Here is a 72,089-nt window from a genome sequence, read left to right on the forward strand (position 1 = left end):
GCGCTCTAATTCCTCCGTGTTCGTACCCTCTTCCCCTAGTCTGTCTCACTCGGGAGGAGGAGGTGTCTGTGCGCCGGATTCGGGCAGGATTGGCTCTGACTCCCTCTGTGCGTCATCGGTGGCGTGACAAACGTTTCGGAGTGACTGAGAAGTGTCCCCATTGTGGTGCTGCGCCAGACCAGCGTGACGAAAAACACTTGCTGCGGACTTGCCCGGCTACAGCCTCCGTGAGACGACGCTTCCTAAGGAAGGTATACGCCTGCGATGGGACTTTGCAGGCGACTATCGCAAGTGGACACATGATAATCGCTTTATCGAGAACGTTTGCCACTTTTTAAGCGAGGCTTGTTTACACCTCTTCTTCTAACTTTCTCTCCCTTTTTCATTAGACCTAATGGCAAACATCTCGAATAAAAAAAAAGAGTGATTACTGCTGAATTAAAAAATAAAGAAATGCCCGGTCGTGATGACACATATGCATGTACGAAGGGTGTCTAGTAATTAGTTGTGCCTTCCGGCCTGTAATTTCTTGCTGACCGAATGATATAGAGGATGCTACGCTGAAATGAAGGTTGGGGACACCCTCTTTTCAAGCAGGGCAGCACTTTTATATGCAACTCAGGGCTTTGGCGCTTAACTGTGAACTTGTTTCACGGCCAGGTTATGAACAGCACTATGAATAGGTGGTTCTGTGTGGACAATATATTTGTCGAACTTTCTTCGTCAAAAAAACAAAAAAGTGGAAGCCAATGCGGATTTTTTTCTTGAGGGAAATTTTTTCCGGAGCAAGTGGGCATATAGTGCCCCTTTCATTAAAATCCGCCTCGGCTTGATTATAGAAACTTCATCGCTCGCATCGCGCCTTTGGTTTGTGCGCTCCTCATGGGTCGTCTTTTATATTATACCATAGCTGCTGTAAGCAGCGCCTCTCTAATAATTTCAGACGAACGAGCCTGATTTCAATGCAGCAAAAGGTACAGTATACAGAAGCTTCAAAAATCCTGCAGTAATCGTTCACGCGAGTCATCTGTCCCAAGGGGTTCGCTGCTAAGCCGCGTATAGGGTTTCAACATCCGTGGAAGTTTAGGAAGGCTGAGGAAGAGAGTTTCTCGCCTCCTTGGCGATCCACACAGCATCGCCCAGAGTCCAAACCCCTGGGCCCTGTTCTGCTTTGAAATTATCAAGGCGATAAACATTGTCCGCGCTGTTGTAACTGCACTGAACTAGCGTTACAGCGCGATGAATTGTGACAGCGTGTGTAGTGTGTCAATTTCTTCACCGATATTCAGGCGACAAGGTGGTCTTTTCCCGCACCGATGAACCACCGCATAGCCTCTCTTGACTCTTGCACAACGCGGACGCTGATCGGTGTAGTTGTTTAACGAGGTGTCCACTTTGCATACCTTTCAGCCACGCAGTATTACAGCGTTTCGCGTGGCTGCAGCGGTGGCGATGCAACGCTGGTAACGAAACTGCGTAGCTGCGCTACATGCTTCTGAAAAAAAAAAAGAAAGAGAAAAGCAAAGGAAAAAAAGGCTTACTTGGCCGAGGCGACTCGCCGTCGCGATTACGTAAGCGTCCTTCCAATGCTGTCGGGCTGATCAACGAGTGTTGTATTAAGGCGAAAGAAAGCCTTTAATGCCTCCTGCTGTCGTTAGCAATCCGTGTCGGCAGCCGTGTCTGCGTCCGTGTCGGCACACGTGTCGACAGATGTGTCCTCGTTTTGACGGGTGTCCACCGAGATATGTGAGACAGTTACTGCGTAATTTCCTTTCCTCGAATAGAATTTTCAGTTTATTCATTACGGCCCCTTTTTCTTCTTTCACTGCCACTTCCTCCCTTCCTGTACGGTGCGGTTAAGGTGTCCACCGAGAAGTCTGAGAATTACAGCGCCATTTCCTTTCCCCAAAAAGCGTTGCGTTCAAAGGGCAAGGCATCGCGCCGAGCGGGTGGTGGCGTTCCGTGGACTCCCTGGCAGCGCTACAACACGCTGTCCCGTTCCACTCCTAAAGGCGTAGCTTAAGCTCCATTAATTAGCAGTCAGTTAGTGCTGAGTGATGAATCAGTAATTTGTCATTAATTAGTAATTTGTCATTACTTCGTCATTAATTATGTGTTACGTCATCCAGTGGTGACGTCACCAGTGTCACATAGGCAAAGTGGTGCGGAAAACGCTTTCGCCTCTACGCACTTTAGGCAGTCAAAGTGCCCCCTGAATTTTTGTTTTCTGAGGTATCTATCGTGTACATTCCAAGCACTCCAACCCCATAACCATATAGCGGCTTACGGGAGCAAGCCTTATTTAGTATTAATTAATTTATTCATACATTCATTCGTCGCGTACCGCACGGGTCGAAAGCTCTCCAACAACTAACTACACACGCTTCATGCCGGGACCAGCGTGGTCTGCACAGGGGTGCGTCTTTGAATGCGAAGGGCAATACACCTATCTTGATCGTTTCATGAGAGCAGGCATGTCGCACATCGTTTCAGAGTGTCTGTAGACTTCTGTCTATAAAGTCTATAGACTGTCTATAGACAAATCCTAGAGAACAGTCTATAGGCAATACAAATGCCGTAGAAGTCAGTCTATAGACAATTTATAGATTTATGGGCATACACTTTTAGTAGACTTTTCTCTATAGACAGTCAATAGAGTAAGAATAGACAGAAAGCAATATCTGTAGGAAGGCAACAGAGTCAATAATAAGTCTATAGACTGTCTATAGACCATTTTTATAAGGGTTGGTAGTGGACGTTCGACATTACAGCCATTTCTTGCAAGGCCAAACTGCGTGACATGCCGTGGGCTCCCGTAATAGACAAGTTTTTCAATATGGCGACTGATCTGAGGCCAACATCAACCCCGTCAGAAGCCGTAGTTAAGGATGCAAGTTTTGCGCTTCGAAGTTCCACTCTTGCGTTGTTCTGTCGGTCATCGTCGTCCTCGTCACCATGCATGCGAGTTGGGAACCCTGGCAGGCTTCGTGCACTAACCATCGAACACAAAAACCCATTTTAGAATAGTCATGTTCGGGACGTTATTCTTTACCTTTTCTCAGAAAACATGTCCGTGCGTATTTCTCGTTTCTTCGGGCTTAAGGATTTCTCTCTCAACACTGCCACCGTGCCCATAGGTACAGGGATTCGCGCGAACTCAGGCAATAATCCATTTTGAAGCATTTTTTTTATCTTTATCTATCGCTCATTTGCTGGACGGAAACAAAGCGCTGACAAAGACAGCAGGAAGCGGAGCTCACTCGAAGACATGGCGCACGGCTGCAGTTTATCTCGAGGGAAGCAACGAGAAGATGCGACCTGTGCGTAAAAAGTATGCGCTTCGAATTAGCTGCCTGCCACGTGCAAGGCATCAAAGCAAAGTGTGAGGGCGCGCTCACTACGCTGTTCCCTGCGTGTGCAGGCATTCGTCAGTTGCCTCAGCGTGTCGATTATTTGTTTGTTTTTTTCCCCGGAAACTTAACCGCTTCCTCAGTTGAATTACGTCCAAGCGAAGCCTGCTCGATTCTGCAACCAAGCTAGCAACCGCATAAGAGGGACACTGACGTAAGAGCCGCCGCGGTGGTGATCGGCTGCTGATCTCAAAGACGCGGGTTCGATCCCGCTCGCGGCGTTCTTATTTCGATGGAGGCGAAATGCTGAGCGCCTGTGTACTTGGGGGCGTCAGTACACGCGTTAGAAGAACACCGGGTGGTTGAAATTCTTCGGAGCCCTCCCCTACTGGTGCCGCATCACCGAGACGCTGATGGGGCAACACGGGAGGAGCAGGCAGTGTAAGCCTCACATAAATTATACCCGCCTGCGCCTACGCGCGGGCAGGGCACTTTATTTTTATTTATTTTTTTTTCTGCCTAAACCATTCTCTGTGTCTCGTAGGAAAGAAATGCAACTTCTGCCCCAGATGGCCCTTAGGCGGGTGGTTTCAGGCCATACGGCTGTCATCTAACGCACCTTGAGAAAGCATGACGCCGTCGATGCAGCGGCATCCCCCGGGTAGCAGTGTCTCATCGTCCAATTAGGCTGTGAGGGGCGCCGTATAGTGGAGGGTTCCGGAAATTTCGACTACCTGGGGTTCTTTAAAGTGCCCCGACATCGCACAGTACACCGCCTTCTAGAATCTTGCCTCCATCGAAATTCGGCCGCCGCGGCCGGAACTGAACCCGCGTCTTTCGGGTCAGCAGCCGATCAACATAACCACTAAGCCACCGCGGCGGCTCATAATTCCACGGTCAAAGCTGACCAGCCAGGCTGCATGATCAACACGGAGGCGACATCTTCGATGCGTTCCCCCTCGGAGTGCCGATCGGGGCTCAGTCGCAGTGCCGCCGTCAGTGCGGAGTTCGCCAATGCAGTTTTCTTTTGTCGTCGCCTTCTACAGATGTATACAAACGGGCGCCGTTTCGGAGGCCTGCGCGAGTGGTCATACAAGACTCGGCCGCCCTTGGAGGTCAGTGAGGCCGCGACCTCCTGGAGGTCACCGGGTCACTCCCGGTCGACCACTTCCGGCCAGCGCACCGGCGGCGGCAAGAGGCGGTGCCCCGCTGTCTCGGTTCAGGCGGTGCACGCGCCAGCCAGATAACGATGAAAAGGAACTCCGTCTTGGGGAATCCCCGGCTACAAAGAGAAACGATGTGCGCCTTTTGCTTTCGAATGCCTTGACGAAAATTGCGGATGGTCCGGGGCTCGAGCCGGTAACCACTTACAAACTCGCCAAGGGGGGCCGCAGTCCCCAAAGAAACGAAGTTGGGGGGCCTTCCTAACCGCATTCGTAAAGAAAATGCGATTGCGTTTAGGCTGCCTGCTATAGTGTCTACAATGAGTGCGTAATGTTTCTCTTGCGACATTCCCGCCAAAACTCCGGTTGGAACCTGTTCCCCTGCCCTTAATATGGTATACATGAGTCGTCACCTTCTAGAATGTTCCAGTACCTTCCAGTAACCCAAAAAAAAAACTATCTTACCTTTCATTTGCATTTAGATATCACTTCAGCGCTGTTAAACTGCTTTAGGACATTTTGCGCCTCGCCAGAATTGGCTTCAATCAGCTAGGTCATGTGCGAATACCAGCCTTCTCCCCCTAACGTACTTATCGGGGGGGGGGGGGGGGACCAAACTGTAAAAAAACTCACGCAGGCATAAACTTCCTGCATAAAGCCTAGTAAACGGGGGCGTTCAGTAAAATTGGAAGAAACTAAGTTCGGAAGTAGAGTCTTGAAGTTAACCTGCAAGAATGCTCTTATAATCGGATGGGAACAATCACGAAAAAAAGAAGAAACGGGCAACCCACCTATCTCACATATAGGTGCTCTAGGCCCAGGCCTCCTGCACAAACAGGCCCAGACCTCCTGCACAAACAGGCCTGAAAAGTTTATCACGCCGCATGGGCTCAAATTTAGAGGACCAAATAAACGTCGCAAATATACGATGGAAACGCTGTACGTAATGTCTGGCGCAGTGAAGGACCTGGAGTACGTAATAGATTCTTGTTGCCAGAAAGGTGTTGCAAGCCTGGGCTCGACCAAAATTTGAAAGGCGATGCGGTACAAACGTCTGAGCATAACGCTCAACGGCCGGAACTCGCTCTCTCCAGTAATGCGCACTTGATTTATAGGCATGAAGTGGAACACCAAGATATTTAGGAGGCACACAAGACCATTCTATGCCAGCGTACAGGGGTGGATCTGTGCTCCATGAACCAAACCATAGGCCAGAACTGTTGGAGCGATTCATTTGAGCACCAGAAACGATGCCGAATCGATCTATCGTGGACAACACATCATCAGTGCTGGGCTTGTCAATGCAGAAAAATGCAAGATCATCAGCATATGCTAGCAATTTGACTTCATTACCCAAAACAGGGAACCCATTGATGTTACTGTTACGCAGAACACTGAAACAAAGCGGTTCCAGGTAAAGAGCAAAAAGCAGAGGAGACATCGGACAGCCTTGCTGCACGGAAGAGCGGATTAGCACAGGGTTCGAGAGCTGCATGGCCATTAATGATTAATCGTGCTGAGCAGTTACTGTAGCAAAGTTGCACCTCTTTAAGTACAGTAGAACCCACGTTTACTTGCTCTATAAGTGAAAACAGAAATGAATGGCGAACGCGGTCAAATGCTTTCGCAAGGTCAATCTGAAGCAGAGCAAGCTGCTCATGACAGCTGGAGGGATATTCAAGAATTGTCCGCGCAGTGTGAACATTACTTTGAATGGAGCGGCCTCTCAAACCGCACGTCTGGTGAGAGCCAATGAGTAGCGACATTGCGAAATGCAGGCGATTTGACAAGACTTTAGCAAAAATTTTCTAATCCACATTTGCCAATGTAATGGGCCGATAACTTTCTACGGAGCGCAGTTTTCCTTCATCAGTAGTTTTAAGAATTAGCACTGTTTGGCTTTTTGTAAAAGACTGAGGAAGGGCTCCTATATCGAGCCCCACCGTGAAGACCCGCAGCAGGACAGGAGTGAGAATAATTTAAAAGTCTTGTAAAATTCGCTTGAAATGCCGTCAGCACCAGGCGTTTTTGAGACAGGTAACTGATCAATTGCATGTTCCACCTCTTCCTGCGTGAAAGAGCCGCTAATAACAGAACAATCGTCTTCTGATAAAGGGCTGACTAAGGTGCTGAAAGCGCCAAAATTTCCGAATTATGCTCATCAGGTGAAGCACTAAACAAGTCTGTGTAATAATCTACAAATACGGTCATCCCCTCATTTGTACTGGACACTAGTTTGCCGTTGGACATCATACCCGAAGTTAACTTTGCAGTCGCATGACGGCGCTCATCAAGCAAAGCCTGTCTTGTCGGGTGCTCACATTACAGATCACGCTTGGTACGAGATCGAACACGGGCACCCCTGTAGCGTGCTGCATCAAATCTTTGTAATTCACTTTTGATACTAGCAAATTCATCCGTATATAAGTCAGATGTTTCGCATTCTATTTCGTACAGGTTGTACAAATTTTTCCTGAGTGTCTGCTCCTGATGTTTTCTGTGAAAGGACCGCACGGAACCAATTTCTATAGCTGTAGCACGCGCGTCCTGCTTAAACATTTCCCAAGCGGTGAACAGCGGCATCTTGCTCGAGAGACAGGATTCCAGTTGCGAGCGGACACGAATGACAAACTCTTCTTCATTAATTACTGGAGAGTTCAGCTTCCAAAGCACCCATTTCGGCCTAAATTTTGAACAAGCACTGCCACCGAGGCGAGCAACCACCATACAGTGATCAGAGAATGAAACTGGTACAGATTACACAGACTAATCCTCGGAAGACAAGTGCGAAAGATACATAAATCCGATCTAGGCGAGCGTGAGAATGGCCCTGAATGCGTGTGAATAAGCGGGAAACAGGACATGAACTTCCGGTATCAATGAGCCCTGCATCTTCCGTAACAAGAGACAAGAATTCACCGCTCCTATCCCATGGGTGTATCAGGACCGGCACGATCAACTGGGTCGCACACACAATTAAAGTCACCCATTAGCACAACGTGCCGGTCACAGTCCAGTAAGCTGGCTATGCATTCAGAAAGAGTAATGCGCTGTGGTAGTATTACATGCATAGACATTAATTAGTCGTCATGGCTTTCCATAGAGCAGAAAATCGCAGCATATCAATCAACCGACCCTCGTTATCGACATTATCGGCCCTCATTATCGACAATGATCCAGTTTGTTTTATTAATGTGCAAGCATGCGAACGAAAAGCCGTCACCGGAAGTTGTTGTTCGCAGAGCTTGTCCGCAGACCAGGCCCACAGGAAGTGGTGCCTCTCGCGTGACGTCATATGTCAGAGTAAGCTTGTCGAGATGCGAGCGTTACAGCGCCATTTCCTTTCCTCAAAAATAATATTCCGTATTAAAATTGTGACGCAATAATTCTTCGTGTCGTAGTATGTCGTAACCGGAAATTGCCGAACTGGTGTAGTTGTGAAACGCAGCAGCAGCAACAAACACAATGCGTTCGCATTCCTTGCTCTGAAGCAGACTTCAGTGCCCTCGTAATTTTTCCTGTATCCTTAAGTTTAAATATACGATTTAGATTTTAATCGAGAAGAATCCGGCCACTTCTTGCAGGCATATATTCTTGGCTCATACTAAAGTAGTACATGTAGTGCGCCTAGAATGTTGAGGAAAAATTTCTAGCATACAAAACTAAACCAGTTTTAAGCATGAAATGCTTTTAGCTCCTGTTGTCGGCAGTGTGGTGACGTCACGCCGAGAACGACCAACATCCGGGCACTGAACTCCACTTATCCGGGCACTGAATTCCACACATCCGGGAGCTGAAATAAGAGCATCTGGGCACCGTACGAGATTGTTGTTGTTGTTGCGACTGAGAGGAGAATGAAAAGGAAAGTGCACGGGCCTGCCAACTGGCTCCAGCCGAGCCACCACCTCTGCCACGTGCAGATAGAGCAGAGTTAAACGATCAGAGGAGAGAGAAAAAGAAAAGACGCGCATCGCAGCAACAACCGCGTCCGCCGAAGCGGACGCTGGCTGAAAAAAAAAATGGCTGAGGCTTAACTTGGTTAAGCCTGGAGAATGCGAAGCATCATCGTGTCGCGTAATTTGGAGGCGCACAACCACAGCGACGGCGCGAGGTGGGCCCCCGTTTCTCCACTGTCGTGACGTAATCGTGTCACGTGGTGTGACGTCATGTATCACGTGATTTGGAGGCGCACAACCACAGCGACGGCGCGAGGTGGGCCCCCGTTTCTCCACTGTCGTGACGTCATCGTGTCACGTGGTGTGACGTCATGTATCACGTGATTTGGAGGCGCACAACCACAGCGACGGCGCGAGGTGGGCCCCCGTTTCTCCACTGTCGTGACGTCATCGTGTCACGTGGTGTGACGTCATGTATCACGTGATTTGGAGGCGCATATAACCACGGTGAAGGGCTGAAGTGGTAGCTAAAGTAGTATGCTTCGCATAAAAACAGATATGCGGCCGTAGCCGCGCTTCGTCACCACCTCCACCCCGTACGAGATTTAACGAGACTCTCTAGCCCTCCTACAGGACCGGCATACAAGCGCCGGTAGCTTCGCGCCGAACGGGTGGTGGCGTTCCTCCCTTCCTGTACGGTGCGGTTCGGGTGTCCACCGAGATGGCAGAGAATTACTACGCCATTTCCTTTCCTCAAAAAGCGTTGCGTTCAAAGGGCAAGGCATCGCGCCGAACGGGTGGTGGCGTTCCGTGGACTGCCTGACAGCGCTACAACACGCTGTCGCGTTCCACTCCTAAAGGCGAAGCTTAAGCGTCTTTAATTGGCAGTTAATTACCATTTAGTCATTAATCGGTAATTAGTCACTAATTAGTAATTTGTCATTATTTCGTCATCAATTATGTGTGATGCAATCCAGTAGTGACGTCACCAGTGTCACATAGGCAAAGTGGTGCGGAAAACGCTTTCGCCTCTACGCACTTTAGACAGTTTCGAACGCGCTGCATATACATTCTTGTCAGGCCTGCGTCTCGTCGTGTCCGCGTACGCTTCTGCATCGTCCTGCATTTCAATGCCGCCACCGTCACAGCTGCTTAAGCCGAGTAATGGAGCCTGATGAAAGGAGAGGTACCATCTACAACCAATGTGTTATGCCTGTAAACATTTCATGCTTTCTCTACTCTCGGTTACTGGAGAGGCAGAGATTTCTTTTTCTTAATTTTCAAATTAAAGATATTTCTGTCTGAAAATTCAAAGGGGTATAAGTGATAGGACCGGATAATTTTTACTTTCGACAGCGCGATAAAGCCAGAAATATTTGGCAGAAATCGTGAAGCGTCGAGCGCAAAATCTGGTGGAGTGGAATGAGCCAAATTCGCAGCGCCTAAAACCAGTCGTTGTTCGAGTTGGTAGTTCATGCTTACATACGCTACAGCGCGACCACGACTGCGTCCCTTGTCCGTGTTTGTCCTCCGTGAGATGCGCGCCGCCATTGCCTAGCACCATTATAGACGACTCGGTGAAAACCGCCGGCTGATGGCAAACACTCCTTCCACGAACTGCTTATCACGCTTCCCTCGGTTGCCTGCGAGCCACATACGAGAATCCCGTTGCTTTCGCAAGAGTGCATGGCAGAGACAAAACACGAGCAACTAAACGCGGCAGACGACTGTAACGGTGACCTTTCACAAGCGCACGCAAAAAAAAAAAAAAGGAAACGCCGACTTGCATAAAAAAGAACACAAAACGAGAACGTTTCTTTGCGTGGCTGGCGCGTTTCCTCAAAACAGGAGATAAGGGTCGGCCAAGAAAAGCCGGTTTTCCTGCGTTGAGTCAACTGCAAGGAACGGATTGCTGCGCTGACATTCGACACACGCACAGGCCGCTTATCTGACTGACTGCTGCCGGGTGAGGCGTGTGATTCAGCTAGGACTGGCTGCTAGAAAGTACTACACATCGTTTTGTTCGACGAGTGTCATAAGTTTCCCGGAGATGCACGACAGTTAGAGTGGTGACACACCGGATGGCCGCCACTTTCGCTCGCTCCGCGGACTAGAAGGAAGTCTCGAATCGACCGTCCTAGTCGCAGAAGGAAAAAAAAAACGCAAATGAGTAATTATTCATTAGCACGCACCTGAGAGGAACCATGTGGATACAAAGGAACAGCTTTCTCAAAAGCCTCGCGGTTAGAGAAAACATTATAGTCCTGTTCCGGGTATCGAACCCGTCCGGAGCACTTGCGCTGAAGTTCAAGGTGTAACAGGCCCGACTGTTGTCTTTATGTCCAAGAAGCACAGTCATAGGTCCTCGTTTGAGACCCATTCTTGAGCTCCGGAGTTCGCGAGAAATGGGTTGCAACAAAATCGTGCTGATTGAGTGCAGCTCATATAAAAAAAGAGACAACAGTGCTCATTTTTTATCAAGGTTAATTTATTAATTGAAAACTACAGCACACACGACTCGGAATAGTGACACAGCATGAAGTTGCTGAACTAACCCACGAGACAAGTTTAAACTTTCCACGAGCAGAGAACGAGGTAGTTGACTCCGGTGCATAAATGGCATAAGAGTGCTGTAGATTGCGCTGCACTCTCCCAGTGAAACTAGGGCTACCTTTTCGAACACATGGAGGATAAGTTCTCACTTTCATACGGACCTTCGCGTGCTGCGTAGTCTCGAACTACAGTCCTTCCGTAGGCAGCAGCGTCGAGACCGTACTGTGGCAGAGAAACTTGGCAGACGAAGTGAAACACGCTCTCAGCGGTGCTCCTAGAGGCCCGCATGCGTAATGGAAACTTTCATCCGTTTCCTCAACGATGCCTCGATGTCTGCTCTTTCAGGGTAGAGGCAACCTTTGCACCTTGCTTTGCACCGCCCCGCGCCGCTGCTTCCCTCTCGCAGCGGCATGTTGGGTCTCACGCGCCGGTCGCGTACAGTGAGCAATGCGTGTGGCGTGGTTTGTATGCAGTTGCGTGGCGACTGGAATAATGCGACTGAACTGGGAATATGCAGCACATAGCTTGTGCTTTCAAGCTTCATTTCTAGTACAAAGGGCCCTGTTTTTTCGTCTTGGTTTCAGCGCTGTGTCGTCCGTTTCTTTCTCTGCTCTCTTCTTTGGCTTTCGGCCTTGCGCTGCTTCAAATCAAACAATAGTTGTTTCGCTCGTGGAAATAATACTTTGGCACTATTGAGTCTGTATTATGCATGGTGCAGACACGGCAACCGAAAAGTTATGATTGACATGCTGTGTTCCCCATCACTGGCTGCACCGAAAAAGAACACCGGTTATTTGGCGCTCCTCCTTTGTAATTTCGAATATCAGGGTCGTCGAAATCAGTAGCATTCTAATAAGGGAGTAACTGCTCATTGCCATTGGATGCCAATGAGCAATTACTGCCTTCTTACAAATTGAGGATTTCCCCTAAATATCTGACCATTCAGTAGAATTATGCTTCATTTGTTATTCGAACGAAACGACTGTTGACAAGGCCCCAATTTTCACCGTTATTCCAGCAGCGCGGAGGATGACTTGCCAAATATAACTATTTCTGCCAAGTTAACACCCGCTTTTCAAACATTTTCTGGGATCCTTTTTCTTATCGCAGCCCCATGTGTGGAGAATTCTACGCATTAATGGCAAATTTCTCTTCCAAACAGGCCGCATTGCTCTGAGGTGTACTGCTGTGACACGTCTCAAACCTAATGCTCATACTTTCTGAACTGCTTCCCGTAGTGGCTTGCTCATCAAAAGTATTATGCAGACGGTTGAGTTTCCCTCTGAAATGTGTTGACTACAAGTAGATTGATGAAACGATGCGACGACGTTTTGCTGATTCATATTTGCTAAGTGGCCTTATTCGAGGGCAAATTTAACTGGTACGTTCATGGCCAGGATTCTGGTTCATGCGCCCTTAGTTCACAAATCTGCCACCACGCGCCGCATGAAGTTGAGCTCCTCCTTCTCCTCTTACATTCCTCCTTCCTGGATTGGGGGAGAGATGCCTTCCCCTTCCCGCATTCTCCACTTTGTGTGCGCTCCCCTCACGTGAACCCAACTTTTCGGTGCCCCGGCAGAGATTCTCTTTATTCTTTTGTCACCCAGCGTATTCAAGGCGCGCTGATTGTGTCGCTCCCCTACCCGCTCCCTTCTTTGCTGGGGTGAAAGAAAAGAAGCCGGACCGTGGCTAGTGCGGTGTACGCATGCCAACTTCGTCAAAAAATTTGGGGGCGGTTTAGCCCTGCTAGCTACGAAATATTTTTCGAAAGCAAGTTTTTTATGTGGTCCCGACGCGCTCGCTCGTGAGCGAGCGCGTCGAGACCGGCCGTGCTATGCTTTGGTTGTTTGCTTTGAGAGGTTGAGTCGTGCCACATGAAGGCGTACTTTAATCAAAAGTGCTCCCATCGGAGTGAGGCTATACCATGGGCTGCTGCATAAAGTGCGACAAGAAAGCGCACCCGGGGTGGATAGAGGAGATTACAAGGACACTTTTGCGTGATAGGTGCATTTTTTATTAAGCGCGTACAGTGACCACATATGCATAATGACACTGATATTGCGTACGCATTAACAATACAAAAGCAATGAAACTTCCAGGGACACTCGTTCAAGCAGTGAAATGCGTAATTCCCGACGCTCATACTTAGAGCTCACTCACGAATACTTGTATGTGGCTCTTACTCTGTGCATTAAAAATATTAAAATCGTGTATTAATCACTGCATTTCAACACTCATGTTATTGGCCTCGATAGCAGTCAGCTCTTCGAAACTTCTGTCGATGTGGTGAAAATGCAGTACGAATGCGTTGAGTGAGCAAGTGCTGCAGTATAACAAGCGGCAACACCTGATGCTGCGCTTCATGCTTGTTTCACTGACTCATTGTGCGCGGTACGTGATTTATCCAATGTAACAATTAGTAGTGTGGTAGTTCACATTTTTTCTAGGTTGGTAAAGTGCCTCCGATGATTATTCGTTCACCGTCGATAAGGGCTTTACCACTGCTGCAAGCGATGCTAGTTTTGGAAAATATTCCAGTGGTGTACGCAAACTATGAAGAGCTAAAGAAGACTTCACAAACGGCATGCTGGGAACTATTCCGAAGCGTTTCCCGTCTGTTCGGCAAGAAACTACGCCTTTACCCAGAGCAGCACTCAAGAGTCAAACCTTAGTTAAATGTTGTTGATTATGATTTAAATTTCTTGAGAAATGAAGAGAAGTTATTTTTAGATAGCACGACGTTTAAAAGCTGACTGGGTTTCTCAAGCGCGGCGGCTTGGCGCTCCACCCCGCCCGCTTGTGCAGTGGGCCGCTCGCGCGATTCATTAGCGAGAGGACGCTACGTGCGCGCGGCCCTGAATATGCAGTGAATTTACCCGTCACGGATGCGAATACGTGCAACAATACCTAGGCGCTCGCACGCGAGTGGCGCGAACATATAATTTTTTTTTCATTTTGGAATGTTGTGCAAAGCTACCCCTGCCTTTTTTCTCTGTCGCTCCGCTACGTACTTCTCGCTTTCCTCTCCCTTTGCCTTTAATTACACCGGCGCAGCTCCAATGTTTGAGGTCATCATCATCATCAGTCTGACTACACCCACTGCAGGGCAAAGGTATTCGATAGCACTCACCGCAGCCGGCAACATTTTTAATTTCGTTAGTTTATTTTTGTCAACTGTTATTGCCTCTGGCAAACCACTACTACTACTACTACTTCTTAAAGGAGGGACTGCAGGGGAGTTGCAGGTTCTTTTTAAGCCCACAAACGCGGGTTAAGAAGAGGGAGCCATTTCCAGGGAACGATTAACATTCCCCCGCGACTTTTAAATCAGCCAGGGCAACAGGTTGGGCATGTTGGTTACTCATTTGCATTTGTGATGGAACAGCGCAAAAACCTGTGTCCCGGTGTTTACTCTGTTCCATCACACACACAAAAAAAAAATTAACTGTGCCATGACTTAGGGCCGTTTCACATGCATGCGATTCTCGCCTGCGACGCTGTGATTGGGGAGGTCCGTCGGTCTAGCCGCAGACGGCCTGCGACCAAGTTCCGTCCGGTTGGAATTCAGTCGCAGCGTCGGTGTGCTCGCTCTGCGACTGACCAATGGGCAGCGCCGAGACGGCGCGTGTCACGTGGGAGCTGTTGCCTCGGCCACGGCCGGTCTCGAGGCGCGCGTGTCGAGACCGCCGCGGCAACAGCTCCCACGTGACGTCACGTCACGCGCCGTCTCGGCATGGGGTCACGTGGGAGCTGTTCCCGCGGCGTAATCCAAACTGTTTATTCTAATCACAACATACCAAATATTGCCTTGCATCTAAAAACACGCTGGCCATAACATCGTCAACACATTCCGTGCAGCCTTTCTGTCGCGTTTAATCGTGGGTTGCCTATGCAAACATCGACCAACCTTGCGTGTCCCTCCGACCGAATTCGCTGGGTACGCGTTGCATGTGAAAGCACTGTGCGAAAATCGCACTGCGGCGTCACCGACTTGGCCGGCTATTTTCGTTCTGCGCAAATCTGGCTCGGACTCGAGCACAATGGTTCTGTTGAAGTCAGTCCTGTTGACGGACGCCTCGAAGGGCTAGGCCACCGCGCTTCGCTCTACGTTTATTTGTTTGACGTAAGCATTGTGCTGCTTCACCTTACCGCCATATTTCACAGCCTACGACACCAAGCACTTGAAGCAAGGTATTACATACCACGCCTTAGGCCTTTTCTTTAGGATGACTGTCTTTGGGACGGTGGAGGAGGCGTCCGATAATGGTGGCCGGCTTGTGTGTAGTTTACATCCCTTCCTTTTTGAGAATACTGGCCAAGGTTTCGCTGACTTCGTCTTAATCAAAACTTGCTTGCATTTCACTGTACCCTTCGGACATGACTTTTTGGCAGTGTTCTTCCCACAAAGGCAACAAGAACAAGACGCACTGTTGGCAACATCAAACCCTACTGAAAAAAAGGTCTATGATGCAATAACCTCACAGAGGCTTCATCATAGAATATCGTGCAATTTTTGTGATATATCATACAATTTGTATGATATTCTGTGACATCTCTATGATGACTGTGTGATTTTACAGAAATGTATGACATTTCTATGATAATTTTCTATGATTCGTGTGATAAGTATATGATATTTGTATGACAAACTGTATGAGTTTATTGCATCATACAACTTTTTCCAGCGGGGAACTGATGAAGAAGGGGGAGGTGTAGTATCATGAAGGGCGAAGGATGAAGTGACTCATGTGAGCTGTTGCATAGGTAGAGAGAAATTGTTGTTATTTTTTAAGAGCGGTTATTTTGCAACGGGGGATCGGTCGTGGGTGGTAAGGGGGCGGGAGAGAAAATGACAGTAGGGGGGTCTCCTGTTGTGCCTTTGCCTGCCTTTCTTTTTTCCCCCTTTTACTTTTCCTCGAGTCGTAGAGCGCAGACCGTGGTTGCTTCTGGAGTGCGCTGTTTTTCTGCTCCCTACAGTGAAACAGGACGGAGTCAGCGCCTCTGCGAAAACGGCCCGGAAAGGTCTCATACATGAACGCACTCTTGTCTCTAGGCTTTCACAAAAAAAAAAAAACTTACAGCCGGTAATGTGTCAGTCCTGGCGAAGGGTCACTCCATGCGCGAAAGAAATCTCCCAAAAATGACATCAGAGCTTTTGCAGAGGATCAGTTACATTCTTTAATGCCTTCCACCAGCTTAAGGACTTCCACCAGCTTTGTTAAAACCAGAGCGCGTGGTCATGGCGTGGTACGAAGAGTTGCACAAAAACAAATTTCGGACGATTTAGCGCGGTTACTCGACATGCGCAGGTGCGCCCGCACTCCGGTTTTCACTGCGGTTGCGGTGTTCGGATCCATTGCGCACGGATGCTGTTGAAGAAATGATATCCAAGACACAGCGCAAGAGACTGGTAGTTTAAGATGCATGCGGGATGCTCGGTTGCGGTGATGTAGTTGTCTAAAATTGATCTGTTCGCGCTGGCCAGGGTTCGAAACCCACTCGCGGCCGCAAAACATTTTCGATTATTTTATTTCACGTGAAGCAGGCTTCAGACATACAGACAGACCACGTCGAAATCGAGAATTCAAGCCTTAGTGCCGCACCAAAAAATGCGACCCCGTCAGCTGGCTGTTGTTTTACCAGTTTGTGGAGGTGGCGGTTGACAAAAAAACGGCCGCTCGATGGAACCGCATCACCGAGTGGCCGTGGTTCTCGTCTGCTCACTTACTGAAAAATACGGCATGCTGAAAGGCTTTTCCTAGAGCCTTTACTTCGTTCCTTCTCATTAAACGTGCGTGCACAGTGTTATTATGGCTTGTGTGCAGTATCAAATAAAACAAACCATTGGGAACGGACGAGACCTTTCAGCGGCCACGTAATTGGTCAAAGCTTCAAAAACCGCGTGTTCTCTCCTTGTGTGGCTAGAAACCAGTCGAATGTAGCAAACTTTCCGTTTCTCCAGAGATCATCTGGCGACGACAAAGCGTCGAGGCTCCAATGTCACTATATCAAAAACAAAAAGAAAACGCTCAGAGTAGAATGCAAAAATCACAGGACGTGATTACCGCTGTAGAACGCGAGATTTCAGGTGATGAAATTCGTATTTCTTATTGCCATTCATTTTCATATTGCTTTCAATACGCATGGCCTCACTATTCTTTCACTCGTGATGTAACTGTGCTCGTACCTCTCAGACATCAACACCAACACTGACGATGCACAACCGAGAAACATGCCCTCAACAGCTGTCGATGTTAATACGTCGCAGAGCGTGCACTGAGAATGCAGGCAACGAAGGCAGCTCCGTGGAAGATACCCGCTTTCGCTGTGGGTCGCTTGGCGGCCTTGATGTCCGCTGACGCACCCTAGCATACTCTCGACGTGCCGGCATTCATTGTGTCTGAAGTAAATGGACAACTTGCAGAATTGCAGGAAAGCTTATTTTCATGAAGGTCTCTTCAAACCAAGAACCATCGTTCACAGACCGCGTTTCCACTTCCTGCTCGGCTGGCTCAAGGGGTTAGCGCGAAGGGGGATGATACAGTAGCCCTCCATTGTGTCGTTCTTGGAAGAAGGTGAGGGGGGCTGCTCCCTAATATGCCGGAACCTGAAGCCTCGACGCACGCCTCCAGCCATCGAGATAGTGTAAAAAGAAGTTGCCGAAAGGTTACCATGATGCGTTCTCGTGACAAGTACCTGTCCCGACCCGCTCCTCACATCCTTTCCACAACTTCTGTCTTATATTGACAAAGGGACATCTCCCCCCTCATTTTTCGAACGAGAATGTTCGATTGAAAAATTGTTGAGGGCACTCGATATGCTGAAAGTGTGCTCCAAGGGCCCTTCTTTGCCGTACGCGCTCAAGGTGGGCGCTCTTGGAATACCACAGAACCGGTATAAGCATGCGCACTATAGGAGACGTCACCGGACAACCACCGGAACGCACGGGCGCTCGCGCACGCGTAGGAAGCGGGGTCCGGTTTACGACATTCAGAGGACAGCGGAGCTCTCGGCGACTCTTTTCTTTATGGCTTGAAGCTCTATCAGGTTCCCAGAACTTTTCGCGGTTCGAGTTGCCCTTCAGAGCACCCAACCTCTTTTCTTCACGGCTCGAAATTACTTCCGTCGGCTTCAGAGGGGGAGCCAGCCAGCACCAAGAACATGGAGGTGCATGCCCTTTTTCGGCGCCCGTTCGGCGTACGCCGTCGCTGTACTGCTTGCAGCATCGGTTCATGTTTGGTAAACTTCGGTATGCCAGGCACTCGGGCAAGTGGTTTGTCAGCGGAACGTTTTATCATATCCGTTCTAGAAGCCGCGCAGCAGCTGCGTGAAAGTGTGGAAGTTAAGCTGAAATTGATCTGGCTCCCGTAGAAAGTCGGAAAGAGGAAAACATATTGCGTTAGAGCTGAGCTGGCTGGACTGTACATAACAAAGACCCACACGTACTGGTAGTACACGAATCCGTGTAGGCCGGTTTATTGAAGTGAGTGTAGTTCTAACATTGCAATCGCACCAACTAACCCTGTTACAAGTAGAGATGCCGTGTTTTCGGTATCCGTTAAACTCCGTTAAACTCCGTTAAACTCCGAAAAATGACCCCCGCGGCATTTTGATATGAATGCTGGAAAACCAATGAACACTTATTTTCAGCCGTCCTTGAAGAAAAGAATGCCAGTTTCAAGTGAAGAAATGTACTCTACTTTTTTTCTCTAGTTCACCCGGAACACAGCCGCACTGAACTGTCCTTGGTACCATTCCTTTCAATCGAAACCAAATTCTGTTGTCGCGTTCCTTTGTCTTCTCTTTACCAGCGTGACGGTTTTCAAGTGTGTAGGTCAGGCATAAGTTTCCTGTAGCGAGGAACGCAACAGGACACGAGAGTACCCAGGACAAGCTCCCCACCCGACAAAATCTTCTGCTCTTTCGGCTCAGCAGTGCTTACAGGCTCCAGGGGAATACGGCGGGATTTTCACATTGCCTGCACGTCTCTCTCATTGCCAGTTTGGCAACTTGCCACTGTGGCTCCCCTGAGAGCTGGTACTTTTTTTTTAGCGTTCATTCATGTTCTTGGTTTCTGGAGAGCAATCAAACAAAAGGTGAAAAGCTCGAGAACCTGCTAGCAGTACTCGCTATCCCCGAAGACATGACTGTATATATAGTTTTTGTGGAGTGTAATCGCGTGGTATAGAACATCGAAGCAATAAACACAGCAATAAAATCATTGGAATCAGAGGAGGCACTTGTCTGCTGCGTGTACTCAATCCTGGTTCATCTAGCCTGCACCTTCACTGGTCAATACCTTCCTGAATGGTCAGCGTTTGGTGCGAAGACCGATATATTCGCTACTCGACAAGCTATGAAGTCCGCGAGAAATATATGCGCAGCTTCCGCGAAAACTCACTTCATAGCGATGACTTCTGGCATCAAGTGCAAGTTGTGGACCCGCCCATAGAGCAGGAATTGATGACAAAGAAGTCTTTAATGGATTATTTTCGCCTGTTGTGAGCTCTACAGACCACCCGTTTTTGAAAGAAGGATCTCAGAATAATCGCTGTTCAAAATTACATCTGCTGACGTTTGCTTTCACAGCATATGGAGAGCGCGCTGTAAAGAATGGCCGGTCTTGTTAAAACCATCTCTTGATTTTCTTGCCATCCCCCCATCAAGCGCAAATGTAAAACGTGTGCTTTCTGACCGCATTCCTCCGATGGCTGACAAATCTCTCAATGTACGTGTCCATTTTTTTTCACTACGTGTAAATATAACATTTTATACTCTTTAAAGCCTTATAGTTCCATTACGAGAAAATCCGGCGCCGTGCGTTCGTCGTTCCAAGTATTTGCGTGCGTATGTACTACATACACTACAGACAATCCAAGCGATGCCATCACTGGCAGAGGCTCAATGCGGTGGCAGTATTCCCAACTACATTCGTGCCAAAATTTTGAATAACCTTACGTCGTACAGCGTTCCGTTGCTGTCATAGCAGTTCTCTTTTATTTTTACTCGTTTGGGCATTAATTCATTGGGTAGGGTGTTTGGTATGTGTTTAATAAAAAAATTCAGGTGCGCTATATTTTCTCCAGTAACTATACAGCCGCTTTAGAACACCTATCCCGATAAACGCCGGTTTCTCTCCGGCATTGAAAGTAGAAAGCGAAAATCATCGAACCAAAGAGAAAAAATAAACCCCATATAACCCCCAAATGGAAAAAAAAAAGAAATACTGAAAACACGGAACCCTAGGTTTTTTAGTGAAACGCCTTAGCAACGAAATAAAGCACCCAAGCGCTTTCCAAGAGGCGCCATAGGGTGCGTGTGTCATTATTCCAGAGGACGAGGCAAGCACAAGGGCCCCTGCCTCATTCCAGATAGACGCAATTGCAGGCCAAATCTATTCAGGGTGTTTCACGGAACTTGAACCAAAGATTAAAAAAAAGGGTTGCTGCGTAGCCAGGTGAAACCAACGACATGTTGTTGCTCACTGTGTGGCGCTCCTCAGAGTATTTCTTATTTTCGCTTAATTATTTACTTATTTAAGATCAATTATACATAATTTTAACGTTTACTGTAAGGGAACGTGCATTTTGTTAAGTTGTACAGGGGCGTTACGAAAGAACCGATCCAGTTTTTTGTAGCAACGTACGTGGCCCTTTTTTCGAGTTTTCATGGAATGCTCGCTAAATATGAAAAAGAAAAAACACTTCATTGCGCTCTTGCGCTACTGCATTGTAGCGCTGCCAAGCGCGTTCTGAATGAAGCGTGCGCGCTCACCTTCTGGAAGTGAGCAGTCGACGCCGCTCTTAGCATAATCTTGAAAGTGCGATCAGCACATTCTTCCAGCATGGAAAGCGCACGGCGTGATCTGCCAATTGCGATAGGGCTTTTATGAGACATCGCGCAGGCAAACCAGAAAATGAAGTGAAAGTAGTGAAGTCGTGTATTCCAGTGCAGTCTTCGTTTTTTTTTTGTTCATAATTTTGCAGCCCGTCGAACTACGCCCCGGCCGCTTACTTGGCCACGGTGAGCGCACACGCTTCGTTCATTCAGAGCTGGCTTGCAACGCGACAGTACGGTAGCGCAAGAGAGAAAACACGTGCTGTTTTCATATTTCGCGGGCTTTTTAAAAAAAAACTTGAAGAAAGAACCACGTAGAAGACACGCTCCTACAAAAAAACTTGATCGGTTCTTTCGTAACTCTCCTCTACAACTTAACAAAAGGCACGTTAACCTAAAGTGAATGTTTAAAATTTAGCATAATTAATCTTACCTAATTAACTAATTGATCGGAATTTATAAAATACTCTGAGGAGGACCATACGACGGGAAACACTCTGTGGGTGGTTTCACGTAGCTCTGGAACTCCATTTTTTTATCCTTGGTTTAATTTACGTTAATCACATATTATACTTTTTTTCAAGAGCCGATAATCTGAGAAGTTGAGAAAGTCAAAATTGTCGAATAGAACTCAAGAACCGTAATCGACAAATTCCGCTGAAAGGAGGCCTTCCGTCAAATGCCGTCTGCCGGGTTTCGCTATCGTCGTGTTTAATCTGCCTAATCCTCAGTAATCCCATTTAACGTGCAAAAACTCGTGATGACAGGCTGACAGGTGCAAGATGTCACGGCGTCATGCCAATCGGTGAAGCCATAGGGTGTATTCGTCGTACCGTTCATGAGTTGTATCGATCATCAAGCCTTCTATTCTGCGCTTGCACTTTGGTTAGCCCCGCCTCACTATGAAAAACGGAGCTGCTCAGAGTGCCTACAGCTTACCTGGCAGCGTCTTAGTCTGCATTTCACTGGCCAAACACGTAAAGCCGAATGTATTGACGCTGAACTGGCATTCGAATGCCCAAATGGCACCTTCTTTGTTTTTGCTGTTTCTTGCGTCTGGCGGTTTTGACTTCGTGGGCGCGCACTTCCTAATAATGGTGGCATCGCAAGATCGCGCGTGACTCTGCCCACCGTTGAAGGCTTCGTTCAGTTCACGCAGGATCAACACATAGGCGCCGCTTGCGCTCACCGTTTCAGCATTGTTCGCGAACTTTCGGAGTCCTGCTTCCGGTGACTGAGACTGCTCGCAACGAAAGCTAGCGACTGAGTGACGGAGCGCTGACAACAGTGCTGGAATGGCCGAAATATGTTTTTTTTTAAAAGCTTTTGGAGAACAAAAATGGGCGTTCTGGGGCAACTATGGAACGAAAAATGTGCATTCTGATGCAGCTGTGAAGTAGAAATATCGCCATTTTGTTGCAGTAATACCAGTATTGTGGAGCCCCAATACACAAAATATTTATTAAAACAACCCCTCATGCTGAGAAGTGCTGGTGTGGCGGAAAGTTTTGTTGCTTCTGAACCAACTATCCCCATTTACCTCATCCTTCACAGTTTGGATACCTTCCCGACCATGTTGTTAATGATAGCAACTGTCAGGCTTTTAGGGCTCCGCTCTCTGATTATCGCAGCAAAATCTTGTCCCGTTGTCTCGAAAAAGTTCTGTGCCGCTTATGGGACGTTTAGTCATGTCTTATGTTATGTGTATACTTGCAGTAATTTTTGACAAATCATCGCTCGAAGTCGCACGAAGAAGGCACAGAGCCCTGTTAGCCGCGACCCGACTTTTCCTTTTCCTGCACGCCAACAAAGGGAGCACGGGGGGCAGCCGCACAGTCAGCCCGCCTTGAACACACTGGGTGAGAAAAGAAAAAATAAACGCACTACGGCTGGTTTCTTGACACACAGGCTGAGGACACGTGGTTTCCGAAGCTTCCACCAATTACGTGGCCGCAGAAAGGTCTTGCTCCACATGGCAGTGGAACAACAGCGACCTGATGCGATCAGTTTTTTTTTTACTCGGTGCTGAGGCTTCTTAGTGTTCGCCTAGGTCCGTCTGTATGTCTGGAGTTTTCTTGACCTTAAATAAAATTAACTAAACGAAAATACCTTACGGACCGAGTGGGTTGCGAATCCGGACGGCGCGTATAGATTAGTTTTGCTGGCCACTGCATCAGACCACTACATCACTGCCTTTTGTTCTATGTACATGAACCGTGTTCAAACCATATGGAAAACAGTAGCAGATCGACATGACACGTAATACGACACACCTCAGCACCACAGCACTCGCTCTTACATCACCGCAGCCGAACATCCCGTGTCCTAAACTACCCGTCTCTCGCGCTGTGCTTTGGGTATCTTCTGCATCAACTTGCAGCCGTGATCAGCGGATTCGAATATCGAAACCGCAGTGCTAACACATCTAATTCGCATTTGCCGTAGCCACGACAAATGGACCAAAATTTCTTTTTGTGCCACTCTTTTTGCCTTGCACTGCTCTCTTCGCAAAGCTGGTGGCAGTCCTGCGTAACCAGGACGTCAGAGAATGCAACTGATTCTCTCCAAAAACTCTGATGGGGTTTTTGGGAAATGTTTGACCGCTTCAGTCAGGAGTGGCACATTAGCAGCTGTAAGAGTTTTTTTTTTTTTTTTTTTACGTGAGCCGGCAAGGATGCGTTCATGCATGAGACCTTTCAGGACCGGTTTGGCAGACGCGCCAGCTTTGTCGTTCTTCAGCGTCGGAAGTAAAAAAACAGCGCATTTTAGAAGAATTCGCGGCCTGCGGTCCACGGCTCGAGGAGAAGTAAAAGGGGAAAAAGAGAAAGGCGCACACAAAGGTACAGCAGGAGACAGCACCCTCTCCCTACTGCCCTTTGCTCTCTCCTCCCCCTTACCCCCGCAACCGGTCACCTACGTACCTCTTGAAAATAACGCCCATTTCTCCCTGTGTTCGTCATCCATTTAATTCTGCGAATCTTGTGTCGCGTTGTCATAGCCTTTCTGAGAGGAACATATTGTCAAAGAGTTGTGTCGGAAGGGTAGCGTGAAATTCAAGCAAGTTTAGGTTGAAAGCGATGCCCAATTCTTCCTTATTTATTTTAAAATCAGCGATAGCAGTGCTTTTAGCATGCGGTTCGCGGGCGGTTCGGTTGTTCGATTCCCAGTGCCCCCCGGGTACCTATCGCTTTCCAATGCATACAAATTTTTTCGTGGTTTCTCTGAGGTGAATTGACTCGAAAAATGTCTTTCACCTAACCTTATGTAGAAGAAAACACTGTTCCATGGCGCTCTTTGGTGCAAGGCGGCCCTTGCACCATTAAAACTTGTCAACAAAAGCAAACATCCTTATGGGAAAAAACGCAACGAAAACAATTCTACGCGTAGGCTAAGTACACGCCAGGAGCAAAAACGCGTATGCAATCTGTACGTAAAAGGCGTCAGCAAAACATTGGCCAGCATTCGCGGAAAGGAAGCGGTGGAAACTGGGTACCAGCCGGACATCATTATCAGGCGCCTCCTCCCCTGTCCCGAAGACCCATCGTCCTACAGAAAAGATGCAAGGCGTGGTACGCAAAAACCCTGCTCGAGTGCATGGTGTCTAGAGCGGCGTTTACTTGAAGGGGTTTAGTTGAGGAATTCAGTTGAAAACCGGTTACTGGTTTCATGTAAACACCGCACAGTCGGTTCCGGGAGTCGAGGAAGTGAGTCCAGTCAACTCCGCTGCAGGGGGGGGGGGGGGGGGGGGGGGTTGACTCGCTCAATTCCAACGGAAGATAGCACGTAAACCGGATACAGACGAAGAGTCGGGTTAGCGGGAGTGGAGAGCATAAATTACGATCCTGCTTTTACGCTTGCGCCATCGCGCCTGCGAGACAGCGGTGCCGTGCCGCAATCTTGGAGGCTGCCACTGCCCTCACCCGCTGCGCTGCTCGACGCTTGGTGTCGCTGCAGTTGAACCGGTCTCGACTCGCTAAAATCTAGTTCATGTAAACACGCAATCGTCGAGTCGGGCTGACCTTACACAACTTGACCCCCCGATTCGATCTACCGCAGTCCGGTTTATGTAAACGAGGCTTAGGCTGGGGACACCAACAATATGACGGAAAGAGTGAAGCAGCAAAAAGCTTATGTCAAGCAAATGAACAGAAGCGCAGTGGCCGTACTTCCCAGCCATGCCACCACAGGGGTGACTTTGACGGCACTATTGTGGTGGAAACCGAACCAAACTGCGCAGAAGCCTTCTACTTGAGTCATGACGGAGGAGAATGTTGAATGTTTTCTGGGAATAACTCCCTTTTCCTACATCCACGGTATAAGCTACATGACCCTGCGGTCGACCTTATGTGGGCTTAAAAAAGGCTCCGCAACGCGCCCGCAGTCGCACCTTCAAGAAGTAGTAGTAATCGTTTACTGACAAAAAAATACAAAAAGGAAGCACGAGAGCTGCAGCCGGTGGAATTCACGGAATTCAGAGCCGGCGGAAGTCACAGGGAGAGTATAGCGAGGAAAAGTACGAAGGAAAGCGACCGGCAGAAAAGACGGGGGAGCTTTGTTTGGACAACTTGCAAAACTGCGGGAAAGCTGACTAACAGGAAGATGTTTTCCAACCAAGAACCCTCGTTCACAGACACGTTTTCGCTTCCTGCAATGCTGCATGAAGGGTTTAACCGCGAGGGGAGATGAGTCAGCAGCCCTGCACTGTGTCCTTCTTCGAAAAGGTGTGCGGGGCGCCCCACAAATCTGCGTGAACCTGAAGCCCCGCCAGACATTGCCAGCTTTCGAGGTAGAGTGTAAAGGAAAGCTGTGCAAAGGTTACAATGATGCATTCCCTTGACGACTGCCTGTCTCGACCCGCACCTGTCCTTCGCGTCTCGGCTCTATTGTGTCCTTTCAACAATTTCCCTCCCATACAGATAAAGGGACGGCTCTCCTCTCTCTTTTCGAAGAAGAATGAGAGATTGCCGTCTGCGTACGAGGGTTCTTGGTTGGAAAATTGTAGAGGGCGCTCGTTATTCTGCAAGTTGTCCATTCACAAAATACAAAAAAGTATCAAGTTCGCGCCGCTCGCAAGCTAGTAGTGCCTAAGCTTTGTTGTACACATTTACAACGCGCGTAAATTAACTGCATATTCTAGGCCGCGTGCACGTAGCGTCCTGTCGCTAATGGACAGCGCGAGCGGCGCATTGCGCAAGTGGCCCGGATGGAGCGCCCAGCTGCCGCCTTAAAGCAGAAACAGAGCCGGCTTTGAAACTTCGTGTTATCCTACAAGAACTTATTTGGCTGGCGTTTACTTCTCAAATAAATGCAAATTATAGTCATAAAATTTTAATTGGATTTGCCTCTGGGTTGCAGCTTTGGGAAAAGGCGTAGCTTCCTGCACAGCAAATGGCAGATTTGTCAGAATAGCTCACAACATGCCGTTCTATGAACTCTTCGTTATCGCTTCATAGTTTGCACACACTTTTGACATGAACGCGGAAATTAGCAGCGATTACGGCAATGGCAAAGCCCTTAGCGACGGCGAATGATCGAATAACTGGAGGCACTTTAACAACCTAGAAGAAATGCTGTGAATTACCACACTACGAATTGTTACACTGGACAAACTGCCTAATGCGCACAATCAGTTAGTGAAACAGGCACGGAACGGAGCACCAGGTTTCTTGCATAGAATCCTGCAGTACTTGCAACGTACAAGCTTATGGGCATCTATATATGTACAGATGACAGGAGTACAGCAAGAAGCCAAACGAATTCGGCTTGATTGGGCTTGTACCCTTACAGAAATAGCTTTATATTCAATAAAGAGACTACAGAGGTACACTGATTTCAACGCATCCCTGCTGCATTTTGACCGCATCGCCTAAACGTTCGAAGAGCTGAACGCTATTGAGCTTTAAGATGTAGCGATTAATGCGCTAATACCTAAGTTTCGTGGCTTTGTATAGTTAATGCGCACGCATTTCCACTATCACTCATCCTCAAGTAGCCACTGTACGCGTTTGCAATAGTAAATGTGTCTGTAAAGCTCTGGAGTTTGCTTATAGTCCTCTATAATACCCATTCATGGCGAGCACTTTCTTGTAGCGGCCCATGTTTGTGTGCCTACATCCGATGGGGACACTTTTAATAAAAGCGCGCATTCACAAGGCGTGACTTGATCTCCTTAAAGCAAGCAAAAAAAGCGTAGACGTGCGCCTAGCCAAACGCACCAAGAGAGGGCGCCACACGTTTCTTGCCGATGCTGAGGATGCATGATGAATAGAAAAATAGCCAGGGAAAAATTCTGCCTCTTTCAAATGTAAAATACTTTACATCTATTAAAAGATGGGACATTTCGCTACCTAAAGCTCCTAGAGCAGTCCGATATATTTTAAATCATGGCAGCGGTGAGTGATCAAGTGAGGACAAGTGGGCTTTTTTTCGCGACCTCGTCATAGGCATCATGCGACCATATCTCATCGCGCAGGGTAAACGCAATATTTAAGCCACAGTGATGAAACTTTATTAAAAGAAACTTTATGAGGTATTTAACCCCTCAGGGTCAGAGCTCGCTTGTAACTGTTATGCGTGACGAGATATTGATTTTTTATTTTTCATCGCCATTCAGTTACGCGCCGCCGCGCCGCCGGCTGTCGCGAGATGGCGCGACCGGCTTTCCGAGGCGCATGGGCCGGAATCCTGGGGATGTATATCGCCTTTCCAAAACTTGTAGAAAAAATTATCAGAACTGACTGATTCACAAAGGAACCTCGCAAAATCAGCCCCTGATAACCACTTCGTTTGAATCCCATTATCTCTGCCAAGCTAAACTAACAAAGGGGAGTCGGAGCAACGCGGGCCGCCTCCCTTGCTTCCGCAGAACCGTCTGCTCCAGTTTCCAAAAGACGCTGGCTTGTCGCCCCACGCAATAGTATTGGGGCAAGGCTGTAGATCTCTCATTAGCGTGTGTGTCTAGGCTAGTTAGAAAACCGCAGCGAATGAAGGCAATTTCGCGAAAGTGAGCTCTTGTTGTGTGCATGATGCAGTCGTCGGAGATCAAGCTATGAGGGATTGCTGTGTTCCCGCGTGTTCTGCTCACGCTAGAAAAGGACAGCGGCTATTTCACTTTTCTAGGGAGAGTGCGCGAAGAAAAAAAAACTCCGCCTCTCCAGCAACCGAGAGTAGAGTAAGCATCAAATGCTTACGGGCATAACACATTGGTTGTAGATGGTACTAGTCAAAATCTTGAAATGGGTCTAGTGTTCAACACACCCCACCACACCCCACATACTGTGCACTGGTCCATGTGGACGCAATCGTTTCCTGTGAGTGTCTGGGGAATCTCTTCCCCCCTGCCTCGTCAGCTGTACCCGGTTTCTGTCAGGCTCCATTGCTCGGCTTAAGCAGCTGTGACGGTGGCGGCATTGAAATGCAGGACGATGCAGAAGCGTACACGGACACGACGAGACGCAGGCCTGACAAGAATGTATATGCAGCGCGTTCGAATACTCTGCGAGCGTGTATATATCTGCCTGCCAAAGGGGGAAACGTCATGAGCTGAAGGTCTAGCGGCCGGTCTTTTACATGCGTGGGTGTGGGACCGCGGCGCCATCTTTGGGGACGGCGCGGAAGCAGTTTTTCCGCCTAAAGCCCTTCTCGCCCTGGAGCTCCCCTCTTGCTCTAAGCGGCCCTCTCTCTTAGAAAGTATCGTTAAATCTCATACGGTGCCCAGATGCTCTCGTTTCAGCTCCCGGATGTGTGGAATTCAGTGCCCGGATGAGTGGAATTCAGTGCCCGGATGTTGGCTCTCGGTCTCGGCGTGACGTCATCACACTGCCGACAACGGGAGCTAAAAGCATTTCATGCTTAAAAAAAGTTTGATTCGCAGGTCAAGCGAGACGGTTGTAAACCAACAGAACTCCAAAGTATGCTAGGCAAGGCAAGCGTGATGCTTGCATTCCAGAAGTTTTCGCTGGGGGCAGAGGTGTAATGCTCAATCTTAACGTTCCAACCCCGTAAACTGAAATTAGCAGCCGTCAAGGGCAACTTCTCGCACTTGACTTCGCAGCGAACGAGAAGCTGTTTAAATGGCGGTCTTTGGCGAATATGAAACTGCAGCTGGAAATAATCCTCTTTGTTTGAAAAGTAATGAAATGCAAAGATATTTGTAATGTTGCTTAATTGTTATGATTCAGGCATTATAGTAACGTTCACCAGGCTATATTGCCTCAACGTTGCTTCTCGATGTTGTTCCAACGATGGCAGATGGTATGTTATGCCAATCAATTTCTGAACACGTGGCTGCAATGTTAGCAGATAGTGCCATTCCGACCAACTTAAGGGCACGTGCGTTGCTGCAATGTTAGAGTACGTTGTACAACATCATTATAAAACATTGGGGACATTGCCACAACGTTCTAGCGGCATTTTATGCTACTAGCTAGACCTGTACCGCGAGCAGCATGAGCAGCGTCGCTCGAACAGCGAGAATGGACTGTTTAGTATCGAGTTCGTGAACGAAGGAGTCCAACTGCAACAAAACAAATACGTGCAGCGATGCGCACAACATGAAAGCTAGACCTGCACCTCGCGAGCAGCGTAAACGGCGGAGCCGTTTACGCTGCTCGCGCTGAAGAGCCTAGCAGAGCCAGCAGCCTGAAAGGCGGGGCTAAGACAACGAGAAGCACGGCTTTCGTAGCCCGCGAGCGAACGAATCCGTCTACAACATGCATGCCAAACGACCTTAACAACGAAGAAAGACTAGTCGCTCGCTCTTCACAACAAATCCTCCGAAAAAAAAAAAAATGCGACTGACAACTGAAGAGCGGGATCCAGCTCATTAAGATCCTATGCAGACAAACCTTTCGGCAAGCCGCATTGCTTTTTTCCGGACGGAATAACGAAAAACCTTTTCCCACTGCCTCTTCGGTTGTTGCGCTCTTAAGTGCAACAGAAGCTCGGTGTCGCCGCAACACGTAGACGTCGTCAAAGCTCGCGAAACGCTTCCCGCCATGGGCGTCCGGAAGGGGTGGTCAAGGGGAGGCGGTTGCCCCCCCCCCCCCCCCCCCCCCCCGAAATTACGGATATTATTTATGCACTAGTAGAAAACAACTACAAAGCTTGATCGGCACGCTTAGGTGATCGGATTTTGCTTATTGAGTTCAATTCTTTGTTCATTAATAAATTGCAATGTTTGTTCTCCAAGCCTAGCACTAATTTGCTGCTTCTAATTTTTGTTCCATGTGCGCATTTTAGACAACCAAGTCATCCAACACATTTAACCAAGTTGGCTGATCAGGCAGTGCCTGATACACTTCCCTCAGACGTATGACGTCTTCAATGAAATGCTCGCGTGGAGATCTCACAAGTACTTCTGCATTGTTGAATTGTGTCCTTGTTTTCCATAAACTATGGAGGCCAAGGAGCACAATAGTGTCATGAGGGATGTCCTGTTTTCCTACCGGTAAGAACCTGATGCCATGCGGGTGTAGCGGTAAATCTTTCTTTAAGGTTCTTTGAAGCACATCCCAGAAGAAAAACGCATCCCAACAATCTAAAAACACGTGATCTATTGTTTCAGGTTTTTTACATAGAAAACAATCTGTTGACCAAGGGACAAAGAGTCCTTTATCATGCATCCATGTTTTGACCGACAGTGTTCCGGTGTGAAGTTTGAAGAAGAAAGTTTTCAAAGATGGGTAAACTGGCATTCTTTTAACCCTTTTGAGCACATCTGCTCCTGGGCCTCCGCAGTTTGACAATCGATAAATGGGTACAGGGAGCATTGATTCAATTAAATCTCTATACAGATTTTTTCTAGTGACATTGAAGAGGTACTGCATTGAAAATCGCACTTGTAACATTCTGTACGCAAGCACAACTTCACGCAGATAACCTCTCACGGTACCACGCATGTTTTCAACAGAGCATACTACAACTCCTGGTAGCAATCGACATAAACGAACTTGCATAACTGTGCGAAGAAAAATATCGTTCTGGTCGCGAAGAAACATAAAGCGGGACACGATTTGTCGTACACATAAATGAACAAGACCGAGACCTCCTCTCTTCACGGGCAAGAGTAAGTTTGTTCGACTAGTTCTTTCCCATGTCGACGCCCAAATAAATACAGCAAAAACCCGATGGATCCTTTGAATATTGATCCGCGAGGCGCGCAACACATTCATGACATACCATATCTTGGAGATGAGGAACAGGTTACACACAGTGGCGCGCGAGAACATTGATAGTGGTCACCCCTGCCACCCACTGGCCTTTTCCTTTGCCATTGCCACCTGTTCATTCCAGTATGGTTCGGGGTTGCTATAAGAGTTCAGCGCTACTCCAAGATACGTCGTCGGAGTTGTGGCCCACCGAAGTCGGGAGTAATAGTCTGGCGTTTCCTCCCAGTCACCATGCCAGAATCCGTAACTCTTCTCCCAATTTATTTGCGCCCCAGTGCATTTTCAAAACTTCTCAACAACAGCCGTGGCTTCACAGATACTCTGTTTACTTGAGCAGAACACGGCGATGTCGTCGGCATAAGCTAAGATTTTTACATGCGCTGACAGTAACCTGAAGCCAGTTATACACTCAGAGTTTAGTATAGCCAGACAAAGGGGCTCGGATAGATTGCGAACAAGAGGGGTGACAAAGGACATCCCTGCCTCACTGAAGAGCACACGTGTAGGCTTTCAGTCAGCTCCCCATTAACAATGACGCGCGTTGTGCAGTTCGCGTACGCCATTCGTACGCCCTCCGTTATTACACAGCCCACATTAGCATGATCTATAGCAAACTGAACAGAACCTCATGAGATACACGGTCAAAGGCCTTTGCGAGATCTAGCTGCATCATTGCCACCCTGTCGCCTAGTGCATCGCAGCATTCAAGCACACTTCGCGCTATGTGTATATTAGTGGCGATGCTCCGACCCTTGATACCGCAAGTTTGATGACTCCCCACTAGCATGGTTATGACACCCTGAATTCGGTTTGCCAGAATCTTCATGAATATCTTATAATCTACGTTGGTGAGGCTTATCGGGCGATAAGACCCCACCAACAGACGTTTTTCTGGCTCAGCAAACTTCGGTATGAGTACAATGTGCGATGTTGTGAATGACAATGGCGTACGCTTTTTCTCGTACGCTTCGACAATAACTTTCAGCAGAATCTGGGCGATTTCTGACTTGAAATGTTTGTGAAAGGCGGCTCCTAAACCATCAGGACCGGGTGCTTTACCCAATGGCAGTTGATCTATTGCTTCCTCTAGCTCTTTAACGGTTATTGGCTGTTCAAGACGAATTCTGACTTCATCGTCGAGCCTTGGCATAAACGGTAGAAAATCGTTATGGAAACTGCCCTCCGCCCTTCGCGTGTGACCCAGCAAGTCACTGAAATGGTCTCTGATTACGCCCTTGATAGTGACGCTATCGGCCACCCCGTCGCCGTTTTGTATCTGGCGTATTTCTTTTTGACAAGCGTATCTTTTTTCATCGCCTAATGCTCGTTTTGTTGGCGATTCCCCTGCCCACAGTTTCTCGGCGCGTGCGCACACCCCCGCTGCTCTGTACTTATCTGTGTCTATTTTTTCCAACTGCACTTTTGTATTTCTTATTTCTTTAAAATAAGTTCCTGGTTGAGTGCTTTCTACATTAATGAGCAGCGCAAGGTGCTCACGGAGCTGGATTTCCTTCTGCTTTTCTTCAAATCTTATAACACTGCTTGTTTCAATTGCCCTCATTTTGACGAACTGCTTAATTTCTTCCCACTGAACAGCGTAACTTCACGGTTGGTCCATGAGCAGCTTTTCTAGCTCTTTTCCTACTGTACTGACAAAGCGTTCTTGCTCCAATAACTTTACATTGAGTTTCCATAAAGCCCAATTAAACGGCTTTTTAAAGCGTATCCTGCCAAAGTTTGCAACCACTAGACAATGGTCGCTAAATGGAACCGGTTTTACTTCCTACGAGGTACACAAAATTAAGGAACAAAGTCTGACGACACATATAACCGGTCCAGTCGAGCATGGTTGAACTGAAAAAATTTTAACCTGCCGTGTCAGTGCAAGTGTTGCTGACATGTTTTACTTCTTTGTACCCGTTGTGAAAATGCAATAAAAAAAATGTGCGCAGTTTAGACCACAAATAGTTCCTTTTTGGTGCTAACCTGCCGCCTCCCCCATACCCGGCCATCGGGTGCACCACCCTGGAAAAAGTTCACCGGACGCCCTTGCTTCCCGCCAAAACTCTGTCGCACAAAAAGAAAACGAAGCGCGATTCCTACCTCCCACAATGGCACCGGAGTCTGCTGCGGAGCCAAAAATTGCCGACGATTACGTTACTTCCTAATGCGAAATTTGAGTGCAGCTCATCAGCTGTTACAGCTTTTCGATAGATTGAGGCAAAGAATTCGAGCAAGACATGCAACTTGTTATTTTTCAGATATTTCTTCTTCAAGAAGCACTCCACTAACAATTCTTGATTGTCACGAAGGAAGCTTTGTGGACGGAGAAATAGATGGATATATGCTCGACTTGCTGCACCAATGCCTGGTTCTCAAAGACGAGGTCTGCGCAAGTCTTTCGCGAGGTTGTCACAGCTGTGGGGGCCTTACTAGCGAGAGGAACGGGATGTTCTCCCGCATAAGTGATGAGAAATTACCGCTTGTCTTTATACCTACATTAAAGTCCCCACCCATTCTGCCACCTTACCCGCCGCGGTGGCTCAGTGGTAAGGCGCTCGTCTACCGAGCCGGAGTACCCGGGTTCGAACCCGACCGCGCGGCCGTGTTTCGATGGAAGCGGAACGCCAATGGCGCCCCCTTTGATGAGGATACGTTTTGCAGAAGAGTTGAGATCTGGGCAAGTTGGTACATAGGCGAAAAACCAGTCAAAAACATGAGAAAAAATTTGCAGAGGCTTAGCTTGGTTAAGCCCGGAAGTTTGCGAAAGCAAATTACGAGCAACTTCAGCGACTAAAGTAGTGAAAGGCATTTCCTTTCCTCCAAATCAACGCGGTCTACAACGCTGCCTATGTCAGAGTGCATCATTGAACGCCGGAATGGCTTAAAGTGCTATTGAGGTGTCCACTAAATCACCGAGTTGGTAAAGCGCCTTTCCTTTCCTCCAAATCAACGCAGTCTACAACGCTCTCTATGTCAGAGGGCATCAATGAACGCCACAGAGTTGGTAAGACGCCTTTCCTCGAAATGAACGCAGTCCCCTCTCTTACTGCCTGGGATCTGCGGCGCTTCGTGCCTACCGCTGGGACCGCGCCGACGAACCGACTTGGTAGCTCAGATTTCACCTCGGAATGATGTCACAGACTTGTGACTACAGCCGGGACCACGCTGAAGGCTCAAAACCTAGCGTAGTATTGCTTTCGCAATAAAAACTGGCAGTGGCTTGGCTATGCCAGGATATATACGTAGCGAAAGCGAGAGCAGCGACGGGGCAGGCGGTGTGACATTACACCAAACGGCGGCGGCGGCTCCGCGGCAAGGCGCGCTGTGTGACGTCATGCCAAATGGCGCGGCGGTTGCTAGGCAACGGCTCAAGGTCGCTCTCTGTCTCCTCGGAGCACCGCCACAGCGAAATCGCAAGTTCGTGGCCAGTGTAGCTTTCGCTACAAAATGAGAAATGCACACAACACCGACTGAGCTAGCAACTGTGCTTTATTGAACAAGGTACCTTCCCAGTAAGGCTCACAGGACATGCACAGCAAAACCAAACCCATCACCGGACAATAACCAGACAATGCATTGATTACATCTTTGCGCAGCATGTTGATGTAACCAGCATGAACTATGTGTCTCAGTTACCAAATGCGTTACTCGCTGTCTTGCGTGACAGCACAGAGCACACGTGTGATTAAAAGGAAGTTTCCTCAAAAACTCTACTTTGTTTATGGCAACAGAACATGGGTCAGCACGCATGCATTCCTGCAGTGGTATAATCTAGGCATAGCCCGGATTAGACCGCAAATTTTTTTGTTTTACTTGCTTGCAGTGCTTTTATGTAAGGCAAACGTGTTGGTTTTGTTGATCTAATACTATAAAATGCAAAATGTGACAAAACATATCTTCATTATTAACACAATTTGCAGTATATTTGCTGTTAGTACAGTCATCAAGCTCCCACCAAATGATGTTATATCCACTGCTAAAAACCTCCACTGTGTGGTGATGCCATCAGTGTCATGAATTTGTTTTCGTGAGCTAATTAAAATCATAAAAACCGGAATAAACGCGGTACGATCTATGCCAATAGCATCACCACGACTCACTATCTGCAACCAAGAGAGAAAACAAATATATTAAAATTGTGTTACATGGCCCTTTCAAAGGCCATCATACTGTCGTTTTCTGTGCAGATCCGCAAGCATGTGGACAACGGAGTGCACAGGCCAGACAATAGGCGTCCGGCCTGTCTGGCGACCTGAAGAAAGTGGGTTCAACTTCGGTGTGCACGTGTGGGTTCGACCAGTGACTGGATTGCAGCTATTGGCTGCTTTTTATGTGACATCTCAGGCCCCTCCTCCTCACTTCTGCCAGGGCAACATGGCTGCCCATCAATTGAAATGAGGAACGAGCTATAGCTGGTGGCGGCTATGCCGTGAAACGTATTATATTGGCCAAATATAACTAAATACTGTTATTCATGTTTTCACTCCTGAGTAGGCTGCCCACCAGAGATCAGGAAACTGCTCCCGATACAAAAGTCTGTACATTTTATGGGATACAATTTCTGTATGAGCAGTGCAGTAAAAAGTGGCCCACAGCCTCCCATTGCTACTTATCACAGCAGCATACTTCAACTTTTGTACTTTGGTTTAAGAAAGCAGAGTTCATTTTCTGTGCTATCACATTGCAAAGGCAGTAATGATGAGTTATTCATACAGACAATTCCAAGAATCTGGTCCCCACATAGAGGTACTAAACTAAGTGTCGCATTAATTGTACAGCAGTTGACAGGTGACACGGCTGCAGATTTACGCCAGCAACAAAGCAACAAGAAGAGTGAGCATGTAGTGGGTCTTTGCTCCCAGACTGGAGTGACATGCTTCAGTTTTTTTATGCAGCTGTCACAGCACCACCACTGTGCTGTAAGCTATGGTAAGCTCAATCTCACCAAGACATGTTCTGGTAGGCTGTCAAACTACACTCGTCACCTGAATAGCCCGAGCTTCAATCCTGAAGTTGGCACCTCTCACTTCCTAGCTGTCATGAAACACTGAGTGCACTGCACGCTGCTTCTTAGCAAGAGAAAGAGCGTCCTTCCATCACCTCCAACTGCTGAACGCTGCAGCATTTCGCGGCTGATATGCAGCTTAGATAGCAAAGCAAGAGAGCACGAATTGCACCAACTCTGCACATAGCACGCAAGGATAAACTCTCATGCATGCAGACTGGCTTTCTACACTTACATGTCTGGAAACCATCGAGTCAACTGAAAACTTGCCCTAGCCTGGCACTGTTTCCCTTATCTGAAAATAAAGTTAGTTTCAGTTTTGTAGTTTGCTACACATGCTTTGGCGATGCTTCTCCAGATCTAAACCTGGGCATTTCACTCCACTTGCGGAAACGGTAGGCGCAGCTCGCACTGCTCAACTCTGTTGCCCACTCTTAGGTGAAAGCATGAGTTCGCCAGCTGCCTTCCTTTGGCAGTCATCACCGAGAGCATGCTAGTCGCGTCTTTGGGGGTTGAAGCTGCCTGGCCAACTGCCTCAAAGCAGAGCCTCACGACCAAGAGGGATACCTCAGTAAGGCCAGTGAGCCTTCCCAGTGAAACTGCCAACATTTGGTCTGGACAACTGTGCAGAGTGCTGCTGGTCTCGCCAAGCAGACGCCCGTCACTGAGTAGAACAGACAGTGTGACTTTAACCGGGTCAGCTCCAACATATTCATTCAGCAGCTTCCGAGTGACCATGATTCCTGCTTCCTGTGTACGATCAGCGGACACACAAACTTGGTTGCCTGGGGAGACATCGAGGGCACCGTTTGCAAAAGACGAATCCCGGCTGTCCACCCCACAGTCTGTACTAGTTTCACCAAAAGAAACATTACTGGCTGAGAGTGACAAACTAGCCAACTGCCTCATCATGACTTCGTCTGCAGTCGGGGAACTGTTGCTGGGTACAGACGGAGATGGTTCCAGGAAGAACTCGAGTGTTCTCTCTGGATGCTTGGTCAGGATGTTCACAATTCTCTTCAGACGGTCGGCTATGTTCTTTCTTGTCTTAACACCCGATCCTTGAATCAAGCTCACATTCTCGTCAAAGAGAGAACAGATGCCTGGCCCATCAGTGAGCAGCTCCATCTGCAGCCTTTCAAGGACCTAAACAGAATGCAAACACATGCACAACCAATAAGAGTGTCACTAACTACAAAACAAAATTGCAAATCAGGCTTCTCTATCAAAAATTGTTACGATGCCACTGAGTTTAACATATCTTACAAGTACTAAGAAAACTTCTTTCATTATTCATGTCAGATATTCAGAATTATCTCTTAACACTAATGTATGTGCTATCGATGTTCTATTCAAAGTGTAGAAACTGAGCGTCTCGTGTAGTAGACTTAGTGTTAGTGCATGAGCAATCCTGAAGTTGTGCTGGAGAAAAAAAAAGTTACCGAAGACACTTTGCAAATTCTAAAGTGTGCTTGGCGAAAGTGTTGTGGTCAACCCACCACCGCTTCCCCGAACCGCTTGGCGCGTGGCGGGCTTCCCGCATGTGCAGTTTTTATTTTCTTTGGTGACTGCGGTCTCTATTTTGATTTAAATTTTTAGAGCGAGCTCTTTGGTGCCCTGTTTCGGTGTCCCTGTTGTCTGTTCGGCGTTGTGTTCATTGGCTTTAGCTTTGACCTTTCACACTTGACATTTTACACTCCGACCATTTTAAGGAAAGGAAGCGCTCGTAACTGGCTCATTTTAAGGAAAGCTGGCTCATTTTAAGGAAAGGAAGCACTCATAACTGGCTCCCTGGGTCAGTGGACCCCTGAATCACACTTTTGTGTTGTTGTTGCTGTGGCTTCAGAACCACACTGTACAGGAAGGGAGACAGTGGGAGTGAAAGAAGAAAGACAAAGAGGAGCTGTAGTAGTGAAGAAAATGAAAATTCTATTTGAGGAAAGGAAATTACACAGTAACTGCCATCATCTGTTTGCAGAGGAAGGGAGGAAGTGGGAGTGAAAAAAGAAACAAAAAAAAGCCCCCCCCCCCCCCATAGTGCAGAAAATGAATTTGAGGAAAGGAAATTACAGAGGAGGTTGCGCCCCTGCATAGAGAGGCCACAGTTGGCCCACCAGCATGTGTGAATGGAACCCATTCTTCAACTGGAGGGGCACTTAACCTATGCCTTAAGGGTGTGTCGCAATAGCTTCAGTGGATTAATGCCCATACATGCAGAATTGGTCATTTTCTACTTAACATCCATAGATGGCGGCGAGTCCTCATACACCACTAACAGTGCAGTGGCGCAGTGGTTAAAGGGAAACTGCATAGGTTTTAGAAATCAACGAGCTTAAGGGGGTCGAATGTGTGAAACTTGCAGGTAAAGCATGCGAAGTCTTTTTGGGCTAGCACTTTAAATAGTGAAGTAATCGCTGATTAAAATCCGGACGCCCTGCAAGCTTCTCCGCAGCGCACAACGCCAAGTGAGGGGCGCATGATGACGTCATCGAAGGTATCGGTACATTTCCAACGCACAAACGCCTGCTCTGAAGGAAAAAAAACAACGCCACCGAAGGCAAACCCTGCCGCGAGTTGTTTGGCAGCGTCTAACGCGTCAGGGTAGGGTGTGACTGACGACAGCGGTAATTTGAAATCATACCTTCCGTGACGTCACGCTGAGTTTTCCTGCACTCCTCCGGTGCATTGCGGAGAAGCGAAAAATTCAATCGTCGATTACGTCACTATTTTAAATGCTAGTGCAAAAACACTTGGCATGCTTTACCTACAGAGTACATAGATTTGAATCCTTGAATATTGCGAAACTTTCAAAAAAGTGCTGCAGTTGCCCTTTAAGCAATGCGCCACTGCAATGGCAGGTGGCTGTTCCTATCACAGCCACCGGTAGGGACTGTGCGACCCATATTGCTCTTCCCGAGCAACCAATCATTAATTTAATGCCCAGCCTTGTACGCTTGCGTGATGACAGTGAAGGCTTGAATGCCAGTCTGGCAGAGGTGGCAAGCATTCCAATGTATTGCTTTGCAACAGTAGGCATGAGCAGAATGAGACCCAAATTCCACTGCGTGCGTGCACAAACCATGTGAACCATCCACGCCTTCCTCACACACCTCGAGCAGCACGTTCCACTGGTTATCCTTGTGCCAGTACGACTGCTGGGGTTTCGCCAGCCTGTGGCGCATCACCACCGTCTTGATGGAGTACGAAGAGAGAAGCTTCCAGCTGTGTCGGTCCCTCAGAGCCTGTGGACAAGCATACGCACATTTACACTATTGAATACAATCAGCCCACGCACTGGAACAAGCAGATTCAAAGCGTGTTGTACCAGAAAATGGTGAACTGCTGTTATGTGTTCACGAGAAAGTGACAATGCGCATCCCCAGCTCTGTTTTCATCATCATCATCATCATTTATTAACCCTTAAGGGTCCCGTGGGGACATTACATAAGGGGGGGGGGGGGGGGATACAAGTGTCCGACGGTCATACATAAGAAAAGGCAAAAAAAAAAAGAACAAGAAGAGAGAAAAAAAAGAATAAAAACTAGAAAGAAAGCTAGACAAAGCAAAACAGTAAACAAATTATGAAGTCAATCAAAGACAATGTGAGAAACAAGCAAAATAGTAAATACATTAATATAGTCAATCAAAAACAATGTGAAAAAAAAAACATACAGAAATACACACCACAGTAAAACAATGCATCAAATAAAGTGATCATTTTGTAGCACATCGGAGCTGATACATGGAAAGTTTTATTTTTCTTGGAAATGGTCGATGAGTAACTGTCTAAAGTTGGAAGGATTAGTTTCAACGACAATGTTTTCGGGTAAGTTATTCCAAAATTCAATCGCGCAAGGAAGAAACGATTTGTTGAATGCATTGGTTGTTATATTTCGTGCTTCGTGACTTGACATAAGTGTGGGTTAGACTGTTTGGTTTTTGTTTGCCCAAAATTCGGCGGACAAAAATTTTTTGGTGTTTAATTCAGAATGCAAGTTGCAGTTTTTTTTTTTTTGGCGAATATTATCTTCGATAAATGACTGACTTTTTTTGGATATTTAATGTGGCAATTCTGTGCGGTAAAAAGTCACTATGGCATTTTTGTTAGCATGAGCAGTTTGTTAGCCAGTAGTTAACATAATTTACCAGTAATTTTGCACTTGGGGGTGTGCTTTTAGAAGGAATTGCTTTCGTCATTTAAAAAATAAACGCAAGTTTAATGAGACAGTTGGCAGTTAAGAGCGCAAGTGGAATTTGCTATAGTCCTCAGCTGCTGACCCGAAAGAGCGGGGTTGATCACGGCCGCGGCGGTTTAATTTCTTTGGAGGAGAAATTCTAGAGGCCCATGTACTGTGCGATGTCAGTGCACATTAAAGAACCCCAGGTGGTCGAAATTTCCGGAGCCCTCCACTACGGCGTCTCTCATAGCCTTAGTCGCTTTGGGACGTTACACCCCATAAACCAAACCAAACCAAACAAGCAAGTGGAATTTACTAGTAAGACCTAGGCTGACATGGTTTCTTTGGGTTGTTGTGCTTGGCTGAGCGAGAGGGTGGGTGTATCACGTGGTCTGCATGTAGATGGCAGCGATGGAACTGTGACTCAATCGTCGCTTCCTGTCAGTGCCCTCCTTGTACTTGACAAACCTACTTAACCGACTAAGTACTCTAAGCGGAGAATAATAGTGAACAAACTGTGCTTAGCTAGCCGGTGGCCAGAACGTGGTGCTTCCTGCTCTGCACAGGAGTGTAAAAAAACAGAAAATGGCTCAAATCACACATCTGAGCAGCTTATCCAACAATGCCACTGTTTCACCAAGCCACTGGGTTCCCTACTTAGTTAATTTCCAACTTTGAGTGTAACTTATACCTAACTGCCACCTAGCTATGCCTGGCCTGCCAAGAATACTGACCTTTTTTGGTTAAAACCTTATTTCAAAAACTAAATTCGGCGTACTTTTCTCGCTTTTTTGGTTGAAACCGAAAAGTCCAACCCCTAGACATAAGGCACAGCAAAAAATCCTAGTGTGTCCAGGGTGCCTACCAAGCTGACGTTTCCAAATTCACAGAGTTTTGCAAGTTTCCCAGAGCGCTTTTGAAAAATTCTCCGAGTGACACAGAACTTCGTTTTATGTCAAGACGGGTTGACATACTGCCGACTCGTACTGTCATTCTCTAGCAAGCATGTTAAGAATGAAAATGACTCAGTAGCAGAGGTGCACGAATATAAAAATTTTGTCTGCAAATCCAATTTGAATTGTAAAGGGTAGCATTACAGTAAAAAAAGAAAACAGAAGGGAGAGGTTAGTAAAATGCGCAGTGAATTTAACCTCTTAAAAAAAAAAATGGCAAAACCCACTCCAAATCAAGTCAAACATTTGCGCGGGTGCTTGATATGCCTGGGCAAACGGACGTGGTTTTCCTTGATTTCAGCAAGGCCTTCGATAAGGCGCCACAGGGCAAACATCTCAATAAGATGGAATGCATGGGTGTGCCTTTCTTTATCATTCAATGAGTTCAAGCCTACCTTACAGACAGATGGCAATATGTAGAAATTAATAAGACCGCTTCTAGTGTTGTTAGTGTTCACTCAGGAGTTCCCCAGGGAAGTGTGCTTGGGCCATTGTTGTCTTATGCGAAGCATACTACTTTAGCTACCACTTCAGCCCTTCACCGTGGTTATGCGCCTCCAAATCACGTGATACATGACGTCACACCACGTGACACGATGACGTCACGACAGTAGAGAAACGGGGGCCCACCTCGCGCCGTCGCTGTGGTTGTGCGCCTCCAAATCACGTGATACATGACGTCACACCACGTGACACGATGACGTCACGACAGTTGAGAAACGGGGGGCCCATCTCGCACCGTCGCTGTGGTTGTGCGCCTCCAAATCACGTGATACATGACGTCACACCACGTGACACGATGACGTCACGACAGTTGAGAAACGGGGGGCCCATCTCGCACCGTTGCTGTGGTTGTGCGCCTCCAAATCACGTGATACATGACGTCACACCACGTGACACGATGACGTCACGACAGTGGAGAAACGGGGGCCCACCTCGCGCCGTCGCTGTGGTTGTGCGCCTCCAAATTACGCGACACGATGATGCTTTGCATTCTCCAGGCTTAACCAAGTTAAGCCTCAGCCAAGTTAAGCCTCAGCCATTTTTTTAATATATGTTAATGATTTAGTTACGGCTGTTCCTTAAGATGTCTCTGTTAAGTTATTCGCAGACAACTGTGTTGTGCTTAAAAAAATTTCATCCGAACATGACCACAGTTCTGTACAAAAAGCAGTTTTTGCCATTGAAGAACGGTGTCTGAAATGAGCTATGGAACGTAATAGTGAATAAACTGTTCTCTTACGTATAACTAGAAAAAAGCCTCCCAGTTTGCTTCCTTACCGTCTTCGCGACAATATGATTTTGGAAGTTGAGAAATATAAATATTTAGGGGTAACACTTGACAATGAGTTAAAATGGTCGGCACACATTGCTAATATTTCTACAGCTGCATTACGAAAGCTATGGATTTTATGAAGAAAGCTAAAAACTACCCCAGCACACATAAAAAAATTGGCTTACAAAACTTGTGTGCGGTCTTTACTTGAATATGCTTCAGTCGTGTGGTACCCGTACACGAAAAAAGACATAATGGTCCTTGAAAAAGTCAATAGGAAACCGGTTAGGTTTATATACGGAAAATACAAAAGAAAAGACTCTCCCTCGCAGTCAATGATCTCAAATAACATTCATACACTATAAATCTGCACAAAGATTAATAGATTGATATTGTTTAATAGTTTAACAGGTGAAAATAAACTAAAGCTTCCAGAGTGCATTAAGCGTCCTCTAGTGAGAAGGACTCGGAGCGTTCATGAGTGTTCACTTGCTCCCCTTTTTGCCAAAACTGACAGTTTTAAATACAGTTTTTTCCCTAGAACAGTGCAAGATTGGAATTCGTAACCGGCATCTGTTGTTTCCTCACAAAATTTTTCTGATGTGTTAAATCGTCTACTTACCTGCTAATATTGTTTATATGTATGTTTTTTATCCGTGTGCTGCTAATATTGCATAATTTTATTCTTTTGGTTTTATTGTTTTGGTATCCGTGTGCTGCTTATATTGTATAATTTTATTCTTTCGGTTATGTAACAATGCACATTTATTCCTGCTTGGGCCAAGCAGTGGCCTGCAGTATTCTGAAATAATGAATAATAAAAAAAATTTCAAATGTGAGATATTTCTATCCTATTTTCATCTACTGATAGTAAGCTTGTTAGTATGGGGCCCAAACATTGTCACAAGTGAGATTCTCTCTCAGCAAACATAGGTAGGTGCAAAATCTATTTAGACCAACTGCAGATTATAGAAATCTGCCAGTTAATTTGCAGGACCGAAATAAGGAAACAAATCATAATGGAATGCTGGAAAGATGACTTCAACCATCCTGACATACTCTTGGCTCGTGCACAATGGCTCAGTGTTGTTTCACTGCTTCAGAGAGTCTTTTTTTGGAGTGGAAAGGCACACCCATATCTCAGCGTCAGCAAACACTTCCTAACTTTTGAGCTCAAGCTCCTTCACAGAAGTGGTGGCATGCTTCCTTTCCTGTTCCGTCTTCAATGCGCTGACCCTTCCTGTTCTCCTCTCCAGCTTCTCTTTCCACCGTGCACTGACCCCACAGACCATCTGAAGCGCCCTCTTGGGTAGCTGTACACTCGCAACTCTTCCAACCGACGAGACGGCTCTCAAGGCGAATCGTTTAATCCGATTTAAATTATGGAAACCGGTCCCACAGGACAATGATTAGAAGTTTCTAAGAATGCTCGGAACATGTAGATTGAGTTCTCGTCGTAAAAAGACTAGTTCAGATTCCTCTTTAGTGCACCTTTAAAAACGAATGCAGAAAAGCTTTTTGGACAACCACGAGGTTGCGGGATAGGTATGAAAGCAATGGATGCAGTGGCTTAGGCTCACTACTCAAACCATGGCGATAGAAAGAGTGCGACGTATGTGTCCCGCTGTCCCACAAAGGGATAATGAAGGGATGTGAGAGAAACACTGCCCTAAATCTGGCATTTTTCAATATAATACTGTTTTTCAAAAATCAAAGGAAAAAACCCAATCCCCAGTTTTTCTTAAAACTTCTGAAATAAGTGAGGAGGTGAAAAGGATATGCAAGAACATATTGCATTATACTGTTTCCAACAACGTTATCCGAGCTCAAACCTGTAGCTGTAGGCATACCTGTAGGCACCTCCAGCATTAAATGCAACCAGCACTTTTATCCCAGGCTTCATTGATAAAGCACAGCTGCCGAGAGCACAGGTTCTACAAGTCTGCCTAGTGGACTGCCACACACTTATAGGTTTGGTTTATGGGGTTTAACGTCCCAAAGCGACTAAGGCTATGAGAGAAGCGCCACTTCATAGTCATCTTTCAAAACAGCCTGTGCTGATTTGTCCTCTTAAAACGTGAGTGCCTGCAGACGGCTTCCAAAGGGAATTGTGTCAAATCCAATATGTCCCTAGAGACTGTTGCATTGCCAAAGAGGTTTAAATGAAATTTTTGCTCAGTAAGGCTCCACATAAAACGATGTCACCCACATCACTGCAGCAGCAAGCACAGAGATGTCAGCGCAGACTGTGATCCCGAGGCAGTAGGTGAATCATGATCTCCGAGCAAAGGTGAAACCCTCAGCAATGGAACATACGTGCTCACCTTTACCAGCCTGATTGTGGGCTTGAGGCATTTAAAGTCCTTTATCAACTTTTTCTCAGCAGTCGGGAAATGAATGCGCCAGAGGTCCTCATTGTCCTCGGGATTCTTGGGAACCATGAACCACATTTTGTCCAACTGCGGCAAGAAACCACAGGATGGTATCAGCATTTGGACATTATAGACTGGCACTTCCACAAAGGCCACGCTTGCTAGTCTACCACTCACAACTGTGCCTGTTTATTTTCAGAGCAAACTGTTTGCCTGACAGCTGCTCCATTAAGCAGATCATTAAACCACAAAAAAAGGATTCTCTTAACCTTTCTTACCGTGCATGATCCCACTCATCACGGCAGCTAGAGACAAAGATCAGCTGGGTTGACATCCACCTCACAGCTAAGAAGCTTACCGATTCCGACACCACACAGCAAGAGCTGCTTCATCCTGCAGACTCTGGAATGTATGTATGGTCAGACATGGTTGACCAGGATGTCAGCGGTAAAAAAAAGAAAAAATGGTTGCTTTCTTGCAGCAAGTCAATGGAAGAGAGGTGTTCAACTTCTTCCTAACCAGAAGAAAGTGCTCCAATGCTCTGTTTGAAAACTGAGAGGGATGTCGTTTCAAGGGAAGACTCCTGAGATATGTACAGCACTACCTCCCCATCCCTGAGTCACACTGGCACATTTTCCTCTTGTTTTTTCAACATTTCAGGGCAAGTAACACACCAACCAATACTGGTAGCGTTGTGATTCGAACACTTCTTTCTTCTGTGGAAAGAGCATTATTGCAATTTTCAGAGAAATACTTGCTTTTCCTGCAATTTTAACCAACAAGAAGAGTTTAAAACTGAAACAAACGTCACCGTTTTGAGCAGAACGCACAGACATTCTCTACAGGCACATAAAGAAGGAAAGCATCAGTCATAATGGCACAATAAAGGCCATCCCTTGAAAAAGGAGAAAGAATAACAGGAAGACCCTACTCTGTTTTTTTGGGACCAGTATAACAAGAACAGCACAGCTGTTAAAGGGATGCTGAAGCAAAATCTGAAAATTGAACAAAAATACTGAAAATAGATTCTCGTAATGTGATTACACCGAAATCTAGTCGTCACTGCGCATATTTTTCAGCGGATGGTTTTATTTTCGATGTTTCCTGAGCGCGCGCCAAGCCCTCCCGGCCAGCGCGAGGTGAAGAGCGTGACGTCATGACACCCTCCCGTGGCGACAAATATGGCGGCGCCCTTCGATGCATGAAACCTCGTTTCGGACTGGTTGCGTTGTTGTTACTGGCTTCTTCAGCGCGTTCGCTGGCCATAAATGGGCCACCGGTCTTTCGCTTCGTCTCCTGTCGCCCATAAAAAAACTTACGAGTAATAAATTTGCTTTATTTTTTATTTAGAGTGACGATTCTGCCCCCTTTAGGCTAAGAGGGGTGTCGGTTTGTTGACAACAATGCTTCCCCTCTTGACCACCAGATAGCGCCACTAGTATGAACATCGTCGCGCTTCTGTTTTAAAAGTGAGAATGTTAGAAATGGAGTAAGGTCCGGAAAAAGTAGCTGCATTTAGCGGACGTAAGCGTGCATACATGGTATGTAGACAGCATCGATTAACACTTTGACATATCTGTGTACGCCGTGAGCAGACGACAGACATGGAAAAGCCGCGAGTAGCGATGGCAATCGTGCTTCTGCGGGAACGGTGGGCGTACGGGTGTAATGACGTCTAGTCGCAGCTTCCACAGGAGGCTGCCAGGTGCAATGATACGGCAATAAATTGCGAAAAAAAGCGTGTTATTCGCCTATTTTGCTAAAATGCTTGTCATATTTATCAGTTTTAGCAGTCAAGCTCTTGTTTACATTCAAAAGAGCAGCTCCAAAAGTTTGGTTCAGTATCCCTTTAATGTCCCGACTGCCCCCTTGCTTTCAGCAGCTACTGGTGGCCTCATTCATGTATGTAGGCTTTTCTGAACTGCTTACAGCCACTACGAGGTGGCTGTAAGATGCGCACCTCGGGCAGTTCCTCGACCCATTCCTGACGAGGGACACCTTCAGGAAGTTGGCCATAGCTTAGCTCCAGGACGGGCACTAGGTCGATGTCAATGCATCCCCCGCCACGGAGGTCCACATACAGGGTCTTGGCTGGCCCGCTCTGGCTTGTCCGCACCTGCTACATAAGGCATCATCATCGCCATCAGCCTAGCTGCATCCACCTGCACAAAAACGGCCTGTCCCATATCCCCCTTAGAACACTAACTTTAAGCACCCAAAATTTTTTACTGCAACAGAAAGCCTGCTGTTTAAGGTGCTCGATTCTGCAATGGTTTTGTCAGGAATGCTCTAGACAGTTCTTACTGACAATTTTTCTATCAATGCGTGCACCCGTTTTATGTACACCGATGCTGGAAATTATGATCAGCAAAAGCGATGGCGACTGCATGTTGGCAGAAGTGGCGTACCAAAGGCTAATGTAAATATCATCCCCCAGAGACATTAATTAGACATTTTAATATAGAGCAACATCCATTACAGCTTCCGTGCCCAAAGCTACTATGGCACAGAGATGTATGGTTAGTGAATGAAAGCTTTAGTGGACCGTGGTTGCCGCTTCGCCCATGGAATGCAAACCACAGTGGAGCCGCCTAGCGACAAAAGCTAAAAGCAAATTTTTGGCAATGCGAGGGTGCGTTGTTTTTTATCAAAGGACACACTGGAGACAGCGTAAACTTTAATTAAACATGAAGAATGGTCCTGAAAGTGAAAAAAATTACAGCTGATTTACATAGGTATTCAAATGCGAAGGTGTGCACTAGCACTGTTTGAGGTAGCGAGAGGAGCATACATACACTCTGCCCAGAGTCCCCGGTGAGAATCCCACACCATCAGTGGAATGCGTGCTGATGTGCACTACATGGTTGCAGCTGTGATACGGTTGCTCCCTCATTGGCCGCAGCTGAGCGACCACACTGCCTCCTCATTGGCTAGCGCACTAAAACACTTGCATTTTAAACAAATCAGTGATACTTTACTGAGATGTGGTCATGAATAACGGCAGGGTTTCACCACAAGATGGCACTTCAGTCTGTTTTATGTGTTTTTCAATGTCAAATTAAAATTAGAAATCCTCGTTTCTACGACGCAGCAGTGCTAAATTCTCACAATGTGAGGCATGCTTTTTTCACTTCCACCATAAACGCTTGACACATTTTGGTCAATGGTCGGTCCCTCTGAATTAATCCTGTCCTGTGCCAGCTAAGGCAACCTTATCCCTGCAAACTTCCCGATCTCATCCGACACTCTGTTGCCCGCACCTTCCCTCTCTCGGAATCCATTCTGTCATACTAAGGAAACATTGGTTATCAGGGCCAAGTAGTGTGTTGGTGGACACAATAAGAAAACGACTTCCTTCCCTCACCTGTCTTTCACTGATGACGCTACGGCTGCCTGATTTCCCTTTGTTTTTCCCATTTTACAGTAAGAAGCAGCTCGGGTTATAGTTAAAAAGTTTATGCGCTGCTCAGAAATTCACATAAAGGACAGGATAGAGTATACACAGCGAAGCACAACTAGCAACTCTTGCTAGCTGCGCTTTGCTGTGTGTGCTTCACCCTCTACGTTGTGTTCTCCTCTGAATTCCCAAGTAGTGCATAAACTTGTTTACCAACGTAGCATCATGCCAAGTAGCCCTCATGCAGTAACCTTTGCTGGGATATATTTCAGGTTACAGCCCAGAAGCACTTCAAGAAAAGTGCACAACAGTACAGAAGTGGGACATCAGTCGCACCTCTTTTTACAAGCAGCTGTGCAAAGCCGTCAGCGGGTCACATGGCTTAGTCCTTTCTAGGACAGTGGGACCAGTGTTATCCCAGTCCAGTGGCGGCTTGCCGCTCTGCCATCGGCGGAGTAATACGTAGTAATCCGTAGAAGCAAATAGTCCACGCGTATTTTTATTTCTGTGGGCTTATTTTGCGGCTATATTATCTGCGAATGAAACTATTTATTCACGGAAACCTAAAAAACAAAATAAAGTGAAAGCAAAGCCTCCATGGAGCTGGCTGAAAGGCACTCGTGTTGGTCGACTCCGCCCACCGTACGGGGAGAATTAAAAAAATAAAGGCAGGAGCCGGATGTTAATTCGATTTAATTAGGGAAATCGGCCACACAGGGCAATAAGTCGAAGTTTCTAAGAATGCTAGGAACGTGTAGATTGAGTTCCCGCGGCAAAAAGACGAGTTCAGATTCCTCGTCAGTGCACCTTTAATGTGCAATGGCATTCACTTTATTGCTCTTTCAGTCTTTACCGTGGTGAGAGAACCTTTTGAGGGCATGTCTTACAGCTGTAGCGCTGACACAGCAGGACTCACCTCAAACTGCCTCGACCCATCGTCCCCGCTTGGTGGCGTGTACGCTCTCAGAGCCTTGTCCACCACTCCCTGGAACCATGTCCTCAACAGCTTTGGCTGAAACTTGCGCTGGTTGCTGAAGAGGCTAAAGAATGAATGCAACACTGGACCCTCCATGCTGTTGAGGAGACGCTCCCTGCAACCCTCTGTCAGAGTGTAGCTCACGTGACCAGGCCTTTCAGCGACCAGCTGGAAAAGACAAGCATGCTGTAGGCCCGGTCCCCGCAGCTGGGTCAGCATAGCAGCACCATGCACAGGGCACAACAATGAAGAAGGCACAGCAGCTAACAAATCCTTCCTTGAACTCACAGGGCCAAACCGCAAACTTCGCAGGCACACTGCACTGAGTGCTGCCACCACAAGCACTATCCTCTTCAGGCACACCGGAGAGGCTTCAAAATGCAGGGCAGACATGCCACTCCAGAGCTTAGGAGGTTATCAGATTGAAGCATGCAATAGATTGCAATAAATAAATTCCCACTGCTGGTGGCCAAGCTTGAAAGCAACAGACAGCCAAAGGCTGCTACCTGAAACTCGTGTCCTTGAACAGGAAATTTCAAGACAAGGTTGATGTCAAACTCATCGGCTTCCCGTATCCGAAGATTTTCATAGCTGCTTCCGGTGTAGAACAGCCTAGGTAACAAAAAAAAAAACAAGGGCACAAATATAGACCAACACAGGGAGCACTCACGGTCACTGGCGGTGGCCGGGTGTATTGTCTGCATCTAGGCTGTCTCGACTGAACAGCTGCGTTCTCGGGCAACTGCAGCACATGCAGCAATATGTTGGGCTACATGAGAAGAATGCGCGATTCAGAGAAACACCAAACTTACAGAATGCCTAGACATTGTGGCGGGTATGTCCGGCGTCACGACAGACACTTATCATGACATTTTAAAGAGGTATCAGCTTTAAAATGACATTGTATACTTTCTGTGCTCTTCTTAAAAGTAACCGCCAGTGGTGAACATACGGCCACCTTCATAGCTGCACTGCGAAATGAAAAAGTAATTCTGGAACATTTTGTTTACACGTTTCTATGGACCATGCTCCTGCTGGTAACTCCAATATGCACATATTGTGGTGCTTTAAAATACATCATCGACCTTGAAATGACATTCAGTACTTGAATATTCTGTTCTGGGATGTCCTCGACTTTTGTGGAGGAAAGAACGACCTCATAGGTGCACCGTGAAATCAGAAAACTACTCCAGAAATTTTTGTTCTTATGCACTCCTATGGGTTCCCACCAAGAGCGCCACCACTGCACCTTGTGTAAGCTACAGATAAATGTTGCATGGTCTATACTTGAGCAGACCAGTTGGCAACACTGAACTGCTACAGATTGCTTAAAGGGGGCACTGGCTTCAGCAAATTTTTTTGTTTGTTTCTTGATGTATTTACATGAAAATTTTTATATCAGGAATAATTTTTATGACTAACCTAACAGAATTTGTTATATTTTCAGAAAATTGATTTCTAATACATATTTTTTCTTTGAATACTATGAAAAGGCTGCAGAGTTTAGACAATGCGGTAGAAGGCTGGTAAACTTTCACTGCGTTCCTACTGGCATGCTACATGTCAAGACTTTGAATTTTTCACAAAGCACAGATTTTGGTTTTGAATTTTTGCGATGCAGTGTCTCTTGACATGGTCATGGTCAGTGACCAGTGAACTTCACCAGCCACGATTCCTGACCAGATGGTATGCCGTCAAACCAGCGACTATGTCTGTTGACATATCTAGAGTGAGAAGAAAATTTCATACGAGATTTATTATTCACAAATTTGAAAACAGACCGTCCTGACCTGCAATATGGTCCTAGGAGTGCAACAAAACAAATGGGGTTAAAATCTAAAGAGCATTTGTGAAGAAATCTGCTCCACAAGGTGAGTAAGCAGAAAACCGTAACGGAGAAAAACACCCACTGTTCGAGTGTTTCCCAGCAATGCAGAGCCAGCGTGGCTCACGAAACAATTTTTTTAGACTACAATTCCCGGTCGATTTCAGCACTGAAACTTTGGGACAGCATACAAAATGAGGCGTACAAGTGGATACGACAATTTTCAAAAAATCAATTTTTTGGGCCATTTTCAGGAACTTTAAGCCGCATCCCCCCTTGAAGAAAGCCACTTGTCAATGTACTCATGAGCCACTGATGCAAACATAAAATTAAGGATAAGCAGCACTGACACAAACAACTTTGACATCACTGCCTCAGAGAACAACCTATCAGTGCCCCAAAAATGCAAGCAACATACGCCCATGTAGGGAAAAAGTGTTGACAAATACAAGAACAAGAGAAATCTCAGGCCTTATATGAAGTCCTAGAAAACACATAACACAGCTTTTTAATTGCTGTTTAGAAAATCAAAGCAACCAAGTAATCATGTTGGATAGGAGGTTTTTCAACAAAGCTGTAGAAATCACACGTGCCAGCAGTGGGAGCTTAAAGGGACAGTGAGGAGAGCACTATTAATATTTTTTTTATAGCAAAATCCGATAGTCCGGCATGTCATGGCTTTGTTGCCACTTGGCCGGCAGCGAAAGATGCGTTTATTTCTAAGAAATTTGGATTCGAAGTTGAACAAGTTTTTCCCGCCGCTCTGATTCAAACTTGGTATTCTCCTATGACGACACAGGACTAAGTGACGTGAAACATGACGTGAACATGACGTAACGCAGACTCCGTGATTTCTGGCTGCCAGCAGTGCGGCCTAGCAGCAGCCAAAAAGAAAGCTACCGCCGGCCGCACGTTGAAGGCATCTATCGGCTATTGCGGCCGTCGCTACAGTCGCTTCGCTTACGTTTGCACTGGCGTTTTGCCAGCGTTACGATGGATCTCGTTCTCGAAGCCTTCAACGAAGTTCTCGCAAATAGACACCTTTAGCATACCGTGTACCTTGTTACCGCCAGCGGAACACCGGGAGCCGGTGAGCCGGCGCTGATTGGTCCCGATGCTTCAGGCGCGCGCGTAGCTGTCGGGCTCGTGCCGCCATCTGGCGACGTCAAGGAGATTTGCGCATGCATTGGCTGCGCCTCAGTGATTTGTGGCTTCTCGGGTCCTAGAGTTGCTAGAACCATTGGTTCTAGCAACACTGCTTTGTCCTATGACGTCATCACGCTTGTACTTGCGAGTTTGGCCTGTGGCGGCGATACCTGTATTTTGGTTCTTGCTCTTTTCTACGTTACAAGAGCTTTGTTGTCAGTATGAGTGGCGTTTTTGTAATCAGGAGCTGGTATTCTGTCGATACAAGCCAACTTCAATTTCTCCTCAGTGTCCCTTTAACCCCCAATCTCCGCATCAAGGTCCCAAAAGAAATGTTGCAGACCTAGACCGAGCCTCCTCTGGTTATTAGCACACCCTAACAGTCACAGATTTCGCGAAGCAACCCAAGCACATACTCAAGCTACCTGTTAAACATGGCCTTGAACATGGGGTCACTCTTCTTCATCTCCCCACACAAACCGTCCAGAACCTTATAGAGGGTGCTCTTGTTTTCATCGGTGGTCTTGTCGTCCTTGGACAGCACCTTGTGCACCCTCTCCAGGTAGTGCTCGGGCTTCATGTTCACACCCATGGTTCAGCTCCTGTACGTGTTCCAACACCAAGACAAAAACTGCAGGCCAGAATGAAGTCCACTGACACCAATACACAGAAATAGTAGAGTTGATTCAATATCAATGGATGCATCATCAGTATACATGTTCTTTACCTGCTTAAAACTGGCTGGATCCTGGATCCCATATGCTTTAAGCATATGGGATCCAGTTTCACCAGCTGGGTCCCATATGCTGAAACTCCAAACAAGAATGCAAGGTTTCCTCTGGGCATTTCCTTACATGTAGTCACTCCTCAGTTAGCTCACCCCACATGCTTTTTGCCATCTTAGAAACACAGCACTCCTCTCGGCAAAACCTTCCTTTTCACTGGCAGTGATAAATATATGCAATGCACAGGGCAGAGCAGGCATGCCCACACCCTGTTGAAGAAGCGAAGCAAAGGCAGCAACCTGTATGCAAAACTTTGGAACATGAGAGCAGCTATATTTAAAAATGAAGAAGTCGTATCTGGATTGTTTTTGTAAGTGGGCACTGCTCCCTCACTATGAGCACAACTAGTGTGCAGTTATGCCACCAAAGGAGAAACAAGTAAACAGTATTGTTTTCATGTGAAGCAAAAGAACAGACTACAAGTTGACGGGATTAATGTCCCAAAGCAACACCCTGATATGAGGAACGCCGCAGTTATGAATTAACTTAAACCATGTGCATTGAGATTGCACAGCACACGTGTGTTTTTGTATTTTGTGGCTAGGATCAAACCCATGAACTTGTGATCAGCAGCTGAATGCCAGAGCCACTATGTTTGTTCAAAGCAAGGGAATAGGTTGGGGCCAGAGACACAATTTGCAATGCACATGAAACCAGAATGTAAAACAAGTGATGCGTTGAGTCCCTTTACACTACACCTGTGGGTGATCACTTATGGTTTGCTTCATAATGAGACTACGCAGAGTTCCCTCATTAAGAGGCATACGACAGCTTCTTAAATTCTTGTAACTCAAACAGAGCTGTGCCATGGCTGTTGGTGGCCATCAATGCATTGCAAATGCTTCCAAACTTTCTGAAATTCCCTCCAAAAAACAGACAACAGATGCAAGCATTTCATTCCTGAACACCTAGGAATACCTGCCTACCACCTCTGTATCTCAGTTTTGCATGAAGTGAGCACAGGTGCCTGCAGAATTTGCGAGAGTTGCAAACATGATGACCTCAAACTCACAACCATAGGAGTTCCATAATATTAAGACACTCTGACGTAAACTTCAATAAAATATTACACTTTGTAATAGAGGACGAGAAAAACAACAGCACAAAATGCTAACTCTCAACTTTGTTAACTGAGACAATCACGTGCTGTGTATACATGCCAGCCAGTCTCGGCCAAAGCACATGGAAGCCAGACGCGATAAGCAGGGGCCACAACCTCAAAACGAGTACACTTCCGGTGGCATAGAAAAGGCATATATACCACTCCGTATTCGAAACCGGCCGCGCGGACGCGCGTAGATGTGTACGCTTTTCTTGTTTTTGAAGAGACAACCACAAATGGACAACGATTGCGTCATCTCGTACTGCAAAGCGGGGACCTTCAATATAACTCAAAGTTCACAAATGGCAGGTCACCATGCAATGTAAATGCCAGTCGATCAGGGCTTCGTGCGAAGAGCTGCGACCAGATTTTTTGTAGCCCGCGCCGGCATCGTAATCGGCGCTTGCAACGCACGAGAAACTGCTGCTCTCGTGCGGCGTTTCGCCAAAAGTCACCAAAGCGATCACTGCCCACTTTCCTTGAATTGAGCCTGCCCCACAACACTACAGCCATCAAATTGAAAAACCAGCGCAAAAAACAAGGACTAAGAGACTAGAGGACAAACACTGCGTTGTTTGTCCGTGTTTGTCTAGTATTTTGGTCCTTGTTTTTTGCGCTCGTTTTTCAATATGAATCTATTCCAACTAGCCCAATTTTCCGATCTAATTGTCTACAGCAGTCTTGGGACTCGATCTTCAAACTCTAGCAGTACAGCGTGGACTTACCACTGGCCTCTGTTCGCGGCGATCACAAGATACGACTAAAGTCCCTAGATCAGCTTTCTTTAGAAAAGCTTACACAGGGACTTTAGATACGACCGCCCGCTTTCGCTGCTTGCGTCAAGCCGCACCCTCGCTGAAATACACGCTCTTTCCCACCGTCCAAAACACCCAATCGCGGTCACGTCGGCGGACTTAGAGGTAATATCGTTCCAAGTTTGAGCCTTCAGTCATCGGGAACTGCGAAGACGAAGTTTGAGTATCGTACTGCGTTTCCAACAGAACAAATACACCATTATGCTCACCGTGATCGGTCAAAACACTTCAGCTGACTGTGATTTGATCGATGCACTCCTTTGTCGCAAGCAGCTGCACAGAAGTTTCAGTTCGTTACGTTGCAGCCGTTTATTTCTGCGTGCGCATGCCGCATCCCGGTGCTGCTGGATGCTGTTGGTACGGTGGTAGGGTGGTGGTGTGACGCTAGCGCTTCCGTTCAAAGCGGTTAGCGGACGAATAACGGCGTAATAATCCCCATGACAACGGAGGACCGAAACACGCGGGCGCAAGGGGTGTTCCGGTGTTCCCATGGCATTTGCGTCACGCACGGATTGGTCCAAGATCGGCCCGGCACCGCTAGGGGAGGTCGGAGTCGGGAGGTTTGAAGACGCTCTTTCAACTGGTTTTTTAATGGTCACAGAAAACTTGGTTTGGCCAAACTAAGTTTTCTGCAAACTAAATTTTCTGCGACCATTGAAAAAACAGTCGGAAGAACGTCTTCAAACCTCCCGAGTCCTGAACAAACGTTGTCCTGAACCGCCTCCTTTGCTGAAGCTTCATGGCCAACAAACGAGATGGCGCCACCCGTGCGATTCCTGATAGCGTCCTCGATCGCCTCGCACCGGGTGCGCCCCGAAACCAGCGCGGTTCCCTGCGCACCGCGGCGGTGGCGCACCGGCGAGGGTCAACATCGAGGACAAGCTGCACCCCGCGGGGGCTCGTGCATGCAGCGCCGCCTTTAGGGTGCCTTTCTTCTGGCGCGTGCATTTGATTGTAAACCGCAACACCGGACACACGCTTTTGGAACTGCAAATAAATCACACATTTCACATGTCAAAGGCCATGCGCACTGCAGCTATATATGCCAAGCAGTGCAATGTAAACAGACGCTCACTCCGGTATCGGCGAGGCGCCTGACGACCCGATAAACGAATTTTCGGTCGTTCATCGCCGTGTTTAGGCTATCAAGTCGATTATCATGTCATCTTCGCTATCAGACGAACTTGACAGCAGTTCATCAATGGCGGCAACCAACCGTATTCTCTGCTCCATCGCGTGAGTCTGTGCGCAGACACGAGCAGGATAGTACGGGCCACCGTGTACGGGTAAAGGCGGCTTGTCCGCAGCACGCGTCCCGCAAAGCTTGCCGGGATTGCACCCTTGCGAACCGCCGATTTTCCGGGTGCGAGTCGGGGCAACGAAAAACTGACCCGGTAGGGTGCGCTTCCGGTGATCGAGGACTGCGGGTGCGCACCGGTGCAGTTGATCGAGGATGGAAGGTGCGCACAAGGCGCCCCGGTGCGCACCGGTGCGGGCGATCAAGGATGCTGTGAGAGATCAGCTTAATTTCCTTCGCCGTTGCGGCAGACGATGCGAATATGCGACTTTTTTTGATCGATTCAGGCAAGTAACCCAAACAGATGCAGCATGAAACAATTCTGCTGACCAAATGCCATTTCTGTGCAAAATTTGAGCTCGAAGAATGCGCCCGTTTAGCTCGGAGAAGCATTCTACGGCGCGCGTTTATTTGCGCAATACGTAAGTTGACCAGAGTTGCGCGTTTGTACGCCGTATTGCTTCCCTAAGCATCTATATTCATTATGAAACAACAGCGCGAAGAAAACAGGGACAGCAGTGAAGACGACAAAACGAGCGCTGACTCTCAACTACAATAAAACTTGGGTTGGGCCTAGTTGGTACATGATGTTGTGAAGGTGTAGGTTGCGCAACCAAGGGACGAACCACGAAGAAAGACACAGAGACACACACAAGCGCACTAACAACTGAGTTGTTAGTGCGCTTGTGTGTGTCTCTGTGTCTTTCTTCGTGGTTCGTGTTGTTAGTGCGCTTGTGTGTGTCTCTGTGTCTTTCTTCGTAGTTCGTCCCTTGGTTGCGCAACCTACACCTTCACGACTCTCAACTAACTTTATTTGACTCGAACTGCAATTTATACGCATGAACTTCTTGAAAAATTGCACGTAAGAAAAGGAAGAAAGAGTATAGTCGCAGGTAACAAAAACCATACAATCCACTGAACCTTCAGCTTATGTCCAGGAATGCGAGCTCTTTATCTGTAAGAACTATTGTCTTCTTGCTGATGCACTTGCCCCGGTTTTTTGGGATATCGTATGATTCCATAACTTCCCGCGTGGTCTTATCCCTGTGTTTATAAAATATGCACCGGGCGGCCGTTGTATGGCACCACCGTCGCCTCAGCGGAACAGCGCCGCCCGTGGCAAAACGCTCGTTAGAGGGATGAGGAGGAAGCAGCGTAGCCGGTAGCCATGCCGGTAGCGCTCGGCGAGAATGGCTCTGCCCGTTGTTCTGCGGTGCGGCTTTCCGAGCTTAAATAATCGCACGCCGTTTTTTCGACCAGGCAATCTCGAAAAAGGGTAGAGCCTTTAAGAGGCAAGCGATGTGTACGACCAGCGCGAGTGTCAAGGTGTGGTCACGCACATATTCGCTAAGTGCATACCGCAGACAAAGCTCAATGCGCCAAGCTATGATGTGGACCTGGGAAAGCGCAACTTCAGTCCTTCGGGCAACCGTTGTAATGCACAAAACGAATTTTACATGTCGTATTACTGTCTGCATGCAGATGGACGCATCAAGGAACATAAATGCAGCAAAATACTTCTGCAAAGCCGGCGTGGACGGCCGATGCAAGCATGCTGCAGCGCTCGCATTCGCCGTTGATTAAGAAACTGGGTCGTGCAAGAGCGCCATTCGAAGTTGTGGGGAGCCGAGAATATTTACCCGAAAGGAAAAAGGCTTGTGCTCATGGGACGACGGTACATAACCGCATTACTTACAGCAGAATCGAGGCGATTTTCACGGTAATACGAGGGTGTTCACAACAGCTACCGGAATGCGTTTCTAGAATAAACACCGCTTGACAGTAAACAATTGCTTCGTGCGGAAATGCAGCGCTTTATGGCTGAACTGGAAAGCGTGGTGCCTCACTTCTCTTGCTGTTCCTCGAACGAAAATTCCGAGGGTGCAATCAAGTATGTTTAGGTGTAGAAATGCGAAATCCTTTCTCTTACTGGCGCCGATTATGTTGCTGCGTGTTCGTTATTTTATCCCTGTGCCGTTTCTAAGTCGTGTTTTCGCTCTAACTTCGGTTGTACCGCATCCGAAGACTTGGGTCCCCTTTGTAGAGCGTCTATGTAAGCACACCAAAGTACTAATTAATTAATCAGAATAATTAACTAATCCATAATTAAATCAACAGCTCGATTAAATTGCAGATGAATGCAAGAAGTAATGCGCTAATTGCAAATGCGGCTGCCGTGATCGAAACCACGGCCTTCGGATCAGCAGTCGACCGCCAAAGCGCCAGCACGGTGGATTGTTCGCATTTCCTATATACGAGCAGGAGCTAGGCGACGTTATTCGGCGGCGACCGCGTATAGGGAGTTTATACTGTTACGAAGACGAGGAAGCGGCCAGTGGAGCGGGGCGGAGCGCTCGCGCTCGGCCCGGCAAGACGAACGGGCTTTACGGAACGTCTCATCCGCACGCTCACTGACATGCTCTCTATGTATGTTATTTACCATCACCGCGATTGGGACGCTAGCCTATTCGCTTATAACTCTTCTCGTCATGATACCGCTGGGTACTCGCACTTCTGTCTTCTTTTTGGAGGAGACCCATTACTGCCCGTCTGTACTACTGGCGGCCGCCGCCGACTCCGTCACTACTTATGCTCGTGATGCAATCGCCAGAGCTGAAGCGCCCGCTAGGTTGCTCGCCACCGACTGTCTGCCTCTCAAGGTTCATTAAAACGCAGCTACAACAGTACCCACCGTGATGTTCCCTATCCTCCCTACTCCCTCGTCCTCCTCTGGCTCCCGTCCCGTCGGCTTGTGAGCGAAAAACTTCTGCCTCGTTACACGGGACCTTACCGTGTTTTACGCCAAATGACCGACGTGACCTATACTGGACTGCACCGCTCCATGCCAGGAACCCATTCGCTACATCTTCCGCACTGGCGCTATAGTGGCCCGCCTTGAGCCAAACCATTCCCACTGCAACTCACCCGCTTCGCACTCACCGGGACTTTGCCGCGGGGGTATACTGTTGCCCGCTGGCGACGAAGTGACTGTAGGTGCACTTGAAGACGACGACGCTGAGAGTGGTGCGTGAGCGTTCGCGAACCCTCAGGTTGCAGAGTACTTCGCCGCGCTGGACCTCCTCGTAACAATAAAGACCCGCCGGGTGCCGTTAATCCCGCGCCTGCGATGACGTAGCGCAGACGACCTGACCAGCAAACAACTTCCTTATAACCACTGACGCTAAAGAAGGTTTGGCGGTCTGGTTTTGGTTCATAGTTTAACGGAGTTTAACTTCTCAAAGCGACTCAGACTATGAAGGACGCCGTAGTGGAAGGCTCCGGATAATGTTGACCACCCGTGGTCCTCTAACGCGCTCTGATATTGCGCAGTAGGTGGGTCTCTAGCATTTATCCTCCGTCGAAATGCGACCGCCGCGGCCTGGATCGAACCCACGTATTTCGGGTCAGCATCCGAGCACCATTACAACGGAGCCACCGCGGCGGCTGTTTGGCCGTATGAAGTAGAGTGCTGATACACTCTACTTTATACTAGAGTGTATTCGCTAAAGTGGGCTCAGAAACTATGTGCCACAATAAAAGAGTGCTAGGAGACACGCAGCGAATGCATTTGCAGAGCGCTAGATAGATGGAGCTAATTTCACGGCTTCGTCCCGTCTCTAGGACATTGTGAGACATTCGCTTTGAGTTGAACCATGAAGTAAAACGGGAAGTTTTCGAAATTGGCATTGCTGCTCCTAATCTCTCCGGTCTCATTTACATCGGCCTGCGCCCACATGCGACACTGAGGTTCCGGTGCCCTCGTAGAAGCAGCTCATCCAATACGCCCGAGGCAGTGGTGCTGATAGGCAATTACCACGCTGTACTCGCCTAAAAGTTGAACAGCTAAATGCTGACTCGACTTTCCTTTTCTGCCCCTTGCCCATTCTCCCTCAGCCTCGTTTAGATAGCTTCCGCGAAGGCGGAGGAGGCTCAAGTAAATGTGACATTTCATCTGCTCAGCATATATCTCATAGTTGTTATCTTTGTAGTTTGTTTTCTCTTGTGCACACGTCGAGTGTAGTGCCGTATCTGCGGACAGAGGTGCATTGCTGGTACCTCGCGTCGGTGGCGCTGTCAACCGAAAGGCACAATGCTGCCGCCGTTAATTCGACCGTGTTCGCGGAAAGAGAACAAAGAGTCTTCCGTATACTCTGGTGCGCGCTTCGATTTGGAAACCGTCTTATTCGTCTTTTTTCATTACCTCAAGCGGCCTGGTCCCTGCCTCTTTTACGCACAGCTCGTGTCACCCTGCGATTAAGAGCCCCGTCTGCCACGCCCTGGCCCGGCCTTCGTCCAGTCTTTGCGGCGCATTTTTTTCGCTTGTTCCCGTGTATTTCTTTTTGCAACAGCTCGGCGGCACAGAAAATGCTCCCGACCAAAGCGCGTGACGTCCTCTTCGCGAGAGCAGAGCAAGAGTGGAAGCTCGTTCGTGTCTGTATAGAGACGTTAGGAGAAGACAGTTAACGAGACCGCTGCTAGTTCGAGAGACTGGTGTGTGTCGTCGTTTCGAAACCGATGTCGTCGCGCGGCGTTTCGCTCGAGAAAGCAATTTCCTCGGCACTTCCCTCTTGTTTCTCTTAATCGTAGCGCTAGTCAGATCCCCTGAGAGTAAATAGAGCCTTGTTTCAAGCTAAGGAATGGAACGCAACATTTCAGAGAGAAAAAGAGGAAGATGAGGAATGCTAGCGTAAGCCGTCCTGTTATTGCGAAGCAAACGGGCTACTGCTTTAGACTGGCATCAGGTACTTCGAAGAACTGCTGTGTGTACGCAAAATGGAAGTAAGCTGAGGAAGGAACGTTTGGGATATTTAGCAAGGCGAAAAGTGGGCGGCGAGGTTGACGGAGACATAGCACTAGTACAATGAAAGCGAAGAAAACAGCCAGGTACGGCTGTACAAACACAAGGTTATAGCAATAAGAGACAGGAAAAAAGGTAAGTATGAAGGAAAACCCAGGGAAATAGGGATGCGAGTAAAGATGGTATGGTATGTGGGATTAACGTCTCAGAGTAGCGTGGCTATGAGGGACGCCGTAGTGGAGGGCTCCGGAATAATTTTGAGCACCTGGGATTTTTAACGTGCACTGACATCACACACTACATAGCATTAGGAGACAGGAAAAAAGGTAAGTATGAAGGGAAACCCAGGGAAATAGGGATGCGAGTAAAGATGGTATATGGTATGATATGTGGGATTAACGTCTTAGAGTAACGTGACTATGAGGGACGACGTAGTGGAGGGCTCGGGAATAATTTTGAGCACCTGGGATTTTTAACGTGCACTGACATCACACAGTACATAGCAATAGGAGACAGGAAAAAAGGTAAGTATGAAGGGAAACCCAGGGAAATAGGGATGCGAGTAAAGATGGTATGGTATGTGGGATTAACGTCTTAGAGTAACGTGGCTATGAGGGACGACGTAGTGGAGGGCTCGGGAATAATTTTGAGCCCCTGGGATTTTTAACGTGCACTGACATCACACAGTACATTGCATTAGGAGACAGGAAAAAAGGTAAGTATGAAAGGAAATCCAGAGAAATAGGGATGCGAGTAAAGATGGTATGGTATGTGGGATTAACGTCAAAGAGTAGCGTGGCTATGAGGGACGCCGTAGTGGAGGGCTCCGGAATAATTTTGAGCACCTTGGATTATTAACGTGCACTGACATCACACAGTACATAGCAATAGGAGACAGGAAAAAATGTAAGTATGAAGGGAAACCCAGGGAAATAGGGATGCGAGTAAAGATGGTATGGTATGTGGGATTAACGTCTCAGAGTAGCGTGGCTATGAGGGACGCCGTAGTGGAGGGCTCCGGAATAATTTTGAGCACCTGGGATTTTTAACGTGCACTGACATCACACACTACATAGCATTAGGAGACAGGAAAAAAGGTAAGTATGAAGGGAAACCCAGAGAAATAGGGATGCGAGTAAAGATGGTATGGTATGTGGGATTAACGTCTCAGAGTAGCGTGGCTATGAGGGACGCCGTAGTGGAGGGCTCCGGAATAATTTTGAGCACCTGGGATTTTTAACGTGCACTGACATCACACACTACATAGCATTAGGAGACAGGAAAAAAGGTAAGTATGAAGGGAAACCCAGGGAAATAGGGATGCGAGTAAAGATGGTATATGGTATGATATGTGGGATTAACGTCTTAGAGTAACGTGACTATGAGGGACGACGTAGTGGAGGGCTCGGGAATAATTTTGAGCACCTGGGATTTTTAACGTGCACTGACATCACACAGTACATAGCAATAGGAGACAGGAAAAAAGGTAAGTATGAAGGGAAACCCAGGGAAATAGGGATGCGAGTAAAGATGGTATGGTATGTGGGATTAGCGTCTTAGAGTAACGTGGCTATGAGGGACGACGTAGTGGAGGGCTCGGGAATAATTTTGAGCCCCTGGGATTTTTAACGTGCACTGACATCACACAGTACATTGCATTAGGAGACAGGAAAAAAGGTAAGTATGAAAGGAAATCCAGAGAAATAGGGATGCGAGTAAAGATGGTATGGTATGTGGGATTAACGTCAAAGAGTAGCGTGGCTATGAGGGACGCCGTAGTGGAGGGCTCCGGAATAATTTTGAGCACCTTGGATTATTAACGTGCACTGACATCACACAGTACATAGCAATAGGAGACAGGAAAAAATGTAAGTATGAAGGGAAACCCAGGGAAATAGGGATGCGAGTAAATATGGCATGATATGGTATGTGGGACTAACGTCTGAGAGTAACGTGGCTATGAGGGATGTCGTAGTGGAGGGCTCCGGAATAATTTTGAGTACCTGGGGTTCTTTAACGTGCACTGACATTACACAGTACACGGGCCTCTATCGAAATTAGATCACCGCGGCCGGCATCGAACCCGCGTCTTTCGGGCCAACAGCCGAGCCACTGAGCCACCACGGCGGCGATAACCCCACATACAGAAGCATAGCAACCATAATCTGTTTTTGTGGATATAATCATGCTCACACTTGGCTGAAGCGGCTGGTCAATCAAGTAAGGCTTATCAAAATTAAGTTAAAGCTCCTTATTAAGAATCAGTGTTATGGTCCCTTCCTAGATCATTGTGAGCCCTGCTTATTGCGAGTTTCGTATGTGGAAGAGACACTTCTACCGTACGCTGGGAAATTCCGTTCACCTGTAGCTGTCCATAGCAAGCAGCCGTGTCAGTTGTTCCGAAGTTGTGAGTTGATGTGTGAGTATGGCTTGATTCACACACAAATCATATTGACTGACTGAATGACCTGCCAACGCTACATTGCCGACCAGGAGGCAAGCAGTGATGGATTGGATTGTTCCGGGATAATTTCAACCACTGAGGGGCCTCCAGTGTGCACCGAAATTTTAGTGTATGAGCATAGAGAAAACATTGACAGCGAATTCACGAGAGCTGAATTTGAAGACAGCAGGCAAAAATCGAAGTGTGTGGACCCAATGAACCCTGGTTAGAGTGCAAGATTGCAAGAGTGCAAGAGTGCAAGTACATCCACGTGGGCTCGTCTTTTAACAAATCAAACTTAGGCCCCATCGCGGTGGCTCAGTGGTTACGGCGCTCGGCTGCTGACGCGAAAGACGCGGGTTCGATCCCGGCCGCGGCGGCTGAATTTCGATGAAGGCGAAATTCTAGAGGCCCGTGTGCTGTGCGATGTCAGTGCACGTTAAAGAACCCCAGGTGGTCGAAATTTCCGGAGCCCTTCACTACGGCGTCTCTCATAGCCTGAGTCGCTTTGGGACGTTAAACCCCAATAAACCAAACCAAACCAAATGAAACTTAGCCTAACTTCCACAGAACCTGAATTTCCGTGATCATGCATCTCACAGGCCTGACTTGTGCTTGTAAGTTGTATCTTAGATGATGTAAGTCCACGTGAAATTGAAGTTTATCGTATCCGTGTCAGCCTGCGTAGAATGTAAGGCACACGGAAGCTGTGCGAACTTAGATCCCGCCGAGAGAATTCTAGTCCAATTAAACGTAAGTGCGAAGGGATGTAAAGCAGTTAGGTGGTGTTATGGAGTTTTAAAGCGACTCAGGCTACGAGGGACACCGTAGTGGAGGGCTCCGGTTAATTTCTAACCGCCTGAGGTTCCTGTACGCGCACTCGCATCGCACAGCACCACGCTGTTGGCCACCATGCGGTGCGACCCCCGCTGCTTGAACCACGTGGGCTGGCTGAGTGTGCCCAACGCTCTGACATCGTGAGAGCTCGGGATCCAAGCCTCGCAGCCGGCGTTGGAGGATCGCGGGAGCTCTTTGCAGATCGTACTTCAATTTTAATTTTTAAAACTGCGAGAGATGCGTCGGAGCGGTCTGTTGAGCTGGGCTGTACAATAAGGCGGACATTGTGCACCCCGTATGGAACAATAAAAAGACGATTAATTAACTACTTAACAAACTCTTTAACAGACTCTTTGTTTTTAATAGTCTAAGGATGCAAGGTTATATTTCGAAAGTGACTGCCGTCAACGTCAAAGGTGAACGCTGTTTTTATATTTTATGAATCAGCTGTGGTTCGAAAGATCGGACGTCAACAGTACGCTTTTGCAAACTTGTTGAGCACCGCCTGCTGTAGGTCACTGACACAGACGAGAATCCAGCACGTGGCTGCAACGGGTGACTCCGATATATGCTTGGGCGTAGGGACTGCATCAGGGGTCTCTCCTAGACATCAGTAGATTAGATAACATTTTTTCTCCATAGGCACTTTATTAGTCATTAATATAACCATTCCCGTTTACGCTGTGCGCTATGTTTATGTTATGCCCTATGTTTTCGAAGGACAATAAACTCCACGAAAGATAACACCCGAGTTACACAGGGCGCAAGAAGTTGTTTATAGGAGTGCATTGACCCTTTGAAGCGTACCGTCGGTACCAGAGGACGGGGAAAGCCGGGCGCTGATAAAAGATGGCCGAGCCGTATTGCGGCCTGTAAGATGGATTGATGATGAAAGCAGGCCTCGGTAACGGCGGGCGGCAAGAGACGACACGGTCGTAGCTGCTTTGGTCATAATTCGCAGTGCTGCGGCTACAGGGGGCGCCAGAGGTTCTGGTGTCCATAATAAAGCTATGATGAGGCTTGCAGGCGCACGTATTGCCGTAAAACATGGCCTGACGGGTTCGTTATCAAGTACAGCGAGCGCAAATCGCAACAAACACAACGCGTCTTGTTTTGTTGATTAATTTCGGACTGCCAAATGCGTGAACAAATGAAAGGCACTGAACTTTCGTTTTCTTTCCCTATCTCTACCTTTAATGACCGGAATTTATCACGGAACTAGCAAAACAGTTGTGGACTTGAAAAGATTGCTTAGTCCCACTGTTTCGTGTCCCCAGGAAATTAACAATCGTACGTTTGCCTTTCATTACACGCTTCGTTTGACAGTTGTGAGCTGCGCATTCGTGTCTCCCTTGCCTCTGGTTGTTTTCTTTTTGAATATATTAGTGTTTTAATCGCATTAGGGCTTGACTGCAAACTTTTGGGCATAGTTCTGAAGAGATCCTACTTCGTAATATGTGAGGTTCAACGAACCGAAGTGACACATAGGCTTTAAAGGAGGCCATAGTGAAAGACCGCGGATTAATTCAGGCCATCTGGGATCCTTTAACATGCGATGACATCTCGTAGCACACTGCAGTTAATTCGCCTCCATCGAAACACGGACAGCACGGCCGGGTTAGATCCACTGAGCTTGAGATTAGGAGCCGGACGCCAAAGCCACTGAGCCACCACGCCAAAAAAAAAGGCTGTGCAATCGTTCAGTACGTTCCGGATTCGAAATAGTTGAACGTTGTCACTGAAAAACTGCAGTGTCAATTGAACCTAATCCTTAGAACAACTGCCGGCAAAAAATGAAGCGCTGTGTACGAACTTCCGGAGTGAAGGAGCGGGAGGTTTCGAAAAAGTATTTGTATGCAGGGACCAGGCGAGGATATAGTAGTAAATGCACGTAATGTTCACTTCTTGAAGACGTTAAACGATGCTTTTAACAGCAACGTTAGACTGCGTTGCACGTCAGATATACATGGTCTGTTCTGAAAGTAGTAGGACTCATTTTTTTAAGCAAAATTTATTGAAGAGAATAGTACAAACAATGACAATTTTTCAAGGTAGACCCATTCCGCACTTACACGCTGCTGCCAATGAGTTTTACAGTTTTCGTACGCCTCCAGGAACGCCTGGACCGGAATGCTGTTTAGCTCCCTCGTCACGGCCTGTTGAACCACCTCTACCGATCCGTGATGTTTCCCCTCTAGCGTCGATTTTATTCTCGGGAATAGAAAAAAGTCTGGCGGGCCAAGTCGAGGCTGTAGGGGTGCTGAGGCAGCGCTGCCGCCTTGTGCTGGGCAAAAAATCGTTGTACTCATTCACATGATGAAGAAGATCCTACCGGTTGGCCTTTTCCTCCTCTGACAACACTCCCGGCACCAACTTCGCGCACGCTTTCCTTATAGATAAGTTTTCTGTCACGATCTCAAAAATTTGGGTTTGAGGAATGCTCAAGTCATCAGCAATCATTCTGATACTCATTCTACGATCACTGTTAAGTAAATGTTTCACTCGCTACACATTTTCGTTGGTCTTGCTGGTCGAAGGGCGTCTGGAGCGGTCGTCTTCCTCCACTCTTTCCTTACCTTCTCGGAAAAGCTTGTGCCACTCAAAAAATACCTGACCTACCCATGGAAGCGTCACCGTAAGCCTCCTTGATTATGTTATGAGTCTCTTTGCCCGTTTTGCCAAGATTTACTCAAAATTTGATCGCGTATCGCTGATCCAGTAAGCGCTCGACGATTCTGCGTGACGAGACGTTTCGACAGGGGTTCACACTACAAGCGACCTCCTCTCTTCAACGGCCGAGAGCCGACTGCCGATTTTCCCCAGCATTCCCAATATCCCCCTTCAACGATCCTGCACGCGCAGACCACCTCTCGTCCGCCCGTTCGCCCAGAAAAAAACCAGTCCTACTACTTTCAGAACAGACCCTGTATGGTTATTTCTTTTCCTCACACTATTTTTCATATTTTTTGAAATTCCCTGTTAATATCACACTTCTCCAGAATGCCCATGAAGACGGAACCGGTTTCTTTGGAAGCTTTAACGAGAACTTAAACTCTGCTTTTTCATCTCTGAAACCTTTCTTTCTTTCATACACCTCAGAAAAACTCCTCTAGAAGTGTCACTAAAATCTAGAAACTGAAAAGATTAACTTACTTCTGTCACTACAAATGCCCTAAATGACGCCACAGCTTGCCTATGCGAGTAAAATGTGAAATGATAACAGTTAGTAAGCTTTTTTAGTCATGTTTGCTCGCATTTATAAACAGATTACAGCCTGAAATGGCCCCTCTTTCTGCCGCATTGCTCAGCTTATATCGCACAGCAGACTCTACCTGAGACTGTGAAATGTTCGGGTATCCAGATGCAGGACAAACTGTTAATTTGCTATGTAGAGATATTTTATACCAAAATATATACAACAGTACATCCTGTACATTAACGTAATCAAGATGTTTGTTTTACTCTTCGGGAAGTATTTATTGCTTATATTGTATCTTCGGCTGTGTTGTAACGCATTTCTTCAAAATATTTCTCCATTTTCTTTCCTTTTTAAGATTACTTATTTTTTAAAATTAGCTGCCTCCTCTATGTGTCGCTGCTCTTTTTCTCGACTTCTAAGCCTGACGCAGCATGTCAAGCGCTCGATACGAACCGCTTTATTTGTACGACAAAGACTGAAGCAAGCATTTGTTGATAAGCAAATAAAGCCCGCATGCGCGTTACGAAAACAACAAAACAAAAACAAGTAGCCTCCTAAGCACGCTTCTAAAGAGGTTCGTGCTTAATGCCATTATTGTTCCGGTGCCTGACAATTTTGAAAAAGCTTCTGACAGCTGTCAAACGAAGCGAATAATGAAAGGCAAACGAACGATTGTTAATCTCCTGAGGACACGAAGCAGTGAGGCTAGGCAATCGTTTAAAGTCCGCAACTGTTTTTCTTGTTCCGTGATAAGTTCCGGCCATTAAAATTGGATGCAGAGAAGGAAAACGAAGTTCAGTTTCTTTAATTTGTTCACGCATTTGTAAAAAAAAAAGTGATGAGTAGTACGAAGCTTATTACCACGCAAAGAAAAATATCTCCCAAAGCAGACAGCCGATAACCGTCGTTCACAGATTCGAGAACATTCCGTCTTTAGCCGTTTAACGCGTATACGGCGGCACCGAAGACACAGGCAAGATCTCGCCTACCCTCTTCCCAGCTCCCGTCTCAGCGTTTTACTGCGTTTCTTGCCGGCTCGTTGGTGTCGCTCCTGTAAAAGAGAACGTTTATTGCCTCTCTACTGCCCGTCTTCTTGGATTACAACGTATTACCCATCCTTTTAACGTGCACTACTCGTTGTCTTTGCTTCGGCGCAACTTCAGGGCCTTACTATTTTAGTGCCTTCCATAAACTATCGCAGCACACTGACTTCCCTAGCTTCCGCTGTTGAACTTTCTTTTTTTCTTTTTGCAGTTGTCGTGCTTCGCGAAACACGTGCAATAAACCCAGCTACCACGACCCTCCCCCAAGAATACCGTGTTCCTGCGCCTCCTCACCAGTCTTCCGGTTTTACTGCTACCTTCCCGTTTGCTTCTCTGACCAGCCGCTTCTTTATGCCTTTTTCAAGAGAGAGTGAGGGCTCCTGTGCACAAATAAATCAACAGTGCTACACTTTTTGTATTCCTTATCGTAAGTGACGCTCTCGCTTGTAACCTGTTACCATAAAAGCAAGTTTTGCCAGTTGTTGGGACCAAGACATGAATCAGGTTCGCGGTGGAATCTTGTATGACGTCACCTGCCCCGCACAAGGATATCACGTAAGCGAACTCGGCAGGCACTCAACAAATGCCGCACGTAAGGAAAACACGCTGAGCCCTGATATTCGCAGACCGAATCCTTACTGAGGTCCCTCTCATCGCTCGTTTCGTTGCTGATTACTTTGGCATACTAATAGTTACTGTCCCGCCTGCCTGGAACCAATAGCCAAAGCATCATGCCTCTTTCTCCTTTGACCCGAAAGACGCGGGTTCGAACCCGGCCGCGGTGGCCGAATTTCGATGAAGGCGAAATTCTAGAGGCCCGTATACTGTGCGATGTCAGTGCACGTTAAGGAACCCCAGGTGGTCGAAATTTCCGGAGCCCTTCACTACGGCGTCCCTCATAACCTGAGTTGCTTTGGGACGTTAAACCCCCATAAACCAATCTTTCTCCTCTGATTTTCTTCTTTCAAAAGAAAATGCTTTTAGCTCGAACCGTCGGCGTTAACGTTAACTCCATGTTTATTCTTGATCGAAACTCGCTCAGGAGTTTACTTCAGAACGCTACTTCGAAAGTTCTCTACAAGGCAGGATGTCAGCTCGCAGCCGCTTTTTACTGGCGGTGCTTGTCTTAATGCACCACTCGAAGTTCCTCGTACATGAAGGAAGCTCTTCTTAGTGATGCTGCAGCCACCTTGGATTGTAAACGCCAGACATGTTCTATTAGCCATGCCTTCTGCCTTTTCAGTGAAATTTTTGCAGCGTTGGCGTAACACACCTATTGGCCGGCATGAAGTGATGTCACGTAAAGCGTCTCTACAACGCACCACGCTGAGGATTTCGAGCACAGTGCCGCCGCGCTCACTCTACCAGAGAATATAACAAGCAATATTGAGTTCGTGGCTGGAAACAGCTGTAGCTCATTCTCGCAGTGTGCAGTGGCGTCTGCCGTTTCTTTTTTCTTTTCTTATCGGGCCCATCTGACTTCGAAATTGTCAGCTCCTGCCATTTTCTTGGCCGAGCAGTAGTGGTTCACTACGCCGGCTCGCTCACATTTCAGAACACTTGTAATTCCGCACCTCAGACGAAGCTTATTCACACAAACGCTCTTGCAAGCAGCGAAGAGAGTTGCTGAGCGCTGATCTGTAAGTGCGAGCAGCGGCTTGCTCAGGATGTCGCGAGTCTTCCTACGGGCCATCAGCATCATCAACAGCCTGACTACGCTGAAGAAAGGCATTTCACATATCGCTTCAGTTAACCGTGTCCACTTGCAGCAAACTCATCCACCCACCTAACTTCCTGCCGCCCCCTGCTACGTTTGCTTTTTCTTGGAATCCAATCCGTTACCCATAAGGGCGATCGGTTATCTTGCCTTCACATTACATGCTCTGCCCAAGCCCACTTCTTCCTCTTGATTTTGACTAGGATATCATTAACCCGCGTTTGTTCCCCTATCAACTCTGCCCTCTTCCCGTCTCTTAACGTTACACCTATCATCTTCCTTTCCACAGCTCAGTGCGTTGTCGTCAATTTAAGTAAAATTCCTTTCCTTAGACTCCACGTTTCTGAGATTTCGAATGAGTCAAATGCTTTCTCGTAATCAATGAAGTCTATATATAGGGGTCGCTTATATTCTGCGTATTTTTCTATCACCTGATTGATAGTGTGTTGTGTCCACTTATTGCTTTTGTGTGTGTGCGCCCCCTCCTAACGACAGTTCGCATCCTCCTCTCAACGACCACTCAATCCTCCTCCTAACGACCGCTTGCCCCTCGTCGCACGCTGTCGCCGGATGCCCCCCCCACGGTGCGCCCCCGCACCCTCCTCCTGTTCTGGGAAGCCACTCCCTCCCGTGGACGCTTCTCAGCTCCCTCCTTTCTTCGGGCGGCCAGTTCGGCTCCTACCTCGGTCGACGCTGGTCGCACCCTCATCGGCTTTAAATAAACGAAGTCTAAAAGTACCGTGTGCGTCTTTCGCTGCATTCAACACAGCGACCGGACACGACAGTGGCGACGAGAAAGTGGATTCGACCCGCGCTACGCAACGCTATTGACAAGCCATGGCTACGCGAGGGTTTCCCAATCAGATACCAGAATTCAACGGCTCATCGTGGTCATCGTGGGTTGGACGCCTTCAGTTCTACTTTGAAGCTAACAACATCACAGACCCAGCCTTGAAGAGGGCCAACCTGCTGACGCTGTGCGGGGAGCAGACCTACGATACTGTCTGCGCCCTTATTCAGCCAAGCACACCAGCGGCAGTGTCTTACGACGACATCGTAAAAGCGCTGCAAGAGCACTACGACCCAAGGCCATCCGAGGTCTACAGCCGGGCTCGCTTCCAACGACGAGATCAACTGGAAGGAGAAACTGTGAGCGCCTACGTAGCCGCGCTCAAGAAGCTCGCTGCCGACTGCAATTTTGGAACGCTGTCGACAACAGCTACCGGGCAGGAGGGAGACGCAGCTTCTTCTGCTAACACCACCATGCTTCCCTTGGACGTGATGTTACGCGACAGATTTGTGTGCGGACTGAGTGACGAGTCACTGCAGCAGCGCCTGTTCGCTGAGAAGGACCTCACATTCAGCAAAGCTTACGACATCGCCGTTCGAGCGGAGAGCGCCGGTCACCAGCAGAGAGGGATTCGCCGGAACACCGAGCCGGTACACCAGACAAGCAACCAGGTGCGCAAGCCTTCTGTTGTTGTAAAATCGGTCAAAAAGGCACAACGCTGCTGGCGGTGTGACGACCAACACAACCCCCAGGGATGTCGATTCCAGTCAGCCACGTGTAATTTTTGCCACAAGCGAGGGCATATCGAAAGAGCATGCATTACGAAACGGAGACTTGCCAAGATAAAGTCACCTTCCCAGCCTAATCACAGCGTCAACGCCTCAGAGAATACGCCGCTATCTGATCTCCATGGAACAACATCAGCAACACCATCTGTGTTGTACGACCTGAACACCATGAATCTCGGCACGCGACCGAAGATTTTTACAGAAGTAAGCGTACATCACCAGCTGATTAAGTTCGAGGTGGACTCCGGCGCAGCCTGTACTCTGATCAGTGAGGACACGTTCCGAACTTCATGGCCATCTGACGCACCCGCCCTGCAACAAGACGACACGCACCTGCGAACGTGGTCAGGACAGAATCTGCCACTATTGGGCTCTG

The 72,089-nt window shown here is 47.5% G+C and overlaps 1 protein-coding gene across 2 annotated transcripts; it reads right to left on the reverse strand.

Annotated features, from left to right (window-relative positions):
- Positions 1-34,442: 34,442 nt before the first annotated feature.
- Positions 34,443-55,313, reverse strand: LOC149334844 (cyclic GMP-AMP synthase-like receptor). Of its 2 annotated transcripts, none has more exons than XM_089551472.1 (8): positions 55,011-55,313; positions 52,525-52,701; positions 49,635-49,740; positions 49,069-49,296; positions 46,716-46,871; positions 44,708-44,842; positions 39,087-39,218; positions 34,443-37,122 (listed from the first exon to the last, which is right to left on the reverse strand). In XM_089551472.1, the coding sequence occupies exons 2-8, from the start codon at positions 52,689-52,691 to the stop codon at positions 36,352-36,354; spliced, it is 1,695 nt and encodes a 564-aa protein (XP_089407598.1). In that variant the 5' UTR covers positions 52,692-52,701; positions 55,011-55,313; the 3' UTR covers positions 34,443-36,351. The 2 variants fall into 2 exon arrangements, with proteins under 2 accessions (XP_089407598.1, XP_089407597.1); XM_089551471.1 differs by having other exon boundaries at positions 46,716-46,874; positions 55,011-55,307.
- Between the last annotated feature and the right edge of the window lie 16,776 nt (positions 55,314-72,089).

Source organism: Amblyomma mixtum, chromosome 7, assembly GCF_055824585.1.
Source record: "Amblyomma mixtum isolate Tamu chromosome 7, ASM5582458v1, whole genome shotgun sequence".
NCBI lineage: Eukaryota > Metazoa > Arthropoda > Arachnida > Ixodida > Ixodidae > Amblyomma > Amblyomma mixtum.

Excerpts from the sequence above, each read along its gene's own strand:
- LOC149334844 (XM_089551471.1), bottom strand. The coding sequence starts at position 52,691 with ATGGGTGTGAACATGAAGCCCGAGCACTACCTGGAGAGGGTGCACAAG. Across the intron at positions 46,875-49,068 it reads ATGGGTCGAGGCAGTTTGAG|CAGGTGCGGACAAGCCAGAG; the intron begins GTGAGTCCTGCT and ends TGCCTTATGTAG. Across the intron at positions 37,123-39,086 it reads AGTGGAACGTGCTGCTCGAG|GTCCTTGAAAGGCTGCAGAT; the intron begins GTGTGTGAGGAA and ends CATTCTGTTTAG.